Source organism: Rattus norvegicus, chromosome 11 (genome assembly GCF_021556685.1).
Source record: "Rattus norvegicus strain SHRSP/BbbUtx chromosome 11, alternate assembly SHRSP_T2T, whole genome shotgun sequence".
NCBI classification, from domain to species: domain Eukaryota; kingdom Metazoa; phylum Chordata; class Mammalia; order Rodentia; family Muridae; genus Rattus; species Rattus norvegicus.
In genome coordinates this window covers 55273443-55345531 of record NC_141544.1, presented here as the reverse complement: position 1 = coordinate 55345531, position 72089 = coordinate 55273443, and the positions used below count along the sequence as shown (strand labels likewise).

Sequence of the window (72089 nt, the reverse complement as noted above, 5' to 3'; positions counted from 1 at the left end):
GTGGAGACGAGGCTCCATGTAGATCAAGGCCACCAGCCCCAGATTCCCCACCATTGTGACCAGATAGATGGCAGAGAACACCAGGAACAGAAGTGTCTTCAGGTCAGGGTGATCTGAGAATCCCACCAGGATGAACTCTTTTGTCAAGGAATAGTTATCCTCAGTCATCTTCAGCTTCTCTGTTGACAAGTGATAAGGATGTCAGCATGCAACTATGGTCTCACCATTTTCCATTTTGCTTTGTATAGCAGACAGGGAATTTCTTTTTCAAGTTTACCCACTGTCTTTGTAATGAAACTCTGTATTTTCCAGTTTTTTTCCCTTAATAGATAATCATGTTTGATAAAAAAAATCACTGGACTACTTGAAACTTCTAGGATAGGTAAATAAATTTAAAAAGGGTTACTTTTCTGCAAACATGCAAAGACATAAGAAGTTTAAGTTATTCAGGTTTGGTTCTATATTTTGTTTTATTTTTTCAATGTTACTCTCACTTTCTCCCCAAATTTAAAACCAGTTGTTTTACAAATATGACAAAATTATTTTCATATCTCTCCTAGACAAAAGATATTTAAAAATTGTGAGAGATTAAAGAGTTTTTAGAAAGATCACTAATCACAAATGGTGAGCGATTCTTGTTTCATGAAACGCCTTGGGTTGTTAAAGGAATAAATTTTCATTGATTTTTAACTCTTCCTTCTTTTTTTCCATGTGTCATACAGACTTTTATAAATATTGACTTTTCTTGTTATGTATTTCATATTTATTTCTTTCAAATAGCTAAATCCTTCTTCCCTTTTTGCAAGGGATATTTTACATGTAAAACTGTTTAACCAAATTTTAACTTAATTTCCTAGGCCACACTTGTGTCATACTCTGAATATTGGGGCATAGCATCATCATACAACAAAATACATAATGCCTTCTGCATAATTTCATAACTTATCCTTTTTTATTTTTCTCACATGTATCGCAATAAATTTTAACTGTACTTAAAGCATTTTGAGTCTTATTTTTACAGAAATCTGAGTAGATAGAATATGTGATGGTGTAAAAGAAGAGTTCATTCTGACCCCTGCTCCTGTCAGTGACCTTGAGCAGGGGATCTTATTTTCTCTCCAGACAATGTATCCAAAGCACAGCTTCCCTCTGCTCATAGCATCATTACTTTTAAGAAGAGTCTTGATGATGCGGTTTTCTTGTAGCCATCTACTACACCTGTCTCTTACAATCAAGAAACTGGGAAGACCTAAAGGAGGGCAAAGAACATGACCAAAATATATTGTATGAGAAAAATTTAAAGAAAGGAAGAAGTTAATTTAATACAAAAGAATCTAAGAGGGAAATGTTCAAAATCCCCCTTTATGAAACAAGAATCTTTATTCTAATGCTTCTTTAGAATATTGTGATTTTCTACATTATACTATAGTAGATAAAAATCTCATAAATAGTTTTGCTTCTTTAACTTTTTTCTAATGCTTCTTCAGAAAACCTTTTAACCTTTGGAATATTGGAATTCTAGTTTGTTTTCCCTTATCAGTGGTATATTAGGACATACTACCAAAGCTAATCATGCTAATTTGATGGTCTTGATGTGTTTATATTGTTATAATTAGAACATACAAAGAAGATGAAATTTTTTTGTCCTAATAACTAAGTGCAATGTATAAAGCTAGGTGAAACAGAAATAACGTTCAATGAAGATGCTTGCTTTACTTAGCAGAGTATTTTGTGATTGTATGCATATTCTAAAATCTCATCCTTTCAGAAAGTCACATTAAATTATTGTGTTACACCTCCTTCTATTTTCATACACCTTTCACTTATCCAGAAGACTGGAAATGAAGTGAAATTTAGAAAGAATGTAAATAGTAAGTAATATATTTAAAGCCATATTTTAATTTAGATATAAGATTGAATACCCCTCTTACCTGATTTTACAGAGAGGATTTTTTTCTCAGTACATTCTTTATGGTACAAATGTCAGAACTTATGAATAAATGTGTATCATTCTCTAACATGTTTGCATTTAAGAGAATGAAAATCCCAAGGGTGACCTACAAGTCCATGTTAGTAATTATGCCCATAGCACTGCAAAGTTAAAATGTCTTCCATCAAGTCCCAAAGGAATTTCCCTCCACTGATACCAGTGCTTGAGATATTAACCCTTAAGTGTACGTGACAATGTCCAGTGGAATCACAAGCTTTGAACACATGGCCTTCAGAACATGTGCTCAGGGATCATTTCAATCATTTGTGCTTGTGAGACTTCTTATAGGTCTCTTTGCCACTGTTCATGTTAAAGTAGTATAATGTAAAAATGCAACCCTATATCTGTTGATTACACATCTCCTTTCCTTCCTCTTCTACTTAAAACATTTCTTCTGCTTTGCTTTTTTAGTCAATTTCACTTCCTCTCATGTAGGCATTTCTAGAAGTTTCTATGCCATGACAACTAATTCCTCAATCTATATGGGATTTTATTTAAGAAATCATAAGAAAAATGAAAAATGCCAAATTAATCTCCCCTCAGTTTCCCTTTAAAACAAAATTTATTATTATATGTGTATGGTATTTTGCTTGTGTGTATGAATATGAACCATGTGAATCCTAGTATACACAGAAGCCAGAACATCAGATCACCTAGTATTGGAATTGCAGGCTATTATAAACTACCATGTGTATGCTGGGTATCCAAATCAGGTCCTCTGGTAGAACAAGTACTCCTAATTATTGTACCATTTCTCCAGAATCCATTTAATTTTAATTCTTATTTGGAGATGAAAATAAAATGTGTAGTAAGTTCACCTACTTTTTTAAAATTTTTACTATGTGTGTTCAATGTATCTTCTTGTCCCATAACAATGAGAATTTGATGTTATCACTATTTGTATAAAATAATTGAATTATTTGCATATGTGCTGTGTGTGGGTATGTGCCTGTGAGGGTCAGTGCTTTCAGAGGCCAGATGTTCACATTCCCTAGAGCTGGAATTATAGGCAGCTGTGAGCTGCCAAGTTTGGAAGCTGTGATTGAAGTCTGGATCCTCTGCAGGGCTAGTAAATGCTCTTAACAACTGAGCCATGTATCTACTCCAACATATGCATTTTTTAAATAAGTTATTGATAATCTTCTGATTTTTCTGCTCATACTAGCTATACTTTTCTTGTCACTCTGTTGTTTTTTCCTTCCTCATTCCATTTATTAATCACATATCACTAAAATATATTTGTTATTGCAACTGGATTTGGTCACTGTCCATTCTTCACCTTGATTCTTCCCTTATTTTCATTGATATGCTTGCTAGAAAGAAAACATTTCTTTGATATTTACAATCCCATATTTCTAACACTCTGAGAAATGCTGGACAATCTGTAGTAGTAAATATTTTCTGAAAGAAATAGAAAAAAATTAACATTTCTTATTAAAGAATTTGTAACAGTACCTAATTACTCTTCAGACCAGATCCATTTTCCTTATGTAGAATTGCAGGTAGTTTCCAGCCTATTTGTATTTTGTCAATCTTATTGCTCCTGTGTAACTCAGGGAACATGACCATGTATGTCATATGATAAATTAGGATTCCGAGATCTGTTCATCTTTTTATTTTTGCCAGTTGTGGCTTTGTGTGATTGTCTACATTTGCCATAAAGACGTTTCTTTTGGTGAGGGGTGGTAGCTACATTTATCTGTGGGTCTAAGGAAAAGAGTTAGATTGTATTAAGGAATCATGTTGATCTAGCAATGTGGCAGAAAGATTTGTTATGCATAGTTCATGAGTTCATTTGTCCTGGTAGATGTCTGGGCATAACTTCCATCCTGTTGAGTGAGACTTAAGTTCAACTAGACAACCATTGGTTACCACTAACATGTGAGTGTCACTTACTGCTCTTTTAGAGATATCTGGCCATGCTGGTCATTGTTGTGGTTCATAAGTGTTGTGACTGAGAAGGACTATCAAGTGAGGACTTGGCAGTTTGAATGACATTTTCTGGAACTATGGAAGCTAGTCATCAGGAGGGAGACTTTTAGATTAGATCCAGCTTGTGTCATCTAAGACCTGTGCCTTAAGTGTACAACAGTAGCCTCTATTAATTTGGGAGTCACTTGGACTATGCTGACCAATGATATGACTGGAGATTTCTCTTGTATGATACTGTGGGTCTTGTTAGTCTGTGGTTCTTGTGTGGAGTATTGTCAGTATATATTATTAATATATTAATATTAATTTTATATGTAATATATGGAAAGTATTATTATTTCCACATATCTATAATTTTGTGTAAATACAAAGTAATATGTTTCTTTGAGGTGTTGTCAAACAATATTGGCGTGATTTGTTCCTCATCCCATCTTCTACTTCTGTGTTAACCTCCTTCTTTCTCCCCTGTTGGAACCCTTCCTTATTTCACTGTTTCCTACTCTTCAGATCATCTGTGTCCTGATATTCTCCTGTCAAGCAGCTCCTGCTGATATTTACTTTATAATTTATGGGTTTACCTTGTTTCTGTGGTTTTTCTACCGAAACTGGGCATTTGGAGCCAGGTAAAGTCAATGAGAAAGAATATGCAACTTTTATCTCTCTGGGGCTAGGCTACCTCACTCGATCAAATTTTCTTTTTTCACCTGTCTATTTACCTGCATATTTCATTATTTTATTTTTAATCATTTCTAAATGTTATTTTATTTAGTAAATGCATGGCATTTTTATTATCCACTCATCTGTTGAAGCACATTTAGGTCAATTCTATCCGATGACTACTGTGAATAAAACAGTAATGAACACAGCTCAGTGATTATCTTTGGTATAGGATGCTATATGTCCTTTTGAACATATGTCAAGAATTTTATAGTTGGTTTATATGGTAGATTTATTTTTACTTTTTTGGGGATTCTCTGCATTGATTTCTGAGTGACAACAACAATTTGTATTCCCACCATCAGTGAATGGGATGTCCTCCTCCCCCAACACCAGATACAGAATTTGTTGTCAATTGTTTTGTTTGTCTTAGCAGTTCTGACTGGGGTGGTCTGAAATCTCCATCGCTTTAGTTTTTATTTCTCTAATTACTAAGGACAATGAATACTTTTAAAAGTATTTCTTAGCTGTTTTTTAAGAGAATTCAAAACTTTAAACACATTTTATTCAATCCTTTTCAAAAGAAATACGGGATCAAAGGAGGAAAAAGAGTTAAGATAATTTTAGGAAAAGCCTCCTTATACAAATTTGTTTATAAATTTCTTTCAAAGATGACATACAAGCATACATATATATCAGATGTAATGAAATAGGACATAATTTAACATTGGTAATTATAGCAAATTGTATCAAACATATCTTGGGAATTATGCAATTTAAAAAGCTGAATTCTACATGAATTATACCCCCAACCAAAGAGCACACATGGGAACCCAAGGCTCCAGCTGGATATGTAGTAGAGGATTGTCAAGGTTCCAGCTGGATACGTAGCAGAGGATTGCTTTATTTGGCATCACTGGGAGGGGAGCCCCTTGGTCCTGTGGAGGCTTGATGACCCAGGGTACGGAACTGCTGGGAGCTGAGGCAGGAGTGGGTTGGGGCAGGTAGTGAAACACCCTCATAGAGGCAGAGGGAGGGGGAGGGGATGGGAGTTTGTGGAGGGAAAACTGCGAAGGGGGATAATATATGAAATGTAAATAAATAAAATAATTAATAAAAATAAAAGTTAAAAATGAAAGAACAAATATGTGAAAGAATTCTTAAGAAATTCATTGCCTATAAGCCTTCTGTGAGAAACATTTAGAGAACATATGCTTTGGAAGAAGAAAATTGATGTACACAAGATGTACACATTGTTGCCATCTATAGAAAACAAGATATGTCAGAATGGAAAAAATAGAGATTTTCAAAATAATTTATATAAAACATACTTGCATTAGGCAGACATGATAACAGCAAACTTCCTAATCCTCTGATACATGCCAGCACTTCACCGTTAAGGATATTGTTCCAAGTTGGTTGTTGTGATTCATAGTCAATATACCTGGGTTGGTGACATTTCTTTTAGAAGCATGCACTTCTTGGCATCAGCAATGTAGTCTGTGTTTGTTGGCTGTATGTGTATGCACTGTATCCCTGGGTGTGGCAGGCTCTGAATGGCCATTCCATCAATCTCTGTTCCAGACTTTGTCTCCATATCCCCTCCTAGGAATAATTTTGTTGCCCCTTTTAAGAACACTAAAGCATCCACACTTTGGTCATCCTTCTTCTTGAGTTTCATGTGGTCTGTGGATTGTATCTTGGGTAATTCGAACTTTTGGGTTACTATCCATTTGTCAGTGAATGTATACTATGTGTGTTTTTCTGTGATTGAGTTATCTCACTCAGGTTGATATTTCTAGTTCCATCCATTTGCCTATGAATTTCATGAAGTCATTGTTTTTGATAGCTGAGTAGTACTCCATTGTGTAGATGTACCACGTTTTCTGTATCCATTCCTCTGTTGAAGGGCATCTGCGTTCTTTCGAGCTTTTGGGTATTAAAAATAAGGCTGTTATGAATCTATTGAAGCATGTGTCCTTGTTGTATGTTGGAGCATCTTTTGGGTGTATGCCCAGGAGTGGTATAGCTGGGTCCTCCGGTACTACTATATCCAACTTTCTGAGGAACCTCCAGACTGATTTCCAGATTGGTTGTACCAGCTTGCAATCCCAACAGCAATGGGGGAGTGTTCCTCTTTCTCCACATCTGTGCCAGTATCTGTTGTCACCTGAATTTTTTATCTTAGCCATTCTGACTGGTATGAGTTGGAATCTCAGGGTTGTTTTGATTTGCATTTCCCTGATGACTAAGGGTGTTAAGCATATCTTTAGGTACTTCTCAGCCATTCGATATTCCTCAGGTGAGAATTCTTTGTTTAGCTCTGTACCCTATTTTTTTTAAATAGAATTATTTGACTTTTTGGAGTCTAGCTTCTTTAGTTCGTTGTATATATTGAATATTAGCCTTCTATTGGATGTAGGATTTGCAAAGATCTTTTCCAGTCTGTTGGTTGCCATTTTGTCCTAATGAGAGTGACCTTTGCATTACAGAAGCTTTGCAATTTTATGAAGTCCCCTTTGTTGATTCTTGCTCTTAGAGCATAAGCCATTCGTGTTCTGTTTAGAAAATTTTACCCAGTGCCCATGTGTTTGAGGCTCTTCCTCACTTTCTCTTCTATTAGTTTCAGTGTGTTGAAGTCTCCCACTATTATTGTGTAAGGGACAATGTGTGCTTTGAGCTTTAGTAAGGTTTCTTTTATGAATGTAAGTGCTCTTTCATTTGGAGCATAAATATTCAGGATTGAGAGTTCATCTTAGTGAAATTTTCCTTTGATGAATATGAAGTGTCCTTCCTTACCTTTTTTTTGATAACTTTTGGTTGAAAGTAGTTTTTATTTGATATTAGAATGACTATTGCAGCTTGCTCCTTGGGACATTTGTTTGGAAATTTTTTCCCGCCTCCCAGATAGTGTCTGTCTTTGCCACTGGAGTGCATTTTCTGTATGCGGCAAAATGCTGGATCCTCATTACATATCCAGTCTATTACTCTATGTCATTTTAGTGGGGAATTGAGTCCATGATTCTGAGAGACATTAAGAAATAGTGATTGTTGTTTCCTGTTATTTTTGTTGTTAGAGGTGGAATTATGCTTGTGTGTCTTTCTTCTTTTGGGTTTGTTGCAAGGAGATTACTTTTTTGCTTTTTCTTGGGTGTGGTTTCCTTCCTTGTGTTGGAGTTTCCCATCTATTATCCTTTGTTTGGCTGGATTTGAGGAAAGATATTGTGTGAATTTAGTTTTGTCATGGAATATCTTGGTTTCTCCATCGATGTTAATTGAATTTTGCTGGATATAGTAGCCTGGGCTGGCATTTGTGTTCTCTTAGGGTCTGTCTGACATTTGTTCAGGATCTTCTAGCTTTCATAGTCTTTGTTTAGAAGTATGGTGTAATTCTTATAGGTCTGCCTTTACATGTTTCTTGAACATTTTCCCTTACTGCTTTTAATATTCTTTCTTTGTTTTGTTCATTTGGTGTTTTGACTATTATGTGATAGGAGGGATTTCTTTTCTGGTCCAATCTGTTTGGAATTCTGTAGGCTTCTTGCATGTTTTTGGGTATCTCTTTTATTGGGTTAGGGAAGTTTTCTTCTATAATTTTGTTGATTATATTTACTGTCACTTTAAGCTGGGAATCTTCACTCTCTTCTATACCGATTATCTGTTTTTTTGTTTGTTTGTTTGTTTGTTTTGTTTTGTTTGGTTTGGTTTGGTTTGGTTTTTTGGTTTTTTTTGGATGTAATAAGCAAAGGAGAGGTTTATTACGGAGATCTATTACGGAGATCTATTACGGAGATCTCCGGGCCGACACGTATACCACACAGGAGACAGAGGTGTCGACCTCGAAACTCAAAAGTCAGGGGTTTATATAGGGAAAGCTAGGGGGTTTGGCGCGGTTACACACAATTGGCTAATTTCTGGCGCAGCTATAAGTGATTGGCTCATTCAAACATAGACAACACAGCAGAGGAGTAGGTGCTGACTGGGGCGTTCAGGATTTTTAGAAGCCAGGGGCTTATCAGGGTTTGAAGGACATCTGGTTAAAGTGTGACTCTGAGTAAGCTGGGGGTGGTGCCCTCCTGCCAGATGGTTTATGAGTCAGCCCTGATAACTCGGGCTGGTTCCTACATTCCTTTTCTTTATCTTTATGGTCTGTTAGTCTGGGCAGGCCCCGTCATGCCTGGACTTGCCTGGGCTTGCCTTTTAAGGTTTTTAGCCCTGAGTCTGTGAATTTTGAAACTTACTCTTTTAATTTTACCTTAAATCTGTATAATTTTCCTTTCATTCCCCTCTTCTTCTACTAAATAATTCTAATCTTAGAATTTTGATATCAAGTCTCGTATTTGGTCTCACCAGTTGTCCTAACTGACTGGTACTGTTGTCTCAGAACCATCAACCATATAGCACTCACCCGATTTTTAACAAAAGCAATTAACCTGTTTTTCACGCAGGGACCAAAAACTAAAATCAAGAAAATTATTAGTAATGGCCCAGCCATAGCAGAGAGTAGGGTAGTCATCCAGGAAGACCGAGTGAACCAAGACCCAAACCAACCTTGTTGAGCATCTCTATCATTTTGTAGGAGTATTAACATATGTAATGTTACATCATTTGTAATAGAAATCAAGCCTATCTCTACACCTATCTTGATGGAACCCAGGGCAAACATGAAATTCTTGTTTCTAAAGCACACTCTTCAAATGGGCATTATTATCCCAGTCACGTCTCTGATGTATCCACTTATCTGATGTGTAAGTCTATAGAGCTTTTTGAAGATCTGAGTTTCCCTCTAAGTCCCAGCTCTCAGCCCCAACAGCTAGTACACGGCTGGTGAGGCCTGAGAATTGACGGCTGTCAGGGTAGTCAGCAGCACCAGGTCCTTTCCAGTGAGGCTCGAGTGTCTGGGCTCAGTGTCGTCGTATGTAGCTGAGTCTCCAACTTGGAACTGATGAGATGTCTCAGGGGTCCCTGGGGCATAGGCTGTTGTCAGCTGTGACCAGACTTCTTTCTGTATCACCTGTAGGTCTTTTAGCCTCCAAGGGGTCTTCGGAGTCTGGGGTGGTCGCGAAGATCCCGGACGAGCCCCCAAATGAAAGATCTCAAAGAGGGAGACCCTTATTCAAGTCTTGGGAAATCGCGAACCCCAGACACAGAGAGACCATTTTGGATGTAATAAGCAAAGGCGAGGTTTATTAAGGAGATCCATTATGGAGATCTCTGGGCCAACATGTATCCCACGCAGGAGACAGAGGTGTCGACCGATTATCTGTATGTTTAATCTTTTCATTGTATCCTAGATTTCCTGGATATTTTAGGTTAGGACCTTTTTGTGTTTTACATTTTCTTTGATGGTTGTGCCAATGTTTTCTATGGTATCTTCTGCCCCTGAGATTATCTTTTCTATCTCTTGTATTCTGTTGGTGATGCTTGACTCTATGATTCCTGATCTCTTTCCTAGGTTTTCTAACTCCAGGGTTGTCTCCTATTGTGATTTCTTTATTATTTCTATTTTTGTTTTTAGATCTTCGTTGGTTTTTTTTCAATACCTTCATCTGTTTGGTTGTGTTTTTCTGTAATTCTTTAAGGCATTTTTGTGTTTCCTTTTTAAGGGTTTCTACTTGTTTATCTGTGTTGTCCTGTATTTCTTGAAGGGAGCTATTTATGTCCTTCTTAAAGTCCTCTATCATCATCATGAGATGTGATTTTAAATCCAAATCTTGCTTTTCCAGTGTGTTGGTATACTCAGTATTTGCTTTGTTAGGAGATCTGGTCTCTGAAATGCCAAGTAGTCTTGGTTTCTGTTGATTAGGTTCCTGTGCTTTCCTCTAGCCATCTGGTCTTGCTGTCTCTGTCAGTGGCTTGACCTTCCTGTAAGCCTGAGTGTTAGCACTCCTGGAGACCAGCTTTCTCCCAGAGGGATCTGGGTACAAAGAGCTCTGGGACTGTGTCCATTTTGGGTGCATGCAGAAACTGGAAGTTTCCTATCCCAGACTACTCCTGGGTTCATGTGGTTTTAGGGCCCCAGGCAGGTCCCTTGTAGCAGAATTGGTGGTCTTACCTCTGCTCTCAGGTGTGCCAGTGCTCCCCTGACTGGCTTTCAGCCTTGTACACAGGCAGAGACTAGAAGCATCCTCTTCCTGACTGCTCCTAGGTCCCTGTGTCCAGACATCTCTAGACAGGTTGGGTCAAGAATGTGAGCAGAAGTAGTGGTCTCCCCTGAGCTCTCAGGATTGTCCACACTTCTGACAGTCCAGCTTTATCCCCCATGGGAATTTGGTACAGAGAGCTGTGGGATCAGGTCAGCTCTGGGTGTAGGCATAAACTGGAAGGGTTTTGTCCCAGATTGCTCCTGGGTTTGTGTGTTCTGAGTCCTCCAGGGGGTTCACTCTGAGCAGAAGTGGTGATCTTATCTCTGCTCTCAGGTGTGTCAGGGATCCTGGAGATTGGCTTTCAGCTCAGGGTGCAGGCAGAGACAGGCAAAATCTTTTATTTGTAAGTAGTATCAGTTACTCTTTTGGCTACACATATTGAGCCAACTATTCAGCTAGCTCTCCTTCATCAAATCAGAAAGTCTTATAGTAAATGACTTATCCACACTAACAACTTCTGTGACTAACTTGCTTGAATTCTGTCAAACTATTTCGAGGTCATTAGCTTTAAAATTATATTTATAGATTACATTATAATTTTATTTACTTAAAATATTCCATTACTTTGGATGATTTAATGTTGCCTATATTTTGTTTTTGTATTATGCATTAATTATTCTTATTTATATTCTGTCTTGCAAACCTACCCTTGTGATGGTATTTTGGTCTCTCTGGTTTAAATGGTGTTGAATGTCAATAGTAGTTATGTGAAAATCAAGGAGAGTACTCTACTACTTTTCTTTCCCTTTTGTTCTATTTGACTTGTTTCTACCTTTTATTAAATTTATTATTATTAATGACATTGGATTTATCTAGGAGATATACACATAATCCAGAGTTCAGTATATATTTCATCCAAGGTCCCATAATGTGACTATTTCACATGTCTAGGGAATGCTTAATTAAAATTAAGGTGTTTTGTAATTTACTTTTGTTTATTTATTTTTATTCTTTTTTCCCCCATCTTTATTAACTTGAGTATTTCTTACTTACATTTCGATTGATATTCCCCTTCCCTGTTTCCAGGCCAACATCTCCCTAACCCCTCCCCCTCCCCTGCTCTATGGTGTTCCCCTCCCCATCCTCCCCCCATTACTGCCCTCCCCCCAACAATCACGTTCACTGGGGGTTCAGTCTTGGCAGGACCAAGGGCTTCACCTTCCACTGGTGCTCTTTCTAGGCTATTCATTGCTACCTATGAGATCAGAGCCCAGGGTCAGTCCATGTATAGTCTTTGGGTAGTGGCTTAGCCCCTGGAAGCTCTGGTTGGTTGGCCTTGTTGTTCATATGGGGTCTCGAGCTCCTTCAAGCTCTTCCAGTCCTTTCTTTGATTCCTTCAACGGGGGTACCGTTCTCAGTTCAGGGGTTTGCTGCTGGCATTCATCTATGTATTTGCTGTATTCTGGCTGTGTCTCTCAGGAGAGATCTACATCTAGTTCCTGTCAGCCTGCACTTCTTTGCTTCATCTATCTTATCTAGTTGGGTGGCTGTATATGTATGGGTCACATGTGGAGCAGGCTCTGAATGGGTGTTCCTTCTGCCTCTGTTCTAAACTTTGCCTCCCTGTTCCCTGCCAAGGGTATTCTTGTTCCCCTTTTATAGAAGGAGTGAAGCATCTGCATTTTGGTCATCCTTCTTGAGTTTCATGTGTTCTGTGAATCTAGGGTAATTCAAGGATTTGGGCTAATAGCCACTTATCAATGAGTCCATACCATGTGTGTTTTTCTGTGATTGGGTTACCTCACTCAGGATGATATTTTCCAGTTCCATCCATTTGCCTATGAATTTCATAAAGTCATTGTTTTTGATAGCTGAGTAGTATTCCATTGTGTAGATATACCACATTTTCTGTATCTATTCCTCTGTTGAAGGGCATCTGGGTTCTTTCCAGCTTCTGGCTATTATAAATAAGGCTGCTATGAACATAGTGGAGCATGTGTCTTTTTTATTTGTTGGGGCATCTTTTGGGTATATGCCCAAGAGAGGTATAGCTGGATCCTCAGGCAGTTCAATGTCCAATTTTCTGAGGAACCTCCAGACTGATTTCCAGAATGATTGTACCAGTCTGCAATCCCACCAACAATGGAGGAGTGTTCCTCTTTCTCCACATCCTCTCCAGCATTTGCTGTCACCTGAGTTTTTGATCTTAGCCATTCTCACTGGGGTGAGGTGAAATCTCAGGGTTGTTTTGATTTGCATTTCTCTTATGACTAAAGATGTTGAACATTTCTTTAGGTGTTTCTCAGCCATTTGGTGCTGCGCCCAACCTTGACCAGCAAGGAAGACACGACCACAGGAGATCTTCTTCAAGCAGTTTTACTCAGGAACCTTGATACAACCTTCTGACTCTCTCTCTTTTCTGGCTCTCTCTCCCCGGGGAACGCCCTGCACCATACTTAAATAGCTAGCACTGGCCAGTCCTAGCAAGCCACGTGGGTCATGTAGATAGGCTGTCACTATGCGGAAGCTAGCGGGCCAGGCAGACATAGCCAAATAAGGACTTGTTTACTGCAAGGAGCGCTCACCCTTGGGATGGTGAAAGGCAGAAACCAGCACCATCTTTGAGGCATGGCACGTCGCAGCTCTCTACAGTTTCCCCCTTTTTGTTTACTTAATCAAGCAGGCAAAGGCACCGCTGAGCGTGTCGACCCCCCAACCCCCGTCTTAGGATCATCCCTTCATTAAACCCATTGTAGGACACCTCGTCGCCCACAAGGTTCCGTGACTTAGATAGAACGGAAGTTGCCCGTCGCTGGGCAAGGTCACTCACATATACTCAGGGGCAAGGTACAACTAGGTCTTCTGAATGACCGTAAGCCAGGCTTGAAGGGACTGTCCTGCTTCAATGGCTGTAAATGTCTGTACCACCATAGCCACGTGCTGCCTCTGAACAAACCTCATTCTACAGAGACACCACAGGCTCACTAGCGAGACCAGCAGCAAGAGTCCAGCTAGGGCTCCCATACCCACCCACTCTCTAAGATGATTCATAGCAGCAGCAATCCAAAATAACAATCCGTAGCCAGTCTAGCATCTGCACGTGTGAAGTTCACAGTCACGATGGCTACACGTAACTGATCCATTAAGAAATTGAATTCTCCAGTCCAATTACCTAAAAGATAACTTGACAACTGTTTAGAAAAATTTGAGGGAGACACCGCCGGAACCTGAAAGAAACAGACCGGATAAACAGTTCTCTGCACCCAAATCCCGTGGGAGGGAGAGCTAAACCTTCAGAGAGGCAGACAAGCCTGGGAAACCAGAAGTGACTGCTCCCTGCACACACATCTCGGACGCCAGAGGAAAAAGCCAAAGACCATCTGGAACCCTGGTGCACTGAAGCTCCCGGAAGGGGCGGCACAGGTCTTCCTGGTTGCTGCCGCTGCAGAGAGCCCGTGGGGAGCACCCCACGAGCGAACCTGAGCCTCGGGACCACAGGTAAGACCAAATTTTCTGCTGCAAGAAAGCTGCCTGGTGAGCTTGGGACACAGGAAAGCAGAATTTCTCTAGGACCGGGCACGTTCTGTGTTTACCGGAAGTCCCACACCCGCGGATCCCGGCCCGCAGCAGCTCTCTGCTCCCAGACCCAGTGAGAGAGAGACCCAACCGCCTGGTCAGGTGGGCACTCCTGAGGCTGCAGAGCGGAAGAGACCACCAACTCTGCTCACCCCTGCCCACATCCCTGGCCCAAGAGGAAACTGTATAAGGCCTCTGGGCTCCCGTGGGGAAGGGCCCAGGAGCGGCAGGACCCCTGTGCCTGAGACACCGCCGGAACCTGAAAGAAACAGACCGGATAAACAGTTCTCTGCACCCAAATCCCGTGGGAGGGAGAGCTAAACCTTCAGAGGGGCAGACAAGCCTGGGAAACCAGAAGTGACTGCTCCCTGCACACACATCTCGGACGCCAGAGGAAAAAGCCAAAGACCATCTGGAACCCTGGTGCACTGAAGTTCCCGGAAGGGGCGGCACAGGTCTTCCTGGTTGCTGCCGCTGCAGAGAGCCCGTGGGCAGCACCCCACGAGCGAACCTGAGCCTCGGGACCACAGGTAAGACCAAATTTTCTGCTGCAAGAAAGCTGCCTGGTGAACTCAAGACACAGGCCCACAGGAACAGCTGAAGACCTGTAGAGAGGAAAAACTACACGCCCGAAAGCAGAACACTCTGTCCCCATAACTGACTGAAAGAGAGGAAAACAGGTCTACAGCACTCCTGTCACACAGGCTTATAGGACAGTCTAGCCACTGTCAGAAATAGCAGAACAAAGTAACACTAGAGATAATCTGATGGCGAGAGGCAAGCGCAGGAACCCAAGCAACAGAAACCAAGACTACATGGCACCATCGGAGCCCAATTCTCCCATCAAAACAAACATGGAATATCCAAACACACCAGAAAAGCAAGATCTAGTTTCAAAATCATATTTGATCATGATGCTGGAGGACTTCAAGAAAGACATGAAGAACTCCCTTAGAGAACAAGTAGAAGCCTACAGAGAGGAATCGCAAAAATCCCTGAAAGACAGACACCGCCGGACCCTGAAGGAAACAGACCGGATAAACAGTTCTCTGCACCCAAATCCCGTGGGAGGGAGAGCTAAACCTTCAGAGAGGCAGACAGGCCTGGGAAACCAGAAGAGACTGCTCCCTGCACACACATCTCGGACGCCAGAGGAAAAAGCCAAAGACCATCTGGAACCCTGGTGCACTGAAGCTCCCGGAAGGGGCGGCACAGGTCTTCCTGGTTGCTGCCGCTGCAGAGAGCCCCTGGGCAGCACCCCACGAGCGAACTTGAGCCTCGGGACCACAGGTAAGACCAAATTTTCTGCTGCAAGAAAGCTGCCTGGTGAGCTTGGGAAACACGGAAGCAGAATTTCTCTAGAACCGGGCACGTTCTGTGTTTACCGGAAGTCCCACACCCGCGGATCCCGGCCCGCAGCAGCTCTCTGCGCCCAGACCCGGTGAGAGAGAGACCTAACCGCCTGGTCAGGTGGGCACTCCTGAGGCTGCAGAGCGGAAGAGACCACCAACACTGCTCACCCCTGCCCACATCCCTGGCCCAAGAGGAAACTGTATAAGGCCTCTGGGCTCCCGTGGGGGAGGGCCCAGGAGCGGCAGGACCCCTGCCGGAGACACCGCCGGACCCTGAAGGAAACAGACCGGATAAACAGTTCTCTGCACCCAAATCCCGTGGGAGGGAGAGCTAAACCTTCAGAGAGGCAGACAGGCCTGGGAAACCAGAAGAGACTGCTCCCTGCACACACATCTCGGACGCCAGAGGAAAAAGCCAAAGACCATCTGGAACCCTGGTGCACTGAAGCTCCCGGAAGGGGCGGCACAGGTCTTCCTGGTTGCTGCCGCTGCAGAGAGCCCCTGGACAGCACCCCACGAGCAAACCTGAGCCTCGGGACCACAGGTAAGACCAAATTTTCTGCTGCAAGAAAGCTGCCTGGTGAACTCAAGACACAGGCCCACAGGAACAGCTGAAGACCTGTAGAGAGGAAAAACTACACGCCCGAAAGCAGAACACTCTGTCCCCATAACTGACTGAAAGAGAGGAAAACAGGTCTACAGCACTCCTGACACACAGGCTTATAGGACAGTCTAGCCACTGTCAGAAATAGCAGAACAAAGTAACACTAGAGATAATCTGATGGCGAGAGGCAAGCGCAGGAACCCAAGCAACAGAAACCAAGACTACATGCCATCATCGGAGCCCAATTCTCCCACCAAAACAAACATGGAATATCCAAACACACCAGAAAAGCAAGATCTAGTTTCAAAATCATATTTGATCATGATGCTGGAGGACTTCAGGAAAGACCTGAACACACTTAGGGAAGCACAGGAAAACATTAATAAACAAGTAAAAGCCTACAGAGAGGAATCGCAAAAATCCCTGAAAGAATTCCAGGAAAACACAATCAAACAGTTGAAGGAATTAAAAATGGAAATAGAAGCAATCAAGAAAGAACACATGGAAACAACCCTGGATATAGAAAACCAAAAGAAGAGACAAGGAGCTATAGATACAAGCTTCACCAACAGAATACAAGAGATGGAAGAGAGAATCTCAGGAGCAGAAGATTCCATAGAAATCATTGACTCAACTGTCAAAGATAATGTAAAGCGGAAAAAGCTACTGGTCCAAAACATACAGGAAATCCAGGACTCAATGAGAAGATCAAACCTAAGGATAATAGGTATAGAAGAGAGTGAAGACTCCCAGCTCAAAGGACCAGTAAATATCTTCAACAAAATCATAGAAGAAAACTTCCCTAACCTAAAAAAAGAGATACCCATAGACATACAAGAAGCCTACAGAACTCCAAATAGATTGGACCAGAAAAGAAACACCTCCCGTCACATAATTGTCAAAACACCAAACGCACAAAATAAAGAAAGAATATTAAAAGCAGTAAGGGAAAAAGGTCAAGTAACATATAAAGGGAGACCTATCAGAATCACACCAGACTTCTCGCCAGAAACTATGAAGGCCAGAAGATCCTGGACTGATGTTATACAGACCCTAAGAGAACACAAATGCCAGCCCAGATTACTGTATCCAGCAAAACCCTAAATTAACATTGATGGAGAAACCAAGATATTCCATGACAAAACCAAATTTACACAATATCTTTCTACAAATCCAGCACTACAAAGGATAATAAATGGTAAAGCCCAACATAAGGAGGCAAGCTATACCCTAGAAGAAGCAAGAAACTAATCGTCTTGGCAACAAAACAAAGAGAATGAAAGCACACAAACATAACCTCACATCAAATATGAATATAACGGGAAGCAATAATCACTATTCCTTAATATCTCTCAATATCAATGGCCTCAACTCCCCAATAAAAAGACATAGATTAACAAACTGGATACGCAACGAGGACCCTGCATTCTGCTGCCTACAGGAAACACACCTCAGAGACAAAGACAGACACTACCTCAGAGTGAAAGGCTGGAAAACAACTTTCCAAGCAAATGGTCAGAAGAAGCAAGCTGGAGTAGCCATTCTAATATCAAATAAAATCAATTTCCAACTAAAAGTCATCAAAAAAGATAAGGAAGGACACTTCATATTCATCAAAGGAAAAATCAACCAAGATGAACTCTCAATCCTAAATATCTATGCCCCAAATACAAGGGCACCTACATATGTAAAAGAAACCTTACTAAAGCTCAAAACACACATTGCACCTCACACAATAATAGTGGGAGATTTCAACACCCCACTCTCATCAATGGACAGATCATGGAAACAGAAATTAAACAGTGATGTAGACAGACTAAGAGAAGTCATGAGCCAAATGGACTTAACGGATATTTATAGAACATTCTATCCTAAAGCAAAAGGATATACCTTCTTCTCAGCTCCTCATGGTACTTTCTCCAAAATTGACCATATAATTGGTCAAAAAACGGGCCTCAACAGGTACAGAAAGATAGAAATAATCCCATGCGTGCTATCGGACCACCACGGCCTAAAACTGGTCTTCAATAACAATAAGGGAAGAATGCCCACATATACGTGGAAATTGAACAATGCACTACTCAATGATAACCTGGTCAAGGAAGAAATAAAGAAAGAAATTAAAAACTTTTTAGAATTTAATGAAAATGAAGATACAACATACTCAAACTTATGGGACACAATGAAAGCTGTGCTAAGAGGAAAACTCATAGCGCTGAGTGCCTGCAGAAAGAAACAGGAAAGAGCATATGTCAGCAGCTTGAGAGCACACCTAAAAGCTCTAGAACAAAAAGAAGCAAATACACCCAGGAGGAGTAGAAGGCAGGAAATAATCAAACTCAGAGCTGAAATCAACCAAGTAGAAACAAAAAGGACCATAGAAAGAATCAACAGAACCAAAAGTTGGTTCTTTGAGAAAATCAACAAGATAGATAAACCCTTAGCCAGACTAACGAGAGGACACAGAGAGTGTGTCCAAATTAACAAAATCAGAAATGAAAAGGGAGACATAACTACAGATTCGGAGGAAATTCAAAAAATCATCAGATCTTACTATAAAAACCTATATTCAACAAAATTTGAAAATCTTCAGGAAATGGACAATTTCCTAGACAGATACCAGGTATCGAAGTTAAATCAGGAACAGATAAACCAGTTAAACAACCCCATAACTCCTAAGGAAATAGAAGCAGTCATTAAAGGTCTCCCAACCAAAAAGAGCCCAGGTCCAGACGGGTTTAGTGCAGAATTCTATCAAACCTTCATAGAAGACCTCATACCAATATTATCCAAACTATTCCACAAAATTGAAACAGATGGAGCCCTACCGAATTCCTTCTATGAAGCCACAATTACTCTTATACCTAAACCACACAAAGACACAACAAAGAAAGAGAACTTCAGACCAATTTCCCTTATGAATATCGACGCAAAAATACTCAATAAAATTCTAGCAAACCGAATTCAAGAGCACATCAAAACAATCATCCACCATGATCAAGTAGGCTTCAACCCAGGCATGCAGGGATGGTTTAATATACGGAAAACCATCAACGTGATCCATTATATAAACAAACTGAAAGAACAGAACCACATGATCATTTCATTAGATGCTGAGAAAGCATTTGACAAAATTCAACACCCCTTCATGATAAAAGTCCTGGAAAGAATAGGAATTCAAGGCCCATACCTAAACATAGTAAAAGCCATATACAGCAAACCAGTTGCTAACATTAAACTAAATGGAGAGAAACTTGAAGCAATCCCACTAAAATCAGGGACTAGACAAGGCTGCCCACTCTCTCCCTACTTATTCAATATAGTTCTTGAAGTTCTAGCCAGAGCAATCAGACAACAAAAGGAGATCAAAGGGATACAGATCGGAAAAGAAGAGGTCAAAATATCACTATTTGCAGATGACATGATAGTATATTTAAGTGATCCCAAAAGTTCCACCAGAGAACTACTAAAGCTGATAAACAACTTCAGCAAAGTGGCTGGGTATAAAATTAACTCAAATAAATCAGTTGCCTTCCTCTATACAAAAGAGAAACAAGCCGAGAAAGAAATTAGGGAAACGACACCCTTCATAATAGACCCAAATAATATAAAGTACCTCGGTGTGACTTTAACCAAGCAAGTAAAAGATCTGTACAATAAGAACTTCAAGACACTGAGGAAAGAAATTGAAGAAGACCTCAGAAGATGGAAAGATCTCCCATGCTCATGGATTGGCAGGATTAATATGGTAAAAATGGCCATTTTACCAAAAGCGATCTACAGATTCAATGCAATCCCCATCAAAATACCAATCCAATTCTTCAAAGAGTTAGACAGAACAATTTGCAAATTCATCTGGAATAACAAAAAACCCAGGATAGCTAAAGCTATCCTCAACAATAAAAGGACTTCAGGGGGAATCACTATCCCTGAACTCAAGCAGTATTACAGAGCAATAGTGATAAAAACTGCATGGTATTGGTACAGAGACAGACAGATAGACCAATGGAATAGAATTGAAGACCCAGAAATGAACCCACACACCTATGGTCACTTGATTTTTGACAAAGGAGCCAAAACCATCCAATGGAAAAAAGATAGTATTTTCAGCAAATGGTGCTGGTTCAACTGGAGGGCAACATGTAGAAGAATGCAGATCGATCCATCCTTATCACCCTGTACAAAGCTTAAGTCCAAGTGGATCAAGGACCTCCACATCAAACCAGACACACTCAAACTAATAGAAGAAAAACTAGGGAAGCATCTGGAACACATGGGCACTGGAAAAAATTTCCTGAACAAAACACCAATGGCTTATGCTCTAAGATCAAGAATCGACAAATGGGATCTCATAAAACTGCAAAGCTTCTGTAAGGCAAAGGACACTGTGGTTAGGACAAAACGGCAACCAACAGATTGAGAAAAGATCTTTACCAATCCTACAACAGATAGAGGCCTTATTTCCAAAATATACAAAGAACTCAAGAAGTTAGACCGCAGGGAAACAAATAACCCTATTAAAAAATGGGGTTCAGAGCTAAACAAAGAATTCACAGCTGAGGAATGCCGAATGGCTGAGAAACACCTAAAGAAATGTTCAACATCTTTAGTCATAATGGAAATGCAAATCAAAACAACCCTGAGATTTCACCTCACACAAGTGCGATTGGCTAAGATCAAAAACTCAGGTGACAGCAGATGCTGGCGAGGATGTGGAGAAAGAGGAACACTCCTCCATTGTTGGTGGGATTGCAGACTGGTAAAACCATTCTGGAAATCAGTCTGGAGGTTCCTCATAAAATTGGACATTGAACTGCCTGATGATCCAGCTATACCTCTCTTGGGCATATACCCAAAAGATGCCTCAACATATAAAAGAGACACGTGCTCCACTATGTTCATCGCAGCCTTATTTATAATAGCCAGAACCTGGAAAGAACCCAGACGCCCTTCAACAGAGGAATGGATACAGAAAATGTGGTACTTCTACACAATGGAATATTACTCAGCTATCAAAAACAACGAGTTTATGAAATTCGTAGGCAAATGGTTGGAACTGGAAAATATCATCCTGAGTGAGCTAACCCAATCACAGAAAGACATACATGGTATGCACTCATTGATAAGTGGCTATTAGCCCAAATGCTTGAATTACCCTAGATCCCTAGAACAAACGAAACTCAAGACGGATGATCAAAATGTGAATGCTTCACTCCTTCTTTAAATGAGGAAAAAGAATACCCTTGGCAGGGAAGGGAGAGGCAAAGATTAAAACCGAGACTGAAGGAACACCCATTCAGAGCCTGCCCCACATGTGGCCCATACATATACAGCCACCCAATTAGACAAGATGGATGAAGCAAAGAAGTGCAGACTGACAGGAGCCGGATGTAGATCGCTCCTGAGAGACACAGCCAGAATACAGCAAATATAGAGGCGAATGCCAGCAGCAAACCACTGAACTGAGAATAGGTCCCCTATTGAAGGAATCAGAGAAAGAACTGGAAGAGCTTGAAGGGGCTCGAGACCCCAAAAGTACAACAATGCCAAGCAACCAGAGCTTCCAGGGACTAAGCCACTACCTAAAGACTATACATGGACTGACCCTGGACTCTGACCCCATAGGTAGCAATGAATATCCTAGTAAGAGCACCAGTGGAAGGGGAAGCCCTGGGTCCTGCTAAGACTGAACCCACAGTGAACTAGTCTATGGGGGGAGGGCGGCAATGGGGGGAGGGTTGGGAGGGGAACACCCATAAGGAAGGGGAGGGGGGAGGGGGATGTTTGCCCGGAAACCGGGAAAGGGAATAACACTCGAAATGTATATAAGAAATACTCAAGTTAATAAAAAAAAAATCCCTGAAAAAATTCCAGGAAAACACAATCAAACAGTTGAAGGAATTAAAAATGGAAATAGAAGCAATCAAGAAAGAACACATGGAAACAACCCTGGATATAGAAAACCAAAAGAAGAGACAAGGAGCTGTAGATACAAGCCTCACCAACAGAATACAAGAGATGGAAGAGAGAATCTCAGGAGCAGAAGATTCCATAGAAATCATTGACTCAACTGTCAAAGATAATGTAAAGCGGAAAAAGCTACTGGTCCAAAACATACAGGAAATCCAGGACTCAATGAGAAGATCAAACCTAAGGATAATAGGTATAGAAGAGAGTGAAGACTCCCAGCTCAAAGGACCAGTAAATATCTTCAACAAAATCATAGAAGAAAAATTCCCTAACCTAAAAAAAGAGATACCCATAGACATACAAGAAGCCTACAGAACTCCAAATAGATTGGACCAGAAAAGAAACACCTCCCGTCACATAATTGTCAAAACACCAAACGCACAAAATAAAGAAAGAATATTAAAAGCAGTAAGGGAAAAAGGTCAAGTAACATATAAAGGGAGACCTATCAGAATCACACCAGACTTCTCGCCAGAAACTATGAAGGCCAGAAGATCCTGGACTGATGTCATACAGACCCTAAGAGAACACAAATGCCAGCCCAGGTTACTGTATCCAGCAAAACTCTCAATGAACATTGATGGAGAAACCAAGATATTCCATGACAAAACCAAATTTACACAATATCTTTCTACAAATCCAGCACTACAAAGGATAATAAATGGTAAAGCCCAACATAAGGAGGCAAGCTATACCCTAGAAGAAGCAAGAAACTAATCGTCTTGGCAACAAAACAAAGAGAATGAAAGCACACAAACATAACCTCACATCCAAATATGAATATAACGGGAAGCAATAATCACTATTCCTTAATATTTCTCAATATCAATGGCCTCAACTCCCCAATAAAAAGACATAGATTAACAAACTGGATACGCAATGAGGACCCTGCATTCTGCTGCCTACAGGAAACACACCTCAGAGACAAAGACAGACACTACCTCAGAGTGAAAGGCTGGAAAACAACTTTCCAAGCAAATGGTCAGAAGAAGCAAGCTGGAGTAGCCATTCTAATATAAAATAAAATCAATTTCCAACTAAAAGTCATCAAAAAAGATAAGGAAGGACACTTCATATTCATCAAAGGAAAAATCCACCAAGATGAACTCTCAATCCTAAATATCTATGCCCCAAATACAAGGGCAACTACATACGTAAAAGAAACCTTACTAAAGCTCAAAAGACACATTGCACCTCACACAATAATAGTGGGAGACTTCAACACACCACTCTCATCAATGGACAGATCATGGAAACAGAAATTAAACAGAGATGTCGACAGACTAAGAGAAGTCATGAGCCAAATGGACTTAACGGATATTTATAGAACATTCTATCCTAAAGCAAAAGGATATACCTTCTTCTCAGCTCCTCATGGTACTTTCTCCAAAATTGACCATATAATTGGTCAAAAAACGGGCCTCAACAGGTACAGAAAGATAGAGATAATCCCATGCGTGCTATCGGACCACAACGGCCTAAAACTGGTCTTCAATAACAATAAGGGAAGAATGCCCACATATACGTGGAAATTGAACAATGCACTACTCAATGATAACCTGGTCAAGGAAGAAATAAAGAAAGAAATTAAAAACTTTTTAGAATTTAATGAAAATGAAGATACAACATACCCAAACTTATGGGACACAATGAAAGCTGTGCTAAGAGGAAAACTCATAGGGCTGAGTGCCTGCAGAAAGAAACAGGAAGGAGCATATGTCAGCAGCTTGAGAGCACACCTAAAAGCTCTAGAACAAAAAGAAGCAAATACACCCAGGAGGAGTAGAAGGCAGGAAATAGTCAAACTCAGAGCTGAAATCAACCAAGTAGAAACAAAAAGGACCATAGAAAGAATCAACAGAACCAAAAGTTGGTTCTTTGAGAAAATCAACAAGATAGATAAACCCTTAGTCAGACTAACGAGAGGACACAGAGAGTGCGTCCAAATTAACAAAATTAGAAATGAAAAGGGAGACATAACTACAGATTCAGAGGAAATTCAAAAAATCATCAGATCTTACTATAAAAACCTATATTCAACAAAATTTGAAAATCTTCAGGAAATGGACAATTTCCTAGACAGATACCAGGTATTGAAGTTAAATCAGGAACAGATAAACCAGTTAAACAACCCCATAACTCCTAAGGAAATAGAAACAGTCATTAAAGGTCTTCCAACCAAAAAGAGCCCAGGTCCAGACGGGTTTAGTGCAGAATTCTATCAAACCTTCATAGAAGACCTCATACCAATATTATCCAAACTATTCCACAAAATTGAAACAGATGGAGCCCTACCGAATTCCTTCTACGAAGCCACAATTACTCTTATACCTAAACCACACAAAGACACAACAAAGAAAGAGAACTTCAGACCAATTTCCCTTATGAATATCGACGCAAAAATAGTCAATAAAATTCTGGCAAACCGAATTCAAGAGCACATCAAAACAATCATCCACCATGATCAAGTAGGCTTCATCCCAGGCATGCAGAGATGGTTTAATATACGGAAAACCATCAACGTGATCCATCATATAAACAAACTGAAAGAACAAAACCACATGATCATTTCATTAGATGCTGAGAAAGCATTTGACAAAATTCAACACCCCTTCATGATAAAAGTCCTGGAAAGAATAGGAATTCAAGGCCCATACCTAAACATAGTAAAAGCCATATACAGCAAACCAGTTGCTAACATTAAACTAAATGGAGAGAAACTTGAAGCAATCCCACTAAAATCAGGGACTAGACAAGGCTGCCCACTCTCTCCCTACTTATTCAATATAGTTCTTGAAGTTCTAGCCAGAGCAATCAGACAACAAAAGGAGGTCAAGGGGATACAGATCGGAAAAGAAGAAGTCAAAATATCACTATTTGCAGATGACATGATAGTATATTTAAGTGATCCCAAAAGTTCCACCAGAGAACTACTAAAGCTGATAAACAACTTCAGCAAAGTGGCTGGGTATAAAATTAACTCAAATAAATCAGTTGCCTTCCTCTATACAAAAGAGAAACAAGCCGAGAAAGAAATTAGGGAAACGACACCCTTCATAATAGACCCAAATAATATAAAGTACCTCGGTGTGACTTTAACCAAGCAAGTAAAAGATCTGTACAATAAGAACTTCAAGACACTGAGGAAAGAAATTGAAGAAGACCTCAGAAGATGGAAAGATCTCCCATGCTCATGGATTGGCAGGATTAATATAGTAAAAATGGCCATTTTACCAAAAGCAATCTACAGATTCAATGCAATCCCCATCAAAATACCAATCCAATTCTTCAAAGAGTTAGACAGAACAATTTGCAAATTCATCTGGAATAACAAAAAACCCAGGATAGCTAAAGCTATCCTCAACAATAAAAGGACTTCAGGGGGAATCACTATCCCTGAACTCAAGCAGAATTACAGAGCAATAGTGATAAAAACTGCATGGTATTGGTACAGAGAGAGACAGATAGACCAATGGAATAGAATTGAAGACCCAGAAATGAACCCACACACGTATGGTCACTTGATTTTTGACAAAGGAACCAAAACCATCAAATGGAAAAAAGATAGCATTTTCAGCAAATGGTGCTGGTTCAACTGGAGGGCAACATGTAGAAGAATGCAGATCGATCCATGCTTATCACCCTGTACAAAGCTTAAGTCCAAGTGGATCAAGGACCTCCACATCAAACCAGACACACTCAAACTAATAGAAGAAAAACTAGGGAAGCATCTGGAACACATGGGCACTGGAAAAAATTTCCTGAACAAAACACCAATGGCTTATGCTCTAAGATCAAGAATCGACAAATGGGATCTCATAAAACTGCAAAGCTTCTGTAAGGCAAAGGACACGGTGGTTAGGACAAAACGGCAACCAACAGATTGGGAAAAGATCTTTACCAATCCTACAACAGATAGAGGCCTTATATCCAAAATATACAAAGAACTCAAGAAGTTAGACCGCAGGGAAACAAATAACCCTATTAAAAAATGGGGTTCAGAGCTAAACAAAGAATTCACAGCTGAGGAATGCCGAATGGCTGAGAAACACCTAAAGAAATGTTCAACATCTTTAGTCATAATGGAAATGCAAATCAAAACAACCCTGAGATTTCACCTCACACAAGTGCGATTGGCTAAGATCAAAAACTCAGGTGACAGCAGATGCTGGCGAGGATGTGGAGAAAGAGGAACACTCCTCCATTGTTGGTGGGATTGCAGACTGGTAAAACCATTCTGGAAATCAGTCTGGAGGTTCCTCAGAAAATTGGACATTGAACTGCCTGAGGATCCAGCTATACCTCTCTTGGGCATATACCCAAAAGATGCCTCAACATATAAAAGAGACACGTGCTCCACTATGTTCATCGCAGCCTTATTTATAATAGCCAGAAAATGGAAAGAACCGAGATGACCTTCAACAGAGAAATGGATACAGAAAATGTGGTACATCTACACAATGGAATATTACTCAGCTATCAAAAACAACGAGTTTATGAAATTCGTAGGCAAATGGTTGGAACTGGAAAATATCATCCTGAGTGAGCTAACCCAATCACAGAAAGACATACATCATATGCACTCATTGATAAGTGGCTATTAGCCCAAATGCTTGAATTACCCTAGATCCCTAGAACAAACGAAACTCAAGATGGATGATCAAAATGTGAATGCTTCACTCCTTCTTTAAATGAGGAAAAAGAATACCCTTGGCAGGGAAGGGAGAGGCAAAGATTAAAACAGAGACTGAAGGAACACCCATTCAGAGCCTGCCCCACATGTGGCCCATACATATACAGCCACCCAATTAGACAAGATGGATGAAGCAAAGAAGTGCAGATCGACAGGAGCCGGATGTAGATCGCTCCTGAGAGACACAGCCAGAATACAGCAAATACAGAGGCGAATGCCAGCAGCAAACCACTGAACTGAGAATAGGACCCCCGTTGAAGGAATCAGAGAAAGAACTGGAAGAGCTTGAAGGGGCTCGAGACCCCATATGTACAACAATGCCAAGCAACCAGAGCTTCCAGGGACTAAGCCACTACCCAAAGACTATACATGGACTGACCCTGGACTCTGACCTCATAGGTAGCAATGAATATCCTAGTAAGAGCACCAGTGGAAGGGGAAGCCCTGGGTCCTGCTAAGACTGAACCCCCAGTGAACTAGACTATGGGGGGAGGGCGGCAATGGGGGGAGGGTTGGGAGGGGAACACCCATAAGGAAGGGGAGGGGGGAGGGGGATTTTGCCCGGAAACCGGGAAAGGGAATAACACTTGAAATGTATATAAGAAATACTCAAGTTAATAAAAAAAAAAAAAGAAAAGAAAAATTTGAGGAGTGGGCTTAAAGGTCATGACGTATCGGCATGAGTCTCAGGAACACCGGTAGTATCCCCCAGTGGGGCTCCGTTTTGACCGCCATTTGGCTCACACCGAGAAGTGTCAGCAACAGCAGGATCTTCATTCTTGTTGTACCTCCTGGTCAATCTTTCAGGGACCCACAACGGATCTTGTCGGTCCTGAGGAAACACACTAACAGACCCTCTTGCCCACGCAACACAGGGTCTGGCCCATGCCATAAGCCAGTGAGCACATCTTTCCACTTCACATAACCTTTCAATGTGCCTGCCCAACACCGATGTCAGTGAGCGGCAGAAAGGCCGTCATCATCCAAAATTAAAAAATTAAGAGTAAAAAGGGCTAAGGATATCTGTTCCTTAGGAGTTCTGCCATGGCCTATTCCCCCTTTTTGTTTAATTAAGCATTCCTTCAAGGTATGATGTCCTCACTCAACAATACCTTGACCTTGGGGATTATAAGGCAGACCACGGCTCAACTGTACATCCATCTGTTTACAAAAGGATTTGAAAGATTGGGCAGTGTATGCTGGGCCATTATCAGTTTTTAAGTGTTGAGGCTTTCCCCAAGCAGCCCAGGCTTCTTGGCAGTGTCCAATAACATTGTGTGTCTTTTCCCGCATGAATGACACCTGAGCAGGTATCCACAGAAACATGAATGTATTTTAGAGTCCCAAATCCAGATATGTGAGTTACATCCATTTGCCAAATCTTTAGAGGCAGTAAGCCCCTGGGATTAACCCCCATACTAGGGGGATGATGGAAAGTGATACACTGTTGACATCCTAAAACTATCTGTCAAGCATCTGCTCGAGACAGATGAAACTTCTGCTGTAAGGTTTTGGTAGGCACATGAAATTGTTGATGATACTGTCAGGCTTGATCCAATGATGAGCTTAAGAAGATAAACTCTATTCAGGTACATCTATCCACAAGATCATTTTCCTCACTTAGAGGACCAGGCAAACCTGTATGAGCTCTAATATGTTGGACAAAAAACTTGTGACCTCTTTTCCAGATCAATTCCTGAAGTTCCCTCAGCAGCTGGCATACCGTGTTGCTAATTTTAATAGGGCCAGTCACTTCTAATATCTTAACTGCATTAACAACATATGATGAATCAGAGAGCAAATTAAAGGCAAAAGAACAATTTTTAAACACTTCCAGCACAATTTTGAGTTCAATTACTTGTGGAGAGCTGGGTTGATATTGACACAAAATTGGCTCTTGATGGTCAACCATATAGGCTCCACAGCCATTTTTGGATCCATCTGTAAAAATGTTTGGGGCCCCCTGTATGGGAACAGTGGAGATAACCTTAGGAAAAATCACGGGATGTTCCTTAAAGAAGGATAGCAGAGGGTGTTTTGGATAATGACTATCTATCTCTCCATGGAATCCACAGTGTAGTATAGCCCAATCATCCACAGTGCCACATAAGATCTTCATCTGCTGACCTGTATAGGGCACTATGATCGAGGTTGGGGAAACACCAAAATATTGTATGCACTGTTGAATCCCATTCAGGGCTAATTGTGCAACTGCTGTAGGATAATACTCTACTGATCTAGCTGGAGAAGCTCTGGGATAAACCCAAAGCAGAGGGCCATCTTGCCACAACAATCCTGTGGGCTGCATGTAGGTGGCTAGAATGCATAGCACAATGTCTGCACCCTCCTTCCATCGATGTAACATTGCGCCTTGTAATTCTTTTTCAACCTTCGTTAAAGCTTCCCTTGCTTCATCAGTCAATTGTCTAGGAGAATCCAAGGCCGAATTCCCAGCCAAAATATTATACAATGGTTTTAATTCATAATTTGGTAATTTTAAATAACATCTGACCCAATTAATATCTCCCAATAATATTTTAAAATCATTAAGAGTCTTAAGGTTATCTTTCCTCAATTCAACCTTTTGGGGGATAATGATATAAGGGCTTACTTTTTTTCCTAAATAATTTACAAGATTGCCCTTTTGTACCTTTTCAGAGGCAATAATCCTTTACCTTCTAGCAATTTAACTAAATCTCCATATGCTAAATCTAAAATCTCTTCATTCTTTGCAGTTAAAAGGATATCATCCATAAAATGTACGCATCTCAGTGCGGGAAACTTCTGTCTTAATGGGGCGATGGCGTTGCCCACAAAAAGTTGACACATAGTAGGGTTATTGGCCATACCTTGTGGTAAAACGACCCATTCATATCTTTGATCAGGTTCTTCATGATTGCATGATGGAACAGTAAAAGCAAATCTTTCACTATCCCTTGGACAAAGAGGTATGGAGAAAAGGCAGTCTTTTATATCAATCACTACAACAGGCCAACAGGCTGGTAGAGAGGATAAAAGAGGAAGCCCGCGTTGCACTGGGCCCATGATTTGCATCTGTTGATTAATAACTCGTAAATCATGCAACAGTCTCCATTTCCCTGACTTCTTTTTAATCACAAATATTGGGGTATTCCAAGGTGACACTGATGGTTTTATATGCTTCATAGCCAGCTCTTCATTTACCAGGTCTTTAGCTGCGGCAAGCTTCTCAGAGGAAAGCGGCCACTGCGGAACCCACACCAACTCCTCTGTTTTCCAGGTAATGGGAATGCCTTCCTCAGCGGCCCCTAGGAAAAACCCAGGTCCTGATTCCCTTCTCTCCTTTGGGCAGTTATAGGGCTAGTCCTACCCTGTAGGTATTTCCCTATTCCTTTACCGGGAAAATAGCCCATATTTTTCATAATCTTTTGTGAAGTCTCAGAATAATTAATGATCAATTTGAAACCCATGTCTTTCAACAGATCCCTTCCCCAAAGGGAAATGGGCAAATCCAACACATAGGGTTGCATAACTCCTGAATGCCCTTCTTGATCTCTCCAACTCAATTGTCTTGTACTCATATCAGGAGCCTTTGCATAACCGAGACCTTGTAATGTTTGAGATGAGGCCTGTACTGGCCATCCAGAGGGCCAATCTTTCTTAGCTATTATACTTCTATCGGCCCCTGTATCCAACAGTCCTAGGATCCTTTTACCATCTATCCTTAGCTCCATTACTGGGCGTTGGTCTAAACCCAAAACTAAAAATGTAAGGTTGGAGCCTGTGGAACCGAAACCCTTCTCTCCCCTCTCTCTAGACTGGGCGGCAAATCTTTCATGAAGGCTAGGCAAAAGTAACAACTGAGCTATTCTATCTTCAGGGGAAATAGCAGTAATTCCTTTTAGTGATTCTACCATGATCTTGACAACTCCGGTATAATCTGGATCAATAACTCCTGGATGGACATGTAGTCCTCTTAAAGCTGTAGATGATCTCCCTATAAGTAACCCTACTGTGCCAGGCTCAAGGGGTCCTTTAAAATCAGTTTCTATCAACTGGACCCCCATCCGAGGAGTTAGTACGAGTCTGGTGGTGGAGCGGAGGTCCAGTTCTGTGGAGCCCTTAGTGGCTCTCCTTGGCCCCTTGGATGGGGAAGGGACGGCCATCTCTCGTGACTCTGTTCTACATCCTGATTCTCGACTGCCCCATATATTTGTGGGCCCTGGGGTCGGGGGCCCAGCTGTCCATTTTTTGGACGTGCTCCACCAAAGCCCGAGCTGAGAGGCTGCCCATTGATGTCTTTTACCGAGCGGCACTCATTAGCCCAATGATTCCCCTTTTTGTACTTGGGGCACAGCCCTGGTTGCCTTGGGCATTGGCCACTTCCTGTACTAACTAGACTTCCCCTTTCTGGACATTGCCTTTTTAGGTGCCCCTGTTTACCACATTTAAAACACGCTCCTGAGCTTCCTCCTTTTCTCTGCATCATCTGCATAACAGCAGCCGCAAGTTCAGCATTAGTCAAAGGTCCCCCTATTTCTCTACAGACATTCATCCAAGCTTCAAGTCCCTTGTCCTTGTAAGGAGTGATAGCGGCTCGGCATTCCCTTGTGCACTGTTCATAGGCCAAGTGTTTAATCAAGGGCATAGCAGTATCAGGGTCTCCAAAGACTTTCCCTGCTGCTTCTACTAATTGGGCTACAAAGTCAGAGAATAGCTCCATAGGTCCTTGAAGGATCTTGGTGAGGTTTCCACTCACTTCTCCCTTATTAGGTAAGGATTTCCATGCCTTTGTTCCAACTTCATTAATCTGCTGGTAAACCTGTCCTGGATACCCTGTCTGAGCATTGGCAAAGCATCCCTGACCCAGCAGCATATCCCTATCCCAGGCAGCCTGGCCATCCCCCGCTGCCAAATTAGTGGCAGCCTGTTCATTGGCAAACTCAATAAGAAAAGCTTTCCAGTCCAAATACTGTCCCGGACTAAGACAGGCCCGAGCAAGGTTAGTCCAATCACTAGAAGTCATGCAAAATCTGTGTAAGGCCTCAACCTGAGCTACGGCAAATGAGGCCGTAATGCCATATGTCCTGACTGATTCCGCCAGGGACTTGATCACCTTAAAGTCTAAAGGCTCATGATACCTTTGTTGATTAGCATCCACATAAACAGGATAGGCCAGTTGTAGTTCTATGCAGACTGCCTTCCACACTTCTGGGCAGAATGTACTACCCGAAACTCTACTTCCTTCCTCTACAACATTGCAGGGAGGAGGAGCCGAGGGGAACTGCCCAGGAGGTTCCTCCACCATTTTAGGCTTTTTCCTTTTCTTCTTCTGTCTATTCCTTAGAGACTGTTTTGCATTTGATCTATCAACTCTTGTAACTCTTCTTCTGAATCTGTTTCATCTGTTTTCTCCTCTGTATCTGTCTTTTCTGAGTCTGTCTCCTTTGCGCTTCCCTGCTTTTCTGATCTCTCCTCTTGAAGCATTTCTAGGGCAGCTTGCCCCTTCTCTATAGCTGCCTGACAACATTTCTGATCCTCAAGGCAGCTACGCATTAAGCGCCATACTGTACGGACCCCAGGCCTTAGAGTCCCCTGTTCCCGGGCAAAATCAAGGTCTTTCCCTAACTTGTCCCAGCTCACCACAGTGAGATTACCAGAGGCTGCGAACCAGGGTGCAATGGCATCGCATTCGCTCAAAAATCTCTCTATGGTGCTTCTTTTTATTTTTAGTTTCTTTCGCTCAAACAGCTCTTGAAGAGCCAGAAAAATTGGACGAGACTGTGAGGTCCCCTTGACAAAAACTTTCTATGCTGCTACAGCTAAATTCACCTCGCGTCTTGCTACTTTCGGTTCACTGCTACCACGAACTTTACTTTCGGTTTGCTGCTACGGCGAACTTTACTTTCGGTTCGCTGTTACTGTGAACTTTACTTGCTCACTACCCTGAGACTTTATAGCCGCTTATTTCCCGCGGTCCTTATTGTCCCACCTTACCTTGGGAAATTTCCAGCGCTGCCCTGACTGCAAGAAGTTCTGATCTTGGAGAGAGTTGAGTCCCTTTACGGTGGATTCGAGGAGTTCCCCGTATGGGCCACCACTTGCCGCGCCCAACCTTGACCAGCAAGGAAGACACGACCACAGGAGATCTTCTTCAAGCAGTTTTACTCAGGAACCTTGATACAACCTTCTGACTCTCTCTTCTGACTCTCTCTCCCCGGGGAACGCCCTGTACCATACTTAAATAGCTAGCACTGGCCAGTCCTAGTAAGCCACGTGGGTCATGTACATAGGCTGTCACTATGCGGAAGCTAGCGGGCCAGGCAGACATAGCCAAATAAGGACTTGTTTACTGCAAGGAGCGCTCACCGTTGGGAGGGTGGAAGGCAGAAACCAGTGCCATCTTTGAGGCGCGGCACGTCGCAGCTCTCTACAATTCGGCATTCCTCAGCTGTGAATTCTTTGTTTAGCTCTGAACCCCATTTTTTTAAATAGGGTTATTTGTCTCCCTGCAGTCTAACTTCTTGAGTTCTTTGTATATTTTGGAATAAGCCCTCTACCTGTTGTAGGATTGGTAAAGATCTTTTCCCAATCTGTTGGTTGTCGTTTTGTTTTGGATACTTTTATTTTTAATCTGTTTTTTAAGTCTAATCTTTATCCCCCTCCTGGTCCACCCTTGAACTGTTCTATATCCCCCCACCCCTTCAAGAGGTTGTCTCCACCCCACCCCGACCCCAGTCGGACTTCTTCACTCCCTGGGGATTCAAGTCTTTTGGGTGCATCTTCAAATTAAGATGTTAAACTAACGTCAATTTGTACTATTTTTAAAATAATGTTCTTCTTTTTTCCCCAATATGTACTGTTAGTTATAAGTTTCATTCTGGAATCCAGCTTCTTTTTAATTAATTTTAGATTTTGTCCACAGTTCAAATCAGGATGCTAATTTTTAACCTCTGACTACTTCTACAAAACTACAGGTTTTGGATTCTTCTTGTCATCCAGAAACATTAATAATTCAAAAGAATTCTGTCTAGAAATAATATAAGGCCTTCCAATTCTGGCTGTTGACTTATTATGCTTGTTGGTTTTTGACTATGATAAAATTTTTCTTAGGAAATTTTGGAGAAACACCACAGAATTTAAGTACCTTTGTTATTCTATCACATCAGCGGGTGCTTGTATCATTATGACTTACCGGTGTTGATAACAACCTGGGAGTTTATATGTGCAGTTACTATGTTGCATACTGTTTTCTTATATTCACACATTGCATATTTAAAAAATAATTATTATTGTAATTATTTATATCCCAAATGCTGTCACCTCTCCTGGTCCCCACTTGAAGGGTTCTTCTTCCCATTCCCTCTATTCTTCACCTCTGAAAGGGTGGGTCCTCCATATCCCCACACTCTGTACATCAAGTCTCTACACAATTAAGCACATCCTCTCCCACTGTAGCCAGTTAAAGCAACTCTCTGCTACATCCATTGTAAGCGTCTCAGACCAGCCTGTGAATGCTCTTTGGTTGGGGATTTAGTCTCTTCAAGCTCCCAGGAATCCAGGTTAGCTGACATTGTTGGTCTTCTTGTCAGATTGCCATCCCACTCTGCTCCTTCAATACTTTCCCTTACTCTTCTGTAGGGGTCCCTGACCTCCGTCCAATGGTTGGCTGTAGGTATCTGCGTCTGTCCCATTCAGCTGCTGGCTAGAGCCTCTCAGAGGACAGCTATGCTAGGCTCTTGTCTGCAAGCACAGCATAGCATCAGTAATAGTGTCAGAGATTGATGCCTGCCCATCGAATAAGTCCCAAGTTGGGCCTGTCAGTAGTTGGCCATCCCTTCAGACTGTGCTCCATTTTTTCCCCTCCATTTCTTTTGGACACGAACAACTTTGTGTCACACTTTTTGTAGGTGGGCTGGTGTTCCTATTCCTCCATTTGGTGTCCTCTCTGGTTACTAGAGGTTATCTTTTTAGGTTCCATATCCCAACTGTTGGGTGTTTCGGCTAAGGTCAACTGCATTGAGTCCTGGAAGCCTCTCCCATCCCAGGCCTCTGGGACTCTCTCCACACCCACCCCAAGCCCTGCTCCCAGTAGCTGCATGTTTCCATTCATTTTCTAGGCTCTCTGTGCATCTCTCCAAGCAAGCCCCAATATATGATCTTGACCCTGATTCCTTTCCCCCTACCCTCTCATACCTCCTTCCTTTCCTCTCCCTCTCATGACTGTTTTGTTCCCATTTCTACTTGGGGTTGAAGCATCCTCACTTGGGCCTTCCTTCTTGTTTAATTTCTTTGGGTCTGTGCCATATATCATGGATATTCTGTACTTTTTGTGTACTTTTTTCTGTACACTTCAGTGAGGACATACCATGCATACCCTTTTGGGTCTGAGTTATCTCACTCAGGATGATATTTTCTAGTTCCATCCATTTGCCTACAAAATTCATGATGCCCTTGTTTTTAATAGTTGATCCATATGTTCTGTATCCATTCTTTGTTTGAGGGATATCTGGGTTGCTTCCAGTTTCTAGCTTTTACAAATAAGGCTGCTATGAACATAGTAGAACATGTGTCCTTGTGGTATGATGGGGTATCTTTTGAGCATATGCTCAAGAATGGTATAACTGGGTCCAGATAGAACTATTTCCAATTTTCTGAGAAACTGCCAGATTGGCTTCCTCCTTTTCCTCTTCCCTTCTTTCTGTCATTATTTTTGTTTTCTTTAAACAATTTAAAGCTTTACTTACTTAACAAGGAAGGTATGCTGAGGCTACAAAACAAATACATCAAATTCAGAAAAACTCTGTTGTATAATTATAACTGCTATTCTTTTGAAGAATTTGGTTTATATATTAATATTTAAGTATTAACTTAATAATCAATACTTTGAAAATCAATACCATATAGTCATAGATTTTAGCATACTTTTTCAGATTAAAAAAATTTTAATGATTATATTTGAGTAGGATAAACTCAGTCTGGAAACTCTTTTCCTGAGGTGTGTGATTACTGAGTGAGATAACTCAGTACTTTCCTTTCAAAGTTCGGTATTTGTTGTAAAATAAAGGATTTCTGAATAATAACCATGCAGTTTTTCCCCTGGGAATTTTAAGAGATTTGAACATTGAAAAAAACTCATGCAAAATTGTTCAATTAACTAGGCAATATGAATCAAAGCATATTCTTAAACATTTAAACATCTAATTGTAATGTGATATTTATTTATTGAAGCTATACTATTGGAAAATCCAATGGGAGCAATAGAAGTAGATAGGACAGTTAAAAATTTTATAGACTATTTGAGTTATAAAATTCTGATGAATAATTATCACATTATTTTGGAATTACATTAGCATGCTCTTTAATAAATACATTATAAAGACTCCAAACTAACACTTTATATAAAACATTTTCATTTTCTTTATTGAATATTAATAAAACCATTCTAATGAACTGAAATCAGTGAGCTGTAGAAGTTGAAGACTTTTTAAAAATGCTATATGTCTTTATAACTTTATTAAGAGCATTTACTACCTCTGTATTTCTCAGGCTGTAAATAAAAGGGTTTAACAAAGGAATTATTATTGTATAAAATATGGCCATGGGTATGTCTTTACTACCATCTTCGGATGGTATAATATACATGAGAAGGCAGGTGTAGAATATTGACACAGAAAAAAAATGGGATGCACAAGTAGAAAGTGCTTTTCCTCTCCCATCCTTGGATTTCATCTTGAAAATAGTGAAAAGAATGCAGAAGTAAGAGACCAAGACAGTGGCAATAGTAAAGACTTGAATTGGCATTGAAAAAATATTTATCATTAGTTCATTGATAAACGGGTCTGTACAGGAGAGGCGATACAGGGGAAGAATATCACAGAAGAAATGATCAATGCGATTTGATTTACAGAAAGTTAACCTTAAGAGACACCCTACATGAATAATGGAAATCACATTACTGGCTATGAATATGCCTATACTCATCTGAAGGGAGAGCTTCTTGGATATCATGGTGTGGTACTGCAGGGGGTTGCATATGGCCACATAGCGGTCATAGGCCATGGCTGCCAGAAGAAAGCAGTCTGCTGTTTCAGCAAGACAGAGGAAATAGAACTGTGCCATGCATTCATAGAGAGAGATCCTTCTGTCCACAGAAAAGAAGTTCTCTAGCATCTTGGGAGTGATGGCACAGGAGCAGCAGGAGTCCATCAGGGCCAGGTTGCCCAGAAAGATGTACATGGGTGTGTGGAGACGAGGCTCCATGCAGATCAAGGCCACCAGCCCAAGATTCCCTACCATGGTGACCAGATAGATGGCAGAGAACACTAGGAACAGAAGTATCTTTAAGCCTGGGTGATCTGAGAATCCTACCAGGATGAACTGTGTTGTCAAAGAGTGATTTGTCTTCTTCATTCTCATTTCTCTGCTGAGAAAAAAATAGGTAAGAAATGTGATATTGCAGCCAGAACATGTCTTATTCTCCCTCTCTAGTTGCAGTAAGGCTCTGTTTAATTTATGTTATCTGTCCCCTGATATATTCCATTGTACATTATGTCATATGAAAGGAAATCACACATAGACTGTGCATATGGGTATTTTCTTGAGATGTCTGTTGACCTAACTCTAAATTCTTCACATGGATTATTGTATAGCTCTCTATAAATTTATGATCAACATACATGCTATTTTTTATTTCTCAATATTGAAAGTCTGTTTTGATAGTAACTTACTTTCCAAAAATATCTTCGGTGGTCAATAAAATGTTTAAAAATAGACTTTCCTGTAAGTATTTAATGGCTAATTTATAAAAACGATAGAATTAGAATGAGTTTGAAATGTTTTTGTCTTAATTGTATTTTTGAGCTAACATTACTGTAGGATATTTTAAAACAAGGTTAATTTAATATTTTAAGAGTGGATAAAATTGTAGCTGGCATCGTGGCACATACCTTTAATACCAGGTCTTGAGAAGGAGAGGTGGTGTGTCTCATAGTTTGAGGCTCTCCTGGTGTACAGACAATGTTCTAAGACAGCCAAGCTTACCCAACCCCCAAAAGATTTCATAGGATTCTATAATATGATTATTTTCTTTTACAATCATTCTTTATTGATTTTAACATATTTTGGATCTTACTCTACCTTGTCTGACAAAGTTTCATAGAATTATTCTACTCTTAGTCATCCCTGTTTTCTAACATTTTCTGTCTGGTTGTCAGTGTTCTGGATGTATTCTTTCCTATGTGTCTTAGTAAGAAAGTATCTGCACACAGTGTACACACTGAAATGTGTATGTTAAATACCTACAGTGAATTTTCCAATTCTGCCACAGTGAAGCAATGTTTTCCTTTTATTCAATTCACTAAAGGCTTTACAGTTAAATGAGTATTTAAACTTTTCCTCCTAACTTCTATATTAGAATTCAATAGCCACAGAAACTTATGAGATTTTTAGTTTGTCTGATATAGCACTGAAATATTTAAATCTAGAAAGCATGTATTTTTACAGTTATGATCATTTTTTTTCTTCTAGGAATTGCTAGACCTCTCTGGCTTTAAAAGAGTTTAAATAGATAATTTTTAAAGAACAGCCTACAATAGTTTTAAAACAGCCTTGCTTTAGAATCATACTGTATTTACTGTTTCCTTGGTTTCTATTGTCTGAACTTAACACACTGTTATATTATTTGCTCCCAGAACATAGAAAGGATTTTTCCCTTATGTCACTGATGTCTCATAATTAAACTAATACATTTTTGATTATAATTTAAATATCTGTAATATCTTTCAAATTATGTTATTTTGTAAAAGCTTTTTAGCACAATAAAATATTGCTTTTATCAACATATACTGGAAAATCAAATAGGCATGTTCATATTTAGTTCTAGCCAATGCCATTTTATTTTTAAAAACATTGTATGAAATGGTATGTGAAACTCATTTTACTATGTGAAAACTCCTCTCTAGAGCAAAACATAATTATTAAGCAAAATCTGAAAAATAATTTTTGCTAGTTATTTTCCAGTTGTTCATCACTCACCTGTGCATTTGCTCACAAAACTGCGGTGCTTTTCTGCTGCGAGTGTACAGAATGTACAGAATGTACAGAATTTACATTTACTGCTTCATTTTCCCTTTCAATATATCTGAGATTCAGAGATAAACTAAGCATAAGTAGATTAAAATATAATAATATACACTTATTTTAGATTTGCTTTCTTCAGATATAGGAATGAATTTGAAATCCATCCACATACTATGAGCTCACTAACCATTACATTATATGGCTAAATAGAGTCATGTGATCTTTACAGAGGCCTTAAGCCATTGGGGAATAATTTATGAAAATCTAGGACACATGTCTCATGGGCAGTTACAATTATTATGTTATCTTTAGGGCAAAAGTTAAGGAAAACAGAACATTGATTCTAAAGGGAGTTCCTTGGCATTGACTGTAGTTATTTCTGCAGACTTTAATCTGAGAGGCTGGTTCATGATTAAACATGATTAAACAAACACCTTAATTAGAGGTAAGAGAAATGAGATTTTGAGGTTAAATCAATGTCTATCAAGAAAGTTGTCTTCGACATCATCTTTATCATTAATGTACTTGATTAATTAAGCTTCATCAAGCTCACTTACATGGAAATGATAATGAGTAGAGAAACAATATGGTTCACCTGGTAACAAACAACTTTGAAAAGGCATTAGATTTCTGGAGAGGCCAACAACACCACGTGTAGTCAACTGGACTCACATGCTTTTCTTTCACTACATTCAGTGCACCTGACCACATCCTCTAGTTTCAGTTTTGGGAAAAACTCTCACATTATGACCTTTGGTGTCATATATGTGTTGAGAAATAAACAGAAATTTAAGTTGTCATGTTTGAGGCTGTGTTGCTGTGTTTAACTCCATGAGATTGGAGATAAATGGAATCTATGAAAGTATTACCATGATTAATGTAAATAATGCCAGGATTACAATTTTATTGTACTTCCCTCTTTCATCTTTTCACATAAAAATCATATAGATATGATTTTGTGTGTTCAAAAAATGGTTTTGTATCCTATTTACTCTGAGTGACACTGTTTTTAGTCTTCACACTCATTATCTTGGTTTTGTAAATTATTTTATTCATTTACATTCCAAATGTTGACCCCTCCAGGTTCCCCCTCCCAGAATTCTTAACCCATTCTCCCTCCCCTTTCTCTCTGAGATGGTGCTCCCCATACTTTCCTGGGGCATAAAGTCTCTATAAGATTAGGTGCAAATTCTCCCTCTGAGGCTAGTCAAGGCAATCTTCTGCTACATATGAGCCATTGGTCACACAGCAGCCTATGCATGCTCTTTGGTTGGTGGATTAGTCTCTGGAAGTTCCTGGGTGAGTTAACACTGTTGTTCTTCCTATGGGGTTGGCATCTTTTTTAGCTCCTTCAGTCTTTTCCCTAGTGGTTTGATAGGGGTCCACACCTCAGTCCAATGGTTGTATATCTGTCTCAGTCAACTGGTGGTAGAGCTCCCCAGAGGACATCCAGGCTAGCATAGCATCAATAATAGTGACAAGGTTTAGTGCCTTTCCAAATCTGACTTAGAAGGCAGAACAAAATAATAATGGGAGGTACAGGAAGAGAGGAGTCCGAATGGGAGAGGGAGGGTAAGGGGAGAAGGGGAAGGAACAGGTATTGTGTATACCAGGTATGGGGTTATAGGAGGGAAGCTCATAGGGCCTGGAAAATGAATGGGATTACTTAGCTGTAGGGAAAATTCTTAGAGACCTGGAATATGAGAGGCTTCCCAGACTCAACAGGGTTGATCTTAGCTGAAATGCCCTATAGTAGGGATTAGAACCTGAAAAGACCACCTGCAGTAGATAGACAGTGCCCCCAGTGGAGTGATGGAGTCACCAACTCATGTTCAACATTATTGACATGGAATTATTCCTGTCTAAAAGAAATGCAGAGACAAAAATGGAATAGAGACTGTAGAAAATGGCCAGCCAGTGTCCAGCCAACTTGGAATCCATCCCATGGGCAGACACTAAACCATGACTTTGTCTTTTATAGCTCATTTCTAAGTATCATCAACAGGGAAATATACACCATTTCTCTTCTGTTAGATTTCAAATGAGAATATTTAAACCTAACTGTCCTCCAAATACTTATAATTTTCATATGAAGTCTTTGCATGTACTACTAATTTTCTTTTATATTTCTTTTTTAAAAAATTTTTAATTTACATTTTAAATGTTATTCTCTTTCCTGGTTTCGCCTCCAGAAACGCACTATCTTATTCCCTCTTACCCTGCTTCAGTGAGGGTACTCCCACACAAACCTACTCACTCCTTCCCACCTCCCTGCCCTGACATTACCCTACATTGAGGCATTGAGCCTTTATTACTAATTTTCTAATTCAAAATATTGAAGTATTTGTGATATAAAGATCTTTAATCAGATTTTTATTTATATATTAGTTCAGTTATTTTTCCTGGATAAATCATATTTCATTTTACATTAATTTCCTTTTTTACTTTACATGTGACAATCCTCTCATAATTTCAGATAGTCTAGGCACTTCATGACTGTTATTTAAATTTTTATTAAATATTAAGTGTGTTATTAACTTTTATTCCAAATTTTAGCTCTAATCCTAGAACCTCCTTGTATGAATCCTCCCTGCATTCCTCCCTCCCCTTCTCCTTTGTGAAGGGGGACCCCTCCGGGTATCACCCCTTTAAGATCCCTCTAACCATACACATCAAATCTCTGTAGGACTAGGCACAACCTCTCCTACAAGGCAGGCCATTTGGGGGAAAGGGATTCACAGAAAGGGAGGCAAGAGAATTGGGTATAGCCCCTTCTCTTGGTCCTGGGACACCAGCATGAATGTTATTTAAATTTATTGAAAAATAGAAATATCCATTATGGTGAGTGAAATAAGACAGGCACAGAACCATGAGTTCCGCATGATCTCAGGTTTGGAATCTAATGAAGGTCACAGCATTAGGAATAGAATGGTTGTTGCCTGAGCCTGGAGAGTCCAGTGAGACAGTGGAAGGTGAATGAGTAGTGAGTTACAGAGCAGCAGGGAGCTCAATTCAGAAAGGTGAATACAGGTCACAGTCACATTTAGTAGAGGTTCAAAGCTGAAATAAACGATTGTGAAGGTTTTCATAACATAGAAGTGATCAAAATTTTAGGAGGCAAATGTGTCTAACCTGATAACGCACACAGATATTAAACCATAAATGGCATCTAATATATATAGTGAATGGGTATAATGTGTGGGAGTGTATATACATATAGAAGTTATGGGGATACCTTTTTTTTTTCCTCTCAAAGGAGGTTTCTTCCTAAGCCTGGCCAGCAATCCCAAGCATTCCTGATGGCTCCACCTCCTTACCTTCACAGTGCTAGGACTACAGGCATGGCCACACCCAGCTTTTTACTTGGTACTAAGCTGTAAACTCAGGTCCTGGATGTAGCTTTCTGACTGCAATTTTCACTGGACTTTTATTTCATCAAGTTCTTTTTCTTTCATTTTTTTGTTTTAATCTTAAAGATTTCCAAGTTTTCATATGGTGAATTGTCCCTCTAAGTCTTGATGTTGCTGTGCCTTTTCATATTTCCTGTGACTGGCACATCTTCTGAAGTGCACCACTACTAATTTTTGCATGATTTCTTTTTTCTTTTCCACGTGGAAAGATTTAATGAGACAAGAAGAGTAGAAGAGGAGAGAAAAAGAGGCTGGCCATGAGCACATAGAGGGAAGGGGGGGGGGTGATGGGCTGAGAAGGGACAGAGACAAAGGGGAAGAGGATATGAGAGCAGAGAAGAATAAGAGCGCATAATTTCGTTAAACATTTCAGATTTGTTTTATTTTGGCAAAATATACACCCAAATAATATCCGATGTGTCACCATAACCATCTCAAATATGGAACTCGATGGAAGTAAGCAGTCACCATACCCATCATTTCCAGAAGCTTTTAACAATCCTTCCCAATACAAAGTGAATGTCCATTAAATACTCATTCTCCATTCCACCATACTCCCAAGCAACTGCCATTCTACAGTCTGATGGATCTGACTACTGAAGAGTCCATTATTGATGAAACTATTCTCTTTGTTATTTTTAAAATCCAGTGGAGAATTACTAATTCTCCATTCCTTCATGCTCCCAAGCAACTACCATTCTGCATTCTATTAATGGATCTGACTACTCGAGAGTCCATTATAGCTGAAACCACACAGTGTTGTTATTTTAAAACCCAACCCATTCTAACATGGTCTCATCCATGTTAAAGTCAAACTATGTACTCCTGGCTAGCCTAGAAGTCTTTACAGAAAAGATGTGCCTCAAACTCACAGAGATCCTCCTGCTTCTGCCTTTATTTTTGGGATTAAAAGTGTGTGTCATTTTTTCTTTTTAAAATGCAGAATAATGTTCCATTTTATGGACAAAGTACATCATGCCTCACCTTCATTTAATAATAGACATTTAGCCCTAAATTTAACTACTTTGAATAATACTATTATGAATAGGGGTACACAAACTTCTTGTCCAAATTACTACTATTATTGGTGTGATGAAACCGTGACCAAAAGCATGTTGGGAAGGAAAGGACCTATTTTGTTTACACTTTCACTTAGTAGTTCATCAATGAAGGAAGTCAGGGCAGAAACCTGGATGTAGAAACTGATGCAGAGGCTGTGGAGGGGTGCTGCTTACTGACTTGCTTCCTCTGGTTTGCTCAGCCCATTTTCTTATAGAATCAAGGACTATCATTCTAAGCATGATATCATCCACAATGGATTGTGTTCTCCTTCATTAGTCATGAATTAAGAAAATGCCCTATAGGGGTTGGGGATTCAGCTCAGTGGTAGAGCGCTTGCCTAGCAAAGGCAAGGCCCTGGATTCGTTCCCCAGCTCCGAAAAAAAGAAAAAAAAAGAAAAAAAAAAAGAAAATGCCCTATATGCTTGCCTAGAGGCTGATCTTAAGGAGGTAATTTTTTCTTTCTGTTGCTTTATTATCTTTTTATTTCTTCTTTGTGAATTTCACATTATGCACCCAATCCCACTCATCTCCCATCCATTCATATATGTCTTTGCCCCTTGCAATGTCCCTTGAAAAAGAAAAATAAATCTGTGGAACACATGGTGTGTCACACAAACAGTTTTCCTCCTCCCCCCTAAACAGCTTTACTTGTTAATATTCATCGCAATGAATCCTTGGTTTCGTTTGAGGCCTCTGGCTACTATTAAACTATCAATGCTGGATTCTCACCAGGACTCCTCTTAGATAATACATTGTTTCCCTGTGTCATGGAGAGCCTCTGTCTTTGTATCTGCAAGACTTGCCCCTTCATGCAGTCAAACAGTTCATAGAAGATGTGGATGTTGGGTTGGGTCAACTCAGTCCTGAGTGAAAGCTGAGTTGGTCATCCCATCAGGTCTCCTGCATCCACACCACTATAACCAGCTCTTCTGCTTTGCACAGGCATGGGGTGTGGTCAACTCTCCCTCGCCTCCTCCACCACAGCTTTACTGTGCTGCCAGGTGTAGTGTGGGTACACTGCTTTCCTTGGTTAGCTCTCCTGAGTGACAGCTTGTGAGGGGTGGGACGTTCTCTCTTCCACTCACCGATTTGGAGCCAGCTCTCCGTCCGCAGGCAAGAGGCTAGGCTAGCACAGAACAGTGCTTGGACATTAACCGTAGCACCAGTGTGCATGCTAACAAGTCAGAGAATCCCCTCTTCCGGTGCCTTCTTGTTTTGAAAGAAATTGCAGATCTCCCATATATTATCGACTGCAGTTTGTGTTTCTGACAGAGATCTTCCTTTCCCCTTTGCTTAAAACCCAATAGAGGGTAAGTGGTTGAGTGAGGGTGTGGGGGTGCCCTTCCTACTGTGTTTTCTGGTACCTGATGTTAGAATATTCATTTCTGTTACAGATCTGTATTGTTTTTGTTCTTGTTCTCATATGACTTTCTGTACACATCCACTTGTCTCTGTTTTCTCCAACCTCCGCAGACATGCCGGAATGTGCTGTGTCTAACACGACATTTTCAAACTCTCAAGCAGTTTTTTTTATTACTGATTTGATTTTAAAGTATTTCCAGAATTTATGACCCTTCCTCTTATATGGAATACGCCATGTAGGTCTTTTCTCTTTAAATTTTATCTAGATCTGTTTGCTTTCTAACAAATTGTATGGAGAGGATATAGATAAATTTCCAATTCTGAAACCAAGCATACCTTATTTTAGTCAAGCCAACTAAGCTGTTAACATCAGCAATAAGGGATGTTGATGCCAAAACTACCTGGTGCAATAAGCAGATGTAAATTCTGTGATATTCTTCTTTGTAGGGAGCTGCGACATGCTGCGCCTCAAAGACGGCCACCCTCCCAACAGTGAGCACACCTTGTAGTAAACAAGTCCTTATTTGGCTATGCCTGCCTGGCCTGCTAGCTTCCGCATAGTGACAGCCTATCTGCATGACCCACGTGGCTTGCTGGGATTGGCCAGCGCTAGCTATTTAAGTGTGGTGCGGGGGTTTCCTGGGGTCAGAAGATTGTATCAAGGTTCCTGAGTAAAACTGCTTGAAGAAGATCTTTGCTGGTTGTGTCTTCCTTGCTGGACGAGGTTGGGCGTGACACTTCTCCAAAAAATAAATCCAGTGATAGAAAAATGTGAGGCAGGACAAAACTAGAATGATATAACTTATGCAGGCAGAATCCTCAAGTGTGGTCATGGATAACATAGTACAAAACTGTCATACTTTATAAGAAGGTAAACAGAGTTGACAACTAAGGGCCAGTTGGCTTTCTAAACTGGATTATGGGAGGAAATATGGGAAGGAATAAGTATAAAATCCAAAGAGAAGTCTACAGCTGTATATAAGGCTATTGGATTGTACTAGTGTAAAAATCTTATGTCTCACAACACCTGCATCCCTAGCTCCAGGAGATATAACACCCTCTTCTGGCCTCTGTGGGCATTGCACTCATGTGAACAAACCACAAACAATACAAACAAATACAATTAAAAACCAATCTGTTTTAAAAAATAAAGGTTGGAAGAAACCACACACAAAAAAAAGAATGCTATGATAGCACAACATACTCACTTTAGGGAGTACTGGGAAGTGTACACCATACTCTATATTATTAATTTGTTTCCTTCACAGTCTAATGTCATTAATGAAGTTAAAAAGAACGAGGGAAAGACTAAGAGGCCCGTACATACAAAAAAGATGACAAGCAACTAAAAAATGATGAGACTGTGAGAAATAAATTTATAGGGGAGAGCACATGAGTTACTTATCTAGAACCAGATGATCAGCCCTGAAAACACACAAGCAGGTAACACTATGTACAGTGAGCAGGCTGTACTTAGGTGTTTTGGAATATTTATCTTTGTGTCTGCCTGTCTGACTATCTGGTCTGTCTGTCTGTCTCTCTGTGTGTATGTGTAGTAAGAATTAAGGAAAAAAGAGACTACAAATATAAAAAAGGGAGGAAGAAAGAAAGGGAAAGGTATTATATGATATTACATTCAATTAAATTATATTAAAATCTCAAAGTAGCAGAAATGATTAAAAATAAACCCTCAGAGAGGCCCAAAATGTAGCTGACTGAGACAGATGCATATACTTACACACAGTCAATGGTCTGAGGTTGGGGACCCCTGTGGTTGAATTAAGGAAAGGCTTGAAGAAGCTGAGGAGGAGGGGGCCCTATAGGAAGACCAGCAGTCTCCACTAACTTAGACCCCCGAGATCTCTCAGACACTGAGCCACCATCCAGGCAGCATGCACAAGTTGGTTCATGGTGCCCAATACTTCTACAGTATAGGATTGCTTGGTCTGACCTCAATGAGAGAAGACCTTCTTACCAATGAAAGTATCTGTAGAGATCCTGCAGATACATTACTGGGAAGAATATCAAGAAGATACCAGGTAAGGGGATGGGGAGATGGCTCAGTGTCTAAAAGCCCATGTGGCTGTTCCAGAGGATCTCACTTCAGTTCCAGAATCCCTGCCAGATGTCTCACATCTGCTTCTGAGTCCATCTCCAGAGGATCTGTTGCCCTCTTCTTGGGTATCTGCACAAGTGAGCATCCCAAACAGGATACATACATACATGTGTCATAAATATTTATGTATGCATAGTTAAAATAAAATAAAATGTTTGAAAAAATAAACATTAAACCACAATAATTTAACATATGACTATACAAGGACAAAGGAATGATTAAAAAATATTACTACACAAAGATATGGAAAAATTTCATTATTTTACAAATTTTATAAACTCAATATGTAATGTCAGTATACAGAAGACTATTTCAGCAAAAAATAGCACGGGAATGTGTATGCTTTTGTTTATGGTTTATTGGTTTTTCATTTTAACCAATAAATAAATATAGTTCAGAAACTTACATGACTTCTTTTAAAATTTTCCTAATTTTATTCTGAGGGTAGAAAATGTACATAGCCTAGATTCTCCATACAGAAGAACATGAAATGTGTCAGAATCTATTGGAAGTGTATCAGAAAGACTGTGGACCAAATTAAAAAGATCTAGTTTGAGTGTCTGAGTGTCTACTACTCTAACAGAAGCTGAATAAATGGATTAAGAACCTATACATATGTATAATGATTTGCAAAATACTAATACATTTTTATTTAAAATATACTCTGAAGACATGGACTTAGACTTATATATTAAGTTTTCTCTTTTATCATATCTGCTTTATAAAAGAGAGGAAGGAAGAGAATGAAGATTTCTGAAAAAAAGTAACTCTGTTAATGCCTGACAACTTTAGGTTTTGTGCACAATAGAAAAATAACACAAAAATTTCCCAGTAGCTAAATAATACTAATCAAAGAAGAAACTTATCCATTAAGCTGTTTCATTGTGGGATTATATTAGTTTATTGAATTTGAATTTACAGTATTAAAAATTTAATGAGAACAATGAAAGTAGATACAACAGATAAATGAATAACTGATAAATTATTTTGAAATTACATATGTATGTATATGCATTTTAACTAATATACATAATTATTTAAAAACTAATATTTTATATAATTTACATTGTCCTATCTCTATATTTAATATTAATAAAATCATCTTAATAAGCTAAAGTCAATGTGCTATAGAAGCAGAAGCATTTTTAAAAATATTATAAGTTTTCATAACTTTCTTAGCAGCATTTACTACCTCTGCATTTCTCAGACTGTAAATAAAAGGATTTAACAAAGGAATTATTACTGTATAAAACACAGCCACTGGTATGTCTTTATTACCTTCTTCAAATGGTCTAATATACATGAGAAGACAGGTGTAGAATATTGACACAGAAAAAAAATGGGATGCACAAGTAGAAAATGCTTTTCCTCTGCCATCCTTGGATTTCATCTTGAAAATAGTGAAAAGAATGCAGAAGTAAGAGACCAAGATAGTTGTAATGGTAAAGACTTGAATTGGCATTGAAAAAATATATATCATTAGTTCATTGATAAATGGGTCTGTACAGGAGAGCCGATACAGGGGAAGAATATCACAGAAGAAGTGATCAATGCGATTTGATTTACAGAAAGTTAACCTTAAGAGGCACCCTACTTGAATCAAGGAATGCAGGTTACTGGCTATGAATATGCCTATACTCATCTGAAGGGAGAGCTTCTTGGACATCATGGTGTGGTACTGCAGTGGGTTGCATATGGCCACATAGCGGTCATAGGCCATGGCTGCCAGAAGAAAGCAGTCTGCTGTTTCAGCAAGACAGAGGAAATAGAACTGTGCCATGCATTCATAGAGAGAGATCCTTCTGTCCACAGAAAAGAAGTTCTCTAGCATCTTGGGAGTGATGGCACAGGAGCAGCAGGAGTCCATCAGGGCCAGGTTGCCCAGGAAGATGTACATGGGTGTGTGGAGACGAGGCTCCATGTAGATCAAGGCCACCAGTCCAAGATTCCCCACCATGGTGACCAGATAGATGACAGAGAACACCAGGAACAGAAGTATCTTTAAGTCTGGGTGATCTGAGAATCCTACCAGGATGAACTCTGTTGTCAAGGAGTGATTTGTCTTCTCCATTCTCATTTCTCTACTGAGATGAAATTTTTTTTTAAAGAAATGTAATATTGCAACCAGAATATGTCCTATTCTTCCTCTCTAGTTGCAGCGAACCATTATGGCTCTCTTTAATTTACCTTATCTGTCCCCTGGAATATGTCATGGTACATTATGTAATATGAGAAGGAATCACACATATGTTGTGCACTGCATATTGTGTTAAGATATCTTTTGAGCTAACTCTTAGATGCTTTACATGGATTATTGTATAACTCTCTATAAATATAAGGTCAACATATATCATTTTCTATTTTTCCATATGAATCGCTGTTGTGATAGTAAACTACGTTCCAAAAGTTATAATATTCTGTGGTCAATGAAATGTTTAAAAATAAATTACCCTGTAAATATTTTAATGGCTAATTTATAAAACCTCATAGAACTAGAATGGATTTGAAAAATTTTGTCTTACATTTATCAGCTAATATACTGTTCTATTTTAAATGAAGGCTAGTTTAATTTTTTAAGATTTGATAAAATTGTAGCTGGCATGGTGGAACACGCCCTTAGTACTCTAGGACTTTAGAAGCAGACGTTGTATTTCTCACAGTTTGAGGCCATTCTGGCTTACAGAGCATGTTCCATAACAGCCAGCCCTACCCCTACCCCTGAACGATCAGATAGGATTCTATAATATGATCATTTTCTTTTTACTTATTTTAATATGTTTTGGATATTACTCTACCTTGTCTGATAAATTTTCATAGAATTACCTCTACACTTGATCATCCCTGGTTTTAAATATTTTCTGTCTGGATGTCAGTGCTCTGAATGTGTTCTTTATTACGTATGTTAGTAACAAAGACTCTGCCCACAGGGCACGCTCTGAGATGCGTACAGTAAATACTTGCTGTGTAGTTACCGATATTGTCAGAGTGAAGCAATGTTTTCTTACATTGAATTCACTAAAGGTTTTGCAGTTATACGAGCATTTAAACTTTGAATTCTTTTCTTCCTGACTTACATGTTAGAATTCAATAGACACCCACACGCATTAGATTTTAGTTTTACCATAATAATACTTGAAAATATAAGTACAGAAACAGCATGTATTTTTACAGTTACGATCATTTTTTTTCTTTCTCGGAATTGCTAGTGCTGTCCGGATTTAAATGGATAGTTTTTAAACTCACCCTGTAATTACTGTGTCCTTGGTTTTCACTGTCTAGACTGAACGTAACAGCCTGTATGGTTATTCACTCCCATAACATGGAAGAGTTTCTTGCGATGTGTCACTAGTGTCTTATAAGTAAACTCATAAAATAAATTGCTGCTTGTAATTTTAATATCTACATCTTTCAAATTATGCTATTTTGGAAAAACATTTCAGTACTACAAAAATTGCTTTTATGTGTCAATATAATACAGACAAGTTCATATTTGATTCTAGCCAATGCCGTTTTGTTTTTAAAAATACTGTATTAGAATATTTTACTATGTGAAAACTCCTTTCTAGTGACAAATTAATTATTAAAACAGATCAGAAAGATAATTTTACTATCCTCCTTAGAATTATTTTTCCGAGTTGTTCTGTGTATTTGCCCACAGAACTACAGTGCTTTTCTGTTCAGAGTGGACATTTACTCCTCCATTTTATCTTTCAGTATATGTTCAGAGTCAAACATAAGTAGATGAAATGTACAAAGAAATGCTTACTTATTTTAGATTTCCTTCTTCATATGTAGGCGTGTATTTGAAATCCATCCACATACTGTGAATACACTAACCATCACATTATATGCCCGAATAGTGTCACATGATCTTTACATAGGACTGAAGCCATTGGGGAATAATTTATGAAAATATAGGACATATGGCTCAGTGGCCAGGACAATTATCACATTATCTTTAGGTCAAAAATTAAACAAACCAAACCAAAACAAACATTGATCCTGAAGGGAGTTCTTTGGCATTGAGTGTAGGTACTTCTGTAGACTTTTATCTGAGAAGCTGGTTCCCAAAACATGATTAACCAAACACTTTTATTAGAGGTAAGAGAAATGAGATTTTGAGGTTAAATCAATGTCCATCAAGAAAGTTGTCTTTGACATCATCTTTTTTGTTAATGTACTATTTTTTGTATAGTTCTTTTTATTGAGTCACAGATCATTTAATCATGAAACCTTCATTAAAAGATATAGTATGGATTCTTTTTATTCATTTTTCCCCATCTTTATTAAATTGGGTATTTCTTATTTACACTTTAAATGTTATTCCCTTTCCCAGTTTCCAGGCCAACATCCTTCTAACTCCTCCCCCTCCCCTTCTATATGGGTGTTCTCCCTATCCTCCACCTATTCCTACCCACCCCCCAAGAATCCCGTTCACTGGAGGTACAGCCTTGGCAGGACCAAGGGCTTCCCCTTCCACTGGTGCCCTTACTAGGCTATTTGTTGCTACCTATGCAGGTGGAGCCCAGGGTCAGTCCTTGTATAGTCTTTGGGTAGTGGCTTAGTCCCTGGAAGCTCTGGTTGGTTGGCATTGTTGTTCATATGGGGTCTCAATTCTCTTCAGCTCTTTCAGTCCTTTTTCTGATTCCTTCAATGGGGGTCCTTTTATCAGTTCAGTGGTTTGCTGCTGGCATTCACCTATGTATTTGCCGTATCCTGGCTGTGTCTGTCAGGAGAGATCTACATGCAGTTCCTGTCAGCCTGCACTTCTTTGCTTCATATATCTTATCTAGTTTGGTGGCTGTATATGTATGGGCCATATGTGGGGCAGGCTCTGAGTGGGTGTTCCTTCAGTCTCTGTTTTAATCTTTGCCTCTCTCTTCCCTGCCAAGGGTATTCTTGTTCCCCTTTTAAAGAAGGAGTGAAGCATTCATATTTTGATCATCCGTCTTGAGTTTCATTTGTTCTAGGCATCTAGGGTAATTCAAGCATTTGGGCTAATAGCCACTTATCAGTGAGTGCATACGATGTATGTCTTTCTGTGATTGGGTTAGCTCACTCAGGATGATATTTTCCAGTTCCAACCATTTGCCTACAAATTTCATAAAGCCGTTGTTTTTTGATAGCTGAGTAATATTCCATTTTGTAGATGTACCACATTTTCTGTATCCATTCCTCTGTTGAAGGGCATCTGGGTTCTTTCCAGCTTCTGGCTATTATAAATAAGGCTGCTATGAACATAGTGGAGCACGTGTCTTTTTTATATGTTTGGGCATCTTTTGGGTGTATGCCCAAGAGAGGTATAGCTGGATCCTCAGGCAGTTCAATGTCCAATTTTCTGAGGAACCTCCAGACTGATTTCCAGAATGGTTTTACCAGTCTGCAATCCCACCAACAATGGAGGGATTGCACATCCCATCCTCGCCACATCTGCTGTCACCTGAGTTTTTGATCTTAGCCATTCTGACTGGTATGATATGGAATCTCAGGGTTGTTTTGATTTGCATTTCCCTTATGACTAAAGATGTTGAACATTTCTTTAGGTGTTTCTCAGCCATTTGGCATTCCTCAGCTGGAAATTCTTTGTTTAGCTCTGAACCCCATTTTTTTTTGTTTTTTTTCTTTATTAACTTGAATATTTCTTATTTACATTTCGATTTTTATTCCCTTTCCCAGTTTCCGGGCCAACATCCCCCTAACCCCTCCCCTCCCGTTCTATATGGGTGTTCCCCTCCCCATCCTCCCCCCATTACCACCCTCACCCCAACAATCACGTTCACTGGGGGTTCAGTCTTGACAGGACCAAGGGCTTCCCCTTCCACTGGTGCTCTTACTAGGCTATTCATTGCTACCTATGAGGTAGGAGACCAGGGTCAGTCCATGTATTGTCTTTGGGTAGTGGCTTAAACCCTGGAAGCTCTGGTTGCTTGACATTGTTTGAACCCCATTTTTTAATAGGGTCTATTTGTCTCCCTGAAGTCTAACTTTGTGAGTTCTTTGTATATTTTGGATATAAGGCCTCTATCTGTTGTAGGATTGCTAAATATCTTTTCCGAATCTGTTGGTTGCTGTTTGTCCTAACCACAGTGTCCTTTGCCTCACAGAAACTTTATGAGATCCCATTTGTTAATTCCTGAGCTTAGAGCATAAGTCATTGGTGTTTTGTTCAGGAGACTTTCTCCAGTGCACGTGTATTCAAGATTCTTCCCCACTTTTTCTTCTATTAGTTTGAGTGTATCTGGTTTGATGTGGAGGTCCTTGATCCACTTGGACTTAAGGTTTGTACAGGGTGATAAGCATGAATCAATCTGCAGTCTTCTATATGTTGACCTCCAGTTGAACCAGCACCATTTGCTGAAAATGCTATTTTTCCCCATTGGATAGTTTTGGCTCCTTTGTCAAAAATCAAGTGGCCATAGGTGTGTGGGTTCATTTCTGGGTCTTCAATTCTATTCCACTGGTCTATCTGCCTGTCTCTGTACCAATACCATGCAGTTTTTATGACCTTTGCTCTGTGATACTGCTTGAGTTCAGGTATAGTGATTCCCCTGGAATTCCTTTTATTGTTGAGGATAGTTTTAGCTATCCTGTGATTTTTGTTAATCCAGATGAATTTCCAAATTGTTCTGTCTAACTCTGTGAAAAATTGGATTTGCATTTTGTCAAATGCTCTCTCAGCATGTGTTTCATGCTGAGATGATCATGTGTTTCTCACAATGATCATGTGTTTTTTATATTTCAGTTTGTTTATATAGTCGATTACATTGATGACTTTCTGTATATTAAACTATCCCTGCATACCTGGGATGAAGCCTACTTGATCATCATGGATGATTGTTTTGATGTGTTCTTGGATTTATTCTGTTTGCAAGAATTTTATTGAGTATTTTTCTGTTGATATTCATAGGGGAAATTGGTCTGGCCTTTTTCTTTGTTGGGTCTTATGTGGTTTAGGTATAAGAGTAATTGTGGCTTCATAGAAGGAATTTGGTAGTGCTCTGTCTGGTTCAATTTTGTGGAATAGTTTGGATAGTATTGATATGAGGTCTTCTATGAAGGTCTGATAGAATTCTGCAATGAACCCATCTGGACCTGGGCTCTTTTGTTTGGAAGACTTTTAATGACTGCTTCTATTTCGTTACAAGTTATGGGCTTGTTTAAATGGTTTATCTGTTCCTGATTTAACTTTGGTTCCTGGTATCTCTCTAGGAAATTGTCCATTTCCTCCAGATTTTCAAGTTTTATTGAATATAGGCTTTTGTAGTAGGATTTGATGATGTTTTGAATTTTCTGTTTCTGTTCTTAATGTACTTGATTAATTAAGCTTGATCAAGCTCGTTTACACGGAAATGACAATGGGCAAAGAAACAATATGGATCACCTGGTAACAGACAATTTGGAAAAGGAGTTTGATTTCTGGATAGGCCAACAGAACCAGGTGTAGTCAACTGGAATCACATGCTTTTCTTTCACTACATTCAGTACATCTGACCACATCCTCTAGACTCATTTTTGGAAATATCACTGACATTATGTCCTTTAGTGTCATTTATATGTTGAGAAATAAACAGAGATTAAAGTTGTTGTCTTTGAGGCTGTGTTGCTTTGTTCAGCTCCATGAAATTGGAGATAAATGGAGTCTATGAAACTATTACCATGATTAATGTAAGCAATGCCATGATAACCATTTTAATGAATTCTTTTTCATCCTTTATTATAGACATGATTCTTTTTTGTGTGTACAAAAATAGTTTTGGATCCTATTTATTCTACATGACACTGTTTTTAGGCTTTCCTCTCATTATCTTGGTTTTATTAATGATTTCATTCATTTACATTCCAAATTCTTAACCCATTCCTATTCCCCTTTGCTTCTTCTGAGAGGGTGCTATCCCCACTGTGCATCTATCCCTCTTTCATGGGGCATCAAGTCTCTACATATGCATTCTTTCCCACTGATGCCAGACAAGGGAGTCCTCTGGTGCAAAGGATCCAAGAGCCGTAGACCAGCCCAGGTAAGCTGTTTGGTTGTTGGATTAGTCTCTGGGAACACTCAGGGTCTGGGTTAGTTGACACTGTTGGATTCCTACTGTGTTGGTATCACCTTCAGCTACTTCAAACCTTTCCCTAAATCTTCCAAGGGGCCCCTGACCTCAGTCCAATGCTTAGCTGTAAGTACCTGTATATGTCTTAGTCAGCTGTTGACAGATCATCTCAGAGGAAAGTAATGGTAGGCTCCTGTCTGCAAGAATACCTTAGCATCAGTAAAAGTGCCAGGGTTTGGTGCCTATCCAAATCCAACTCATAAGGGGAAACAAAATAATCATGGGGCACAGAAGGAGAGAGGAACACAGATGGAAAAGTGGAGGGTAAGGGGAAATGGGGTCAGGATCAGATATTAGGGGCTGGGGAGGACTGGGGAGAAGCCCAGAGGGGCTGGAAAATGAATGGAATTCTGTAGCTGCAGCATGAATGTTATTTAAATTTATTGAAAAATAGAAATGTCCATTACACTGAGTGAAGAACACAGGCACAGAACCATGAATTCTGCATGATCTCAGGTTTGGAATCTAATGAAGGTCACAGCATTAGGGAATAGAATGGGTGTTACCTGAGCCTGGAGAGTCCAGTGAGACAGTGGAAGGTGAATGAGTAGTGAGCTACAGAGCGGCAGGGAGCTCAATTCAGAAAGGTGAATACAGGTCACAGTCACATTTAGTAGAGGTTCAAAGCTGAAATAAACGATTGTGAAGGTTTTCATAACATAGAAGTGATCAAAATTTTAGGAGGCAAATGTGTCTAACCTGATAATGCACACAGATATTAAACCATAAATGGCATCTAATATAAATAGTGAATGGGTATAATGTGTGGGAGTGTATATACATGTAGGAGTTATGGGGATACCTTCTTTTTCCTCTCAAAAGAGGTTTCTTCCAGCAATCCCAAGCATTCCTGATGGCTCCACCTCCTTACCTTCACAGTGCTAGGACTACAGGCATGGCCACACCCAGCTTTTTACTTGGTTACTAAGCTGTAAACTCAGGTATTGGATGTAGCTTTCTGACTGCAGTTTCCACTGGACTTTTATTTCATCAAGTTCTTTTTCTTTCATTTTTTGTTTTAATCTTAAAGATTTCCAAGTTTTCATATGGTGAATTGTCCCTCTAAGTCTTGATGTTGCTGTGCCTTTTCATATTTCCTGTGACTGGCACATCTTCTGAAGTGCACCACTACTAATTTTTGCATGATTTCTTTTTTCTTTTCCACGTGGAAAGATTTAATGAGAGAATAAGAGTAGAAGAGGAGAGAAAAAGAGGCTGGCCATGAGCACATAGAGGGAAGGGGGGGGTGATGGGCTGAGAAGGGACAGAGACAAAGGGGAAGAGGATATGAGAGCAGAGAAGAATAAGAGCGCATGATTTCATTAAACATTTCAGACTTGTTTTATTTTGGCAAAATATACACCCACATAATATCCGATGTGTCACCATAACCATCTCAAATATGGAACTCGATGGAAGTAAGCAGTCACCATACCCATCATTTCCAGAAGCTTTTAACAATCCTTCCCAATACAAAGTGAATGTCCATTAAATACTCATTCTCCATTCCACCATACTCCCAAGCAACTGCCATTCTACAGTCTGATGGATCTGACTACTGAAGAGTCCATTATTGATGAAACTATTCTCTTTGTTATTTTTAAAATCCAGTGGAGAATTACTAATTCTCCATTCCTTCGTGCTCCCAAGCAACTACCATTCTGCATTCTATTGATGGATCTGACTACTGGAGAGTCCATTATAGCTGAAACCACACAGTGTTGTTATTTTAAAACCCAACCCATTCTAACATGGTCTCATCCATGTTAAAGTCAAACTATGTACTCCTGGCTAGCCTAGAAGTCTTTACAGAAAAGATGTGCCTCAAACTCACAGAGATCCTCCTGCTTCTGCCTTTATTTTTGGGATTAAAAGTGTGTGTCCTTTTTTCTTTTTAAAATGCAGAATAATATTCCATTTTATGGACAAAGTACATCATGCCTCACCTTCATTTAATAATAGACATTTAGCCCTAAATTTAACTACTTTGAATAATACTATTACGAATAGGGTTACACAAACATCTTGTCCTAATTACTACTATTATTGGTGTGATGAAACCGTGACCGAAAGCATGTTGTTTACACTTTCACTTAATAGTTCATCAATTAAGGAAGTCAGGGAAGAAACCTGAATATAGAAGCTGATTCAGAGACTGTGGAGGGGTGCTGCTTACTTGGTTGCTTCCTCTGGTTTGCTCAACCTGTTTTCTTATAGAATCCAGGACTATTATTCTAAGCATGATATCATCCACAATGGATTGTGTTCTCCTTCATTAGTCATGAATTAATAAAATGCCCCAAATGTTTGCCTAGAGCCTGATCTTAGGGAGGTAATTTTTTTCTTTCCTTTGGGTTTTTTAAAATCTTTTTATTTCTTCTTTGTGAATTTCACATTATGCACCCCAATCCCACTCATCTTCCATCCCTTCATATCTGTATTTTCCCCTTGCAACCTCCCCCGCAAAAGAAAAATAAATCTGTGGAACACATAGTCTGTCACACAAACAGCTTTACTTTTGAATGTTCATTGCAATGAATCCTTGGTTTGGTTTGAGGCCTCTGGCTACTATTAAACTATCAATACTGGATTCTCTCCAGGACTCCTCTTAGATATTCTATTGTTTCCCTGTGTTATGGAGATCCTCTGTCTTTGGATCTGCAAGACTGGCCTTTTTATGCAGTCCAACAGTTCATAAGAGGTGGATGTTGAGATGGGTCAACTCAGTCGTAAGTGAAATCTGAGTTGGTCATCCCATCAGGTCTCCTGCATCCACACCACTATAGTAAGCTCTTCTGCTTTGCACAGGCATGGGATGGGGCCAGGTCTCCCTTGCTTCCTCCACCACAGCTTCACTGTGCTGCTCAAGTGTAGTGTGGGTATATTGCTTTCCCTAGCCATGTCTCCTGAGTGTCACAGCTGATGAGAGGTGGGACCTGTTCTGCTTTATCCACTCACTTGGTGCTAGCTCTCCCTCAGAGCTTGTAAAGGACTACTTGCTCAGCACAGTGCTTGGACATCAACATGCCCTCAGGTGGCAGCTAGAACCAGGAAGATCTTTATGGCCATTGGTGGTAACATGAAACTCAGATATCCACATAGACACTGGGTATTGCTGCGCCCAACCTCGACCAGCAAGGAAGACACGCTCACAAGAGATTTCTTCAAGCAGTTTTACTCAGGAACCTTGATACAATCTTCTGACCTCTATCTCTTCTGACTCTCTCTCCCCGGGAATGCCCTGCACCACACTTAAATAGCTAGCACTGGCCAGTCTTAGCAAGCCACGTGGATCATGTAGATAGGCTGTCACTATGCGGAAGCTAGCAGGCCAGGCAGACATAGCCAAATAAGGACTTGTTTACTGCAAGGAGTGCTCACCATTGGGAGGGTGGAAGGCGGAAACCAGCGCCATCTTTGAGGCGCAGCACGTGGCAGCTCTCTACAGGATATGATAATACGACAAACCCATGTACATGGCTTCTGGTAGCAGCTTGGCCTGCATGTCATCATGGCCTCAGTTGGCTGCTCAGGCTGCTCTATTTAGATTATCCCTCAGCATAAATGCAGCCTCTGGACTGAAACTTGGTCTTGGTCTTGGCAGCAGCTCAGATCACTGACATCTAGATGACCTTTGGTGGCAATATGGGCCACAGGGATCATTAAAGACTCTGGTTGCAGAAGTATGATGGACCTAGACCTGGTGTTTGGTGGCAGACCAGGCCTAGACATTATAGTAGCCTCAGGTGCTTTCTCAGGCTCCTTATATCCACCTATTTCCTCTCCAGTCCCACCTTTCTTCACAGTGCACAAACCACCCAAGTTTCACTTTTTCCCCCATCTCTCTAGCATGCACCCTATCTTATCATCTCACATCACAGTTTCACAGGGCTATGGGAGGAGGTTGAATATCTCTATTCCAGTCACCCCAGGGCCTCATGGTGATCTTTTGAACAAAGAAATTGCTCCCCCCAGAAGCCTTCACTTCCATTTAAAGAAGAAAATGGATAATAGTAATAATATACAACAAAGACAGGCGTACAAACATCCCCAAGATATAGTTGCAAGTTGGAACTGTACACTCAAAAGGAATGAAAATGGAAAGGACATAGAAAAAAGAAGCTAAATAATAAAGGTAAAGATGAATAATATGACACAAAAATAATAAGGGGAGATAAAGAAAGGTAAGGAGAGGAAAGATTATGGGATGAAGATACCAAACTAACAGTAAAGGAAAGCTAAAAACGACTTACAAAAAATTAAAAAATATCAATGTGAATACTTTCTTCTTTGTAAGGATATCGAGTATGAGATACTTTGATAGTTCACCTCAAGATTCTAGTTTTAAAGTTCAATAGGAAGAGGAATGGCATAAGTTACTGCTTCTTCGATCTGACATGTTAACCTGTCAACGAGGGTGCTGAGGCTACCTGGAAGATAATGGGGACAAGAGACGTGAAGAAGGCTATCAAGACAAGGGCCTGATCAAGGTGACAATTTTATTTTTTCCCAAGGCTGAATTTATACCATAACAGGGGTAACAGAAGGAGGGGGGAAGTGAGAAACATTTACACAGGCCAAGGATAAAATATTCATGTGGTTAGGGAATTGGCTGATGTTAACTGGATGTTAGAAAGGTCACAGGTTTGTCATATCTATTAGTCAGCAGGATATTGGTTTTTCAGGAAGGTTACAGGTCATCACACTGGGCATCTTGATGTCAGATGTATTTCTCAGCAAGGTCAGAACTTTATCATATCATTATTCATCCTGACCACTAGATTTGTATTAGTCTTCTGTAGCTGGCTGGGGATCTTCCATGAACCAGGTCCTACTTACTCTAACCATAATATTAACATCAATAATGGAGGGTTTCAAAGGCATTGCTCCCAACATTAACTCAAATAGGGCTGTGTAGAGGCCAAGCCTCACTTTGCCCTACCTGCCTTTTCCTTGACCCAAAACAACCACTACAATCAGAATGTACTTATATTTTCAAATATGAGCCTGGTAGTACAGTGAGGCTAGAAGCAACCTCAAATCCATTTCTGCCAGTGAAGAAAGGAAGAACCTCTTTGATAATCCCTCACACCTGTGGCAATTGGTCAGCACACACATTTAGGGATGCTTGAAGAGAACAAATTTGTTACCCAACTTCTCTGGGGCTCTGTGTACTGGGTTTTAAAAGCAAGCTCCACTGATGATGCATATCACAAGGCGTGAATGGTCATGGTGATCTCTATCTCAGGTCCCTCTACTCACCACATACAATTGAGTTCATTCATCTCAGAAGTTGAGCCAATCTTCTCAAAATAAACATCCTCCACTATCCTTTGACATGTATCAGAGTCCCATTTCATACTGCATAGACCTACGATCTTGATTATGCATCCAAGTTTCCATTGGATTCCTGATACTGTGCCTTAATACTAAGGGGGATCTTAAGAAGTATTAGAACACTGATATGTTTAGTAAAATCTCACCATAGCACCAGTGTGCAAGTTAGCAAGTCAGAGAATCCACTCTTCAGTGCCTTCTTGCTGTAGGCAGAAATTTCAGGTCTCCCATATATAAATTTATAGACTGCAGTTTCTGTTTCCGAAAGAGATCTTCCTTTCCCCTTTGCTTAAGACCCAATAGAGGGTAAGTGGTTGAGTGAGGGAGTGTGGGGGTGCCCTTCCGACTGTGTTCTCTGGTACCTGATGTTAGAATCTTCATTTCTGTTACAGATCTGTACTGTTGTTTTGTCCTTGTTCTCATATGACTTTCTGTACACATCCACGTGTCCCTGTCTCTGCAGTACCACACCTGTTTTCTCCCACCACTGCAAACATGCCGGAATGTGTGGAGTGTGTCTAGCATTTTCAAACTCTCAAACAGTTTTCTTTAATACTGATTTGATTTTAAAGTATTTCCAGAATTTATGACCCTTCTTCCTGTATGGAATAAGCCATGTAGGTCTTTTCTCTTTAAATTTTATCTAGATATGTTTGCTTTCTAACAAATTGTATGGAAAGAATATAGATAAATTTCCAATTCTGAAACCAAGCATACCTTATTTTAGTCAAGCCAACTAAGCTGTTAACATCAGCAATATGGGATGTTGATGTCAAAACTACCTGGTGCAATAAGCAGATGTAAATACTGTGATATTCTTCTCCCAATAATAAATCCAGTGATAGAAAAATGTGAGGCAGGCCAAAACTAGAATGATATAACTTATGCAGGCAGAATTCTCAAGTGTGGTCATGGATAATATAGTCCAAAACTGTCACACTTTATAAGAAAGTAAACGGAGTTGACAACTAAGGGCCAGTTGGCTTTCTAAACTGGATTATGGGAAGAAATATGGGAAGGAATAAGTATAAAATCCAAAGAGAAGTCTACAGCTGTATATAAGGCTATTGGATTGTACTAGTGTAAAAATCTTATGTCACAACACCTGCAACCCTAGCTCCAGGAGATGTAACACCCTCTTCTGGCCTCTGTGGGCATTGCACTCAGGTGAACAAACCACAAACAATACAAGCATATACAATTGAACACCAATCTGTTTTAAAAAATAAAGGTTTGGAAGAAACTACAAAAAAAAAGAATTCTATGACAGTACAAGATACTCACTTTAGGGAGCACTGGGAAGTGTACACCAAACTCTATATTATTACGCTGTTTCCTTCACAGTCTAATGTCATTAACAATAATGAAGTTAAAAAGAATGAGGGAAAGAGTAGGAGGCCTCTACATACAAAAAAGGATGACAAGCAACTAAAGAATGATGAGACTGTGAGAAATAAATTTACAGGGGAGAGCACATGAATTACTTATCTAGAACCAGATGATCAGCCCTGAAAACACACAAGCAGGTAACACTATGCACAGTGAGCAGGCTGTACTTAGGTGTTTTGGACTATTTATCTTTGTGTCTGTCTGCCTGTCTGCCTGTCTGCCTATCTGGTCTGTCTGTCTCTTGGTCTGTCTGTCTGTCGGTCTGTCTGCCTGCCTGCCTCCCTGTGTGTATGTATAGTAGGAATTAATGAAAAAAGAGACCACAAATTTAAAAAGAGCAAGAAAGGGAGGAAGAAAGGGCAAGGGAATATATGATATTAAATTTGATTTAATTATATTAAAATCTCAAAGTAGCAGAAATGATTAAAAATAAACCCTCAGAGGGGCCCAACAAGTAACTGACTGAGACAGACACATATACTTATACACAATCAATGTTCTGAAGTCGGGGACCCCTGTGGTTGAATTAAGGAAGGGCTTGAAGAAGCTGAGGAGGAGGGGGCCCTATAGGAAGACCAGCAGTCTCCACTAACCTAGACCCCCGAGATCTCTCAGACACTGAGCCAACATTCAGGCAGCATACACCAGCTGATTCACGGTGCCCAATACAAATACAGCAGAGGATTGCTTTTTCTGGCCTCAGTGAGAGAAGACCTTCTTACCAGTGAAAACATCTGTAGAGTTCCCACAGATACATTACTGAGAAGAATATCAAGAAGAAACCAGGTAAGGGGATGGGGAGATGGCTCCGTGTCTAAAAGCCCATGTGGCTGTTCCAGAGGATCTCACTTCAGTTCCAGAATCCCTGCCAGATGGCTCACATCTGCTTCTGAGTCCATCTCCAGAGGATCTGTTGCCCTCTTCTTGGGTATCTGCACAAGTGATCATCCCAAACATGACACATATATACATGTGATATATATATTTATATATGCATAGATAAAAATAAAATAAAACATTTGAAAAATAAAGATTAAACCACAATAGTTTAACACATGCCTATATAAGGACAAAGGAATGAATGAAAAATATTACTACACAAAGATATGGAAAAAATTACATTATTTTTCAAATTTTAAAATTCAATATATAATGTTGGTATACAGAAGACTATTTCAGCAAAAAATTGAATGGGAATGTGTATACTTTTGTTTATGGTTTATTGGTTTTTCATTTTAACCAATAAATAAATGTAGTCATGGAGAAACTTACATGACTTCTTTTAAAATTTTTCCTAATTTTATTTTGAGGGTAGAAAATGTACATAGCCTAGATTCTCCATACAGAAGAACGTGAAATGTGTCAGAATCTACTGGAAGTGTATCAGAAAGCCTGTGGACCAAATTAAAAAAATCTAGCTTGAGTGTCTGAGTGTCTACTACTCTAACAGAAGCTGAATAAATGGATTAAGAACCTATATATATGTATAATGATTTGCAAAATACTAATGCATTTTTATTTAAAATATACTCTGAAGACAGGGACTTAGACATATATCAAGTTTCCTCTTTTATCATATCTGCTTTATAAAAGGGAGGAAGGAAGAGAATGAAGATTTCTGAAAAAAAGTAAGTCTGTTAATGGCTGACAATTTTAGGTTTTTTGCATTGTTGAAAAATAACACAAAAATTTTCCCAGTAGCTAAACAATACTAATCAAAGAAGAATTTTACGCATTAAACCGTTTCATTGTGGAATTACATTAGTTTATTGAATTTGAAATTATAATATTAAAAGAATCTCATGGGAACAATGAAAGTAGATACAACAGTTAAATTAATAATTATTATATGCATTTTAATAAATATACCTAACCATTTAAATACTAATGTTTTACATAATTTACATTTTCATTTTTTATATTTAATATTAATAAAATCAAATTAATAAGCTGAAATTAATGTGCTGTACAAGCAGAAGTGTTTTTAAAAATATTGTAAGTTTTCATAACTTTCTTTGTAGCATTTACTACCTCTGCATTTCTCAGACTGTAAATAAAAGGATTTAACAAAGGAATTATTACTGTATAAAACACAGCCACTGGTATGTCTTTATTACCTTCTTCCAATGGTCTAAAATACATGAGAAGACAGGTGTAGAATATTGACACAGAAAAAAAATGGGATGCACAAGTAGAAAGTGCTTTTCCTCTCCCACCCTTGGATTTCATCTTGAAAATAGTGAAAAGAATGCAGAAGTAAGAGACCAAGATAGTGGTAATGGTAAAGACTTGAATTGGCATTGAAAAAATATATATCATTAGTTCATTGATAAATGGGTCTGTACAGGAGAGGCGATACAGGGGAAGAATATCACAGAAGAAGTGATCAATGTGATTTGATTTACAGAAAGTTAACCTTAAGAGACACCCTATCTGAATCAAGGAATGCAGGTTACTGGCTATAAATGTACCCATACTCATCTGAAGGGAGAGCTTCTTGGACATCATGGTGTGGTACTGCAGTGGGTTGCATATGGCCACATAGCGGTCATAGGCCATGGCTGCCAGAAGAAAGCAGTCTGCAGTTTCAGCAAGACAGAGGAAATAGAACTGTGCCATGCATTCACAGAGAGAGATCCTTCTGTCCACAGAAAAGAAGTTCTCTAGCATCTTGGGAGTGATGGCACAGGAGCAGCAGGAGTCCATCAGGGCCAGGTTGCCCAGAAAGATGTACATGGGTGTGTGGAGACGAGGCTCCATGTAGATCAAGGCCACCAGCCCAAGATTCCCCACCATGGTGACCAGATAGATGACAGAGAACACCAGGAACAGAAGTATCTTTAAGTCTGGGTGATCTGAGAATCCTACCAGGATGAACTCTGTTGTCAAGGAGTGATTTGTCTTCTCCATTCTCATTTCTCTGCTGAGATGAAAATTTGTTAAGAAAGGCAGAACATTTCTTTTTCTCCCTCTCTAGTTGTAGTGAACAGGTATGGCTCTTTTTAATCTACCTTAACTCTCCTCTGAAATATGTCATGGTACATTATGTAATATGAGAAGAAACCACATACACATTGTTCCCTGCATATTGTTTTGAGATATCTTTTGAGCTAACTCTTAGATGCTTTACATGGATTATTGTATAGCTCCCTGTAAATATAAGGTTAATATATATGATTTTCTATTTTTCCACATGAATCTTTGTTGTGGTAGTAACTTACTTTCCAAAAGTTATTATATTCTGTGATCAATGAAATGTTTAAAAATAAATTACCTTGTAAATATTTTAATGCCTAATTTATAAAACCTTATAAAACTAAAATGAATTTGAAAAATTTTGTCTCACATTTTTCGGTTAATATTACTGTGGGCTATTTTAAATGAAGGTTAATTTAGTTTTTTAAGATTGGTTAAAATTGTAGCTGGCATGGTGGCACATGCCTTTAGTACTCTAGGACTTTAGAAGCAGAGGTCTTATTTCTCACAGTTTGAGGCCATTCTGGTTTACAGAGCATGTTCCAAAACATCCAGGTCTACCCCTCTCCCGAATGATCGGATAGGATTCTATAATATGATCATTTTCTCTTAAACTCATTTCTTTACTGATTTTAACATATTTTGGTTCTTACTCTATCTTGCCTGACAAATTTTCATAGAATTACCTCTAATCTTAATCATCCCTGTTTTTCAATGTTTGCTGCCTGGATGTCAGTGCTCTGAATGTGTTCTTTATTACGTATGTTAGTAACAAAGACTCTGCCCACAGGGCACGCTCTGAGATGCGTACAGTAAATACTTGCTGTGTAGTTACCGATATTGTCAGAGTGAAGCAATGTTTTCTTACATTGAATTCACTAAAGGTTTTGCAGTTATACGAGCATTTAAACTTTGAATTCTTTTCTTCCTGACTTACATGTTAGAATTCAATAGACACCCAAACTCATTAGATTTTAGTTTTACCATAATAATACTTGAAAATATAAGTACAGAAACAGCATGTATTTTTACAGTTATGATCATTTTTTTTCTTTCTCAGAATTGCTAGCAGTCTCTGGCTTTAAATGGATAGTTTTTAAACTCACCCTGTAATTACTGTGTCCTTGGTTTTCACTGTCTAGACTGAACGTAACAGCCTGTATGGTTATTCACTCCCATAACATGGAAGAGTTTCTTGCGATGTGTCACTAGTGTCTTATAAGTAAACTCATAAAATAAATTGCTGCTTGTAATTTTAATATCTACATCTTTCAAATTATGCTATTTTGGAAAAACATTTCAGTACTACAAAAATTGCTTTTATGTGTCAATATAATACAGACAAGTTCATATTTGATTCTAGCCAATGCCGTTTTGTTTTTAAAAATACTGTATTAGAATATTTTACTATGTGAAAACTCCTTTCTAGTGACAAATTAATTATTAAAACAGATCAGAAAGATAATTTTACTATCCTCCTTAGAATTATTTTTCCGAGTTGTTCTGTGTATTTGCCCACAGAACTACAGTGCTTTTCTGTTCAGAGTGGACATTTACTCCTCCATTTTATCTTTCAGTATATGTTCAGAGTCAAACATAAGTAGATGAAATGTACAAAGAAATGCTTACTTATTTTAGATTTCCTTCTTCATATGTAGGCGTGTATTTGAAATCCATCCACATACTGTGAATACACTAACCATCACATTATATGCCCGAATAGTGTCACATGATCTTTACATTTGACTGAAGCCATTGGGGAATAATTTATGAAAATATAGGACATATGGCTCAGTGGCCAGGACAATTATCACATTATCTTTAGGCCAAAAATTAAACAAACCAAACCGAAACAGACATTGATCCTAAAGGGAGTTCCTTGGCATTGACTGTAGGTATTTCTACAGACTTTAATCTGAGAAGCTGGTTCCCAAAATATGATTAAACAAACACCTTAATTAGAGGTAAGAGAAATTAGATTTTGAAGTTAAATCAATGTCCATGAAGAAAATTGTCTTTGACATACATCGTTAATGTACTTGATTAATTAAGCTTCATCAAGCTCGCTTACATGGAAATGACAATGGGTAGAGAAACAATATGGATCACCTGGTAACAAACAACTTTGAAAAGGAGTTTGGGTTCTGGATAGGCCAACAGAACCAGGTGTAATCGACTGGACTCACATGCTTTTCTTTTACTACATTCAGTGCACCTGACCACATCCTCTAGACCCATTTTTGGAAATAATGCTGACATTATGTCCTTTGGTGTTATTTATATGTTGAGAAATAAACAGAAATGAATGTTTTCATGTTTGAGGCTGTGTTTCTGTGTTTCAACTATATGAGATTGGAGATAAATGGAATCTATGAAAGTATTACCATGATTAATGTAAGTAAGCCATGATTACAATTTTATTATAATCTCTTTCAACCTTTCATTATTATAGATATGATTTTGTGTGTGTTTGTGCGTGTGTGTGTGTGTGTGTGTGTGTGTGTGTGTACAAAAAATGGTTGTGGATCCTATTTATTCTCCATGACACTGTTTTTAGTCTTCACACTCATTATCTTATTAAATTATTTTATTTATTTACATTCCAAATGTTGCCCCTCCCAATTTACCCTCCCAGAATTCATTACCCTTCCTCATTCCCCTTTGCTTCTGAGAGCGTGGTATCCCCACTGGGCATCTATCCCCTTTTCATGGGGCATCAAGTCTCTACAGGTGCAGTCTTTCCCACTGAGGCCAGACAAGGGAGTCCTCTGCTGCATATGAGCCAGGAGCCGTAGACCAGCCCATGTATGCTCTTTGGTTGGTGGATTAGTCTCTGGGAGCACTCAGGGTCTGTGTTAATTGACACTGTTGGTATCCCTATGGTGTTGGTGTCACCTCAGCTACTTAATCCTTTCCCTAACTCTTCCAAGGGGCTCCTGACCTCAGTCCAATGGTTAGCTCTAAATATCTACATCTGTCTTAGTCAGCTGTTGATAGATCATCTCAGAGAAAAGTAATGCTAGGCTCCTGTCTGCAAGAATACCCTAGCATCAGTAAAAGTGCCAGGGCACACTGAGGGAGAGAGTAACATGGATCGAGAGGGTAAGGGGAAATTGGGGCAGGATCAGATATTGGGGGTAGGGGAGGATTGGGGAGAAGCCCAGAGGCGCCGGAAAATGAATGGAATTCTGTAGCTGCAGGTTGTTGGATTGTGGTGGGATCTCTAGAAATTCCCAAAGACTTGGGATATGAGAGGCTCCTGGACTCGATGAGAATGACCTAAACTGGAATGTCCAATAATGGGGAGATGAAACTTGAAGAGACCATCTCCAGTCGATAGTGCCCTCCGTAGAGCGATGGAGTTACCAATCCACTTTCAATGAATATTTCTATTTTTCAATAAATTTAAATAATATTCATGGCAGTGGCCCAGCAACAAGAGAAGGGGCTATACCCCTTCTCAAAATCTCATTTTGACATGGAATTGTTTCTGTCTAAAAGAAACACAGGGATAAAAATGGAGTAGAGACTGAAGGAAATGGCCAACCAGGATCCAGCCAACTTGAGATCCACCCCATGGGCAGGCACCAAACCACGATGCTTTTATTATTTGTCTTTCATTATTCATTCTTAAGCATCCATCAGCAGGGATATATACACCATTTCTCTTTCTTCTATTAGATTTCAGATGAGATCATTAAATCATAAATGTCATCTAAATACTTTTAATCTTCAGATGAAGTCTTTGCGTATATTACTAATTTTCTAATTCAAAGTGATTTAAGTCTTTATTATTTAAAGATTTTAATCAAATTTTATTTCTATACTCATCCAGTTATTTTTCCTAGAAAAGTATATTTCATCTCATATTACTTTCGTTTATTACTTTGCTTGTGACAAGCCTTTCATAATTTTAGATAGTCTAGTTACTTACGAGTGTTATTTAATTTTTTATTAAATATATTTATTCACTTTATATCCCAATATCAGTCCCAAATTCTAGTATTCCCTCACATGGATCCTCCCCATATTCCTCCCTCTTCCTCTCCTTTGAGAAGGGTACCCCACTTTAGGTGTCACTCCTTTAATATTCCCCTACCCATGCACATGATATCTCTTCAGAATGAGGCACATTCTTTTTCACTTAGGTCAGATAAGGTGGGCCATTTAGGAGAACTGATCCACAGACAGGGAGGCCACAGAATTGGGAATAGCCCTTTCTCTTGTTGCTGGACCACAGGCATGAATGTTATTTAAATTTATTGAAAAATAGAAATATCCATTATGCTGAGTGAAGTAACACAGGCACAGAACCATGAGTTCTGCATGATCTCAGGTTTGGAATCTAATGAAGGTCGCAGCATTAGAGAGTAGAATGGTTGTTGCCTGAGTCTGGAGAATCCAGTGAGACAGTGGAAGGTAGTGAGCTACAGAGCGGCAAGGAGCTCAATTCAGAAAGGTGAATACAGATTGCAGTCACATTTAGTAGAGGTTCAAAGCTGAAATAAATGGTTGTGAAGGTTTTCCTAACATAGAAATGATCAAAATTTTAGGAGGTAAATGTGTTTAACCTGACAAACTATGGATAATGATCATCTATATTGAACTGTGCAGTGACATCTAGTAGGTTCTATTTGATGAATAGGTATAATGTGTGCGAATGCAAGCATATGTAGAGGTTATGGGGATACCTGCCTTAGTCTTCTCAAAGGAGGTTTCTTTCTAAACCTGGTCAGCAATCCCTAGCATTCCTGATGTCTCCACCTCCTTACCTGCACAGTACTAGGAGTACAGGCATGGCCACACCCAGCTTTTTACTTGGTTACTAAACTGAAAACTCAGGTCCTAGATGTAGCTTTCTGATGGCAATTTCCACTGAAATTTTATTTCATCAAGTTTTTTGATTTATTTTCGTGCAGTCACAGAAACGATTATTTCAAGAAACCTTTTTCTCAATGAATTGTACATCCATTAAATACTAATTCTCTATTCCATCATGCTCCCAAGCAACTGCCATTCTACATTTTATTGATGGATTTGACTACTCAATGGCCCAATATAAAAACTATATAGTACTGTTTTTTAAAAGCCAACATAATTCACCTGCTATATTCAGGACTCATCCAAGATAGAGTCGAACTATGTATCTTTGGCTAGACTGGAAGTCTTTTTTTTTTCTTTTTTTTTGCTGGAAGTCTTTAAAATGAAAAATAATATTCCATTTTATGGACAAACTGCATTATGCTATACATTCATTCAATAATGAACATTAAGACCTAAGTTGACTATTTTGAATAATATCATTATGAATAGGGATATGCCAACATCTTGTTTTAATTATGATTACTATTGCTGGCAAATGGATCGAACTAGAAAATATCATCCTGAGTAAGGTAACCCAATCACAGAAAAGTACATATGGAATGTACTCACTGATAAATGGATATTAGCCCAAAAGCTTGAATTACCCAAGATGCAATCCACAGACCACATGAAGCTCAAGAAGAAGGATGACCAAAATGCAGATGCTTCACTCCTTCTTAAAAATGTCCATAGGAGGGGAAATGGAGGCAAAGTTTAGAACAGAGACTGAAGGAACAGCCATTCAGAGCCTGCCCCACATGTGGCCTATATACATATACATATATACATATATATACATGTATATATACATGTATATATATACATGTATGTATATATATATATATATATATATATATATATATATATATATATATATACATACAGCCACCAAAATTAGATAAGATTGATGAGGCTAAGAAGTGCATTCTGACAGGAACCCGATATAGATCTCTCCTGAGAGATACAGCCAGAGCATGTCAAATACAGAGGCGAATGCTAGCAGCAAACCACTGAACTGAGAACAAGAACTCCATTGGAGGAATTAGAGAAAGGATTAAGAGAGCTGAAGGGGCTTACAACCCCATAAGAACAACAATTCCAACCAACCAGAACTTCCAGGAGCTAAACCACTACCCAAAGACTATGCAAGGACTGACCCATGGCTCCAGCTGCTTTTGTAGAAGAGGATGGCCTTGTTGGACACCCATGAAAGGAGAAGCCCTTGGCCCTGCCTATGTTGGAACCCCCCAGTGTAAGGGAATGTCGGGGGGCAGTAGGGAGGGTGGATGTGGAGGGGAACACCCTTACCATAGAAGAGGAGGTGAAGGCTTAAGGACAGGAAACCAGGGAAGGGAATAACATTTGAAATGTAAATAAAGAAATATCCAATACCCCCCCCCCCCAAAAAGCAAAAATGTTACTATTTCTGTCATGAAACAATGAACAAAAGCAAATGGGAAGGAAAGGACCTATTTTGTTTACACTTTCACTTAGTAGTTCATCAATGAAGGAAGTCAGGACAGAAACCTGGATGTAGAAGCTGATGGAGGGGTGCTGCTTACTGGCTTGCTTCCTCTGGTTTGCTCAGCCCATTTTCTTATAGAATCCAGGACTATCATTCTAAGCATGATATCATCCACAATGGACTAGGTTCTCCTTCATTAGTCATGAATTTAGAAAATGCCCTATATGTTTACCTAGAGCCTGATCTTAGAGAGGTATTTTCTTTCTTTCTGTTGTTTTTTCTTAAACTTTTTATTTCTTCATTGTCAATTTCACATTATGCACCTCCCCATCCCACTCATCTCCCCATCCCTTTATATATGTCTTTGCCCCTTGCAACCTCCATCATAAAAGAAAAATAAATCTTTCTGTAGATCATGTAGTGTGTCACATAGTATACCTTTTCCCCAGTAGCTTTACTTGCAAATATTCATTGCAGTGAGTCATTGGTATGGTTTGAGGCCCCAGGCTTCATTAAACTGTCAATACTGGATTCTCATGAGGACTCATCTCAGATAATCTGCTGTGTCCTATGTCATGGAGATCCTCCAGTCTTTGTATCTGCAAGACTGGCCCATTTATGTTTCCCAACAGTTCATAGAAGAGATGGATGTTGGGGTGGGTTAACTCAGGCCTGAGTGAAAGCTGAGTTCGTCATTCCATCAGGTCTCCTGCATCCACACCACAACAACCAGCTCTTCTGCTTTGTACAGGCATGGGGTGGGGACAGCTCTCCCTTGCCTCCTCCACCACAGCTTTACTGTGCTGCCCAGGTAGAGTGTGGATACATTGCTTTCCTTGGTTAGCTCTCCTGAGTGACAGCTTGTGAGCGGTGGGACCTTCTCTCTTCCACTCATCAATTTGGAGCCAGCTCTCCCTTGGCAGGTAAGAGGCGAGGCTAGCACAGCACAGTGCTTGGACATCAACTTGGCCTCAGGTGGCCACCCAAACCAGGAACATGTATGGTCATTGGTGGTAACATGAAACTCAGATGTCAACACAGACACTGGTTGTGATAGCACCACAGACTCTTGTTTATGGTCTCT

General features: G+C 39.6%; 5 protein-coding genes across 5 annotated transcripts in view; all 5 read right to left on the bottom strand.

The window, feature by feature from the left end:
* Window positions 1-168, bottom strand: part of Or5k8 (olfactory receptor family 5 subfamily K member 8) — a 930-nt gene extending 762 nt beyond the window's left edge. Inside the window, 1 exon segment of the mRNA NM_001000048.1 lies at window positions 1-168. This exon segment is cut by the window's left edge and continues 762 nt beyond it. Coding sequence (NP_001000048.1) covers window positions 1-168 — 168 coding nt within the window.
* Window positions 169-30914: 30746 nt separating this feature from the next.
* Window positions 30915-32147, bottom strand: LOC148002571 (igE-binding protein-like). The gene has a single exon (XM_087577255.1). The coding sequence runs from the start codon at window positions 32145-32147 to the stop codon at window positions 30915-30917; it is 1233 nt and encodes a 410-aa protein (XP_087433381.1).
* A 4151-nt stretch (window positions 32148-36298) lies between these two features.
* Window positions 36299-37252, bottom strand: Or5k15 (olfactory receptor family 5 subfamily K member 15). The gene is given in 1 exon segment (NM_001001009.1): window positions 36299-37252. A coding segment is annotated over 1 exon segment (954 nt).
* A 10735-nt stretch (window positions 37253-47987) lies between these two features.
* Window positions 47988-48941, bottom strand: Or5k16 (olfactory receptor family 5 subfamily K member 16). Its single transcript, NM_001000049.1, has one exon. The coding sequence runs from the start codon at window positions 48939-48941 to the stop codon at window positions 47988-47990; it is 954 nt and encodes a 317-aa protein (NP_001000049.1).
* A 14716-nt stretch (window positions 48942-63657) lies between these two features.
* On the bottom strand, window positions 63658-64617 carry LOC148002570 (olfactory receptor 5K16-like). Its single transcript, XM_087577438.1, has one exon. It carries the CDS (start codon window positions 64615-64617, stop codon window positions 63658-63660), a length of 960 nt encoding a protein of 319 aa, XP_087433564.1.
* Window positions 64618-72089: the final 7472 nt, after the last annotated feature.

Coding starts and splice junctions, on each gene's coding strand:
- LOC148002571 (XM_087577255.1), bottom strand. CDS start 32,147: ATGGTGGAGGAACCTCCTGGGCAGTTCCCCTCGGCTCCTCCTCCCTGC.
- LOC148002570 (XM_087577438.1), bottom strand. CDS start 64,617: ATGAGAATGGAGAAGACAAATCACTCCTTGACAACAGAGTTCATCCTG.
- Or5k16 (NM_001000049.1), bottom strand. CDS start 48,941: ATGGAGAAGACAAATCACTCCTTGACAACAGAGTTCATCCTGGTAGGA.